We start from the raw sequence: 72,089 nt of genomic DNA, 5'->3' as shown, positions 1-72,089 counted from the left end.
GGATTTAAGTATGCACAATCAGTTTTTCTCTAGTGATGAAGAATAATGTATGAATGAAATTACCTCTCTTTATGAATCCAAAGAGAAATGCACAACTGTTTATACTTTCCAGACTACAGCAAAGTAGGTATCAATTATAACTAGAAATTTGTCTGTAAACTAGCATGAAAGTTCTACTTATAAATTGTAGTGCTCTCTGCTTTAAAATAAATGTTGATTTCAGCCAAATGTAATGGTAATTATGGAAGCCTAACTGGTCTAAAGGAAAAGCTAACTTTGTTGTCCAATTTTTTAGATAAAGTATATTTTTCTTTTTTATTGTTAGCAAAGCCAAGCCAATGCTTATAATAAAGCTAATGGGTAAATCAGTCAGAATTACTATCAAAGATCAGGCCCCATTAGAAAAACTCTTTCTAGAATTGGAAACTGCACTTTAAACACTAATTTATCCCTGTCTTCCTTTTTCTTCTTTCTAAAACCAAAGGGCAGGAAGTGAATTGACAGACTGTATACAGTGACTTGCTAAAATCCATTTCTCAGCTTTTGAACCCTGAAAGTATTGAAGATCAAATAGCTAAGGACTCCTTCCTAACTAAGGCAGTGCTAAAGCTGTTCTTGCATTGCTCCATGAGGATAAAGAGGAAGTACCCACAGACTGTGTTACATGGGCATGGATCCATTCCCTTTAATTAGTTACTGAGAGTGGCTTATCCAATTATAAAATGTCCAACATCCCATCCTCTAGTAAGCACATGTGACTGTCCCTAGATACATAATTTTTTAAAAAGATGGACTCACTGTTTTGGTTCAAAAATGCTTGATTTCATAGGCAAAATATGAACTCAAAACTCTGCACAAAAGTGCATTTCAATCACAAGAATCTGGAGTATATTTGGGAAATAAATCCCAGATTTTTTTTATCCTGTTGTATCCTATGAGATGCTGGGTAAGTGGGTGAAAATGCTGATGGGTGCTTTAAAACCTGAAAGACTGACCTAATTCCCACTTGATTTGCACAGCCAGAGAAAGCATGGAAAAGTCTTGCCCTGGTGAAGTAGTTTCAACAATGGCTTTGAGGAGAGAAAATTTTTATCCTCTGTTTCATTGAACATGTGCATTTAATCATGTAGTGATGAGATTACCTCATAGAACTATCCTTTTATGGTAAATTCTTAGCCATGGGCTCCTACTGCAGAGGCATTTTGAAGTTCTAGGCTTCTGAAAAATTCAGCATTTTTATTTTTAATTTGCTTTGGTTTAGGAGCAATGAAGTAAATGACTGCTGCTGTCACTGTAGCTATTTATCTGATCCTGCCTCTCTTGGTCCTTTGTCCGTGATTCATTTGCACAAGTGACATGTTCAGTGTGAAAGGTGGCTGAACAATTATGATAAAAAACTGTGGTGCAAGATGTACCAGCAATCCACAGCATTTTACATTTTGTTTAAAATGTTCAGTGGTGGGAGCCCACTTTAATTTCATAGATTCCTCTGAGTAAAAACTCCTTTAATCTGAAAGGGTTGCATTTCAAGATTTAAGTGAACTCTGAGACCTGATGGGTTTTTTCCACATATTATTTTTGAAAATAAACCCTTCTGATAAGGTCACTTCTTGCTCAGCAGATGATTACTGTGTTCCCTGTTGAATCATCCTGGTTCTTGCTTACTGTAAGCATTATAAAAAATATCAAGAAAGCAAGGAGAGACATCCATAGCTGCTGAATGCCTACTAGTTCCTATATTATTCTGAAACTATAAATGTTCTCAGTGTTCCCTTAGGTGACTGAGACGTCCATGCTTATCAGTGTCTATACATTGTGCTAGATTCTATTAAATCTTTAGGAAATTTGATCACTTCTTTCAGATGAGGTATAAATGAAAACTCACTCTTCAAGCTGCCTTATAAAGTTTTTCTTCAACAAAATAATAATAGGAAGAGCAAAAATCTAGGTGTATAACAGACATATGCCTCCTTCAGGCATCCACCTTCTCTGGTGTGGGGTTGTCTACAGATATCTGCTCCACTATGGATCTCCATGTAGGAGGACAGCCTTCCTCACCATGGTCTTTACCACAGGCTGCAGGGGAATTTCTAGCACCTGGAGCACCTCCTGAACCTCCTTCTTCACTGACCTTGGTGTCTGCAAAGTTGTTTCTCTCACATATTCACACTCATCAGCTGCAGTTTCACAAGTTTCTTTTTCCCCTTCTTGAATATGTTATCCCAGAGGCATTACTGCTGATGATGGGCTCAGCCTTGGCCAACAGTGGGTCCATCTTGGAGCTGGCTGGCATGGACTCCGTTGGACATAAGGAAAGCTTCTAAAAGCTCATTGACTGCAAAGGAAGATTCTAAATCTCAATTTCATAACTTATTATAGCTACTCAGTCTGTGGATTTTTAAAACAACAAACAGACAAAACCAACTCTCCTTTTCTTAAAAATGTGCATATGTTTATTCATTGACTTAGCGTGAGTAAAATAGAAATAAGTAATGCAAGTAGACACATAAGCTATTGTGCTGGATATGATCGTGGACAGTTTGAAAATAAACTAAAGTAGGGAGATCATAGAAATTCATTTAAAAGGAATTCATACATCAAAAGTCCAAAGTGTGCTATGTAGAAAAGTAAACCTCTTGGCAGAATTCAGAAGTACAAATCCCTAGGTCTTCTGCAGCTAAGTGCTCTCTGAGTATGTTAGCAGCCAAAAAAGTAGCAGATGTCCAGCTGTCTTAGGGAAGAGAGAAAAAATGTTGTTGTTGCTTAAAATATGAAGAAGGATAGATAAAAAAATATATATTTTAATTGTTGGTTATGTTCCATAATTTCCTGTTCCTACAATTAATTTTGCTTTCTGAAAGATGTCTTTCTGAGGTGGACGCTATCAAGAAAACTTGAAGCTGCTTCTGGTGAATTATAAGAGCCTGGACTGTTGCTCTGATAAGAAGAATTATATTTTTAGTTTTTGTAAGCATGTTGACCAGATGTCCTTGAATTTAATTTATTAGAGCTAACACTCTTGAGGTAGCTAAATAATTTATATAGGCATCATTTTAGAATTTTACATTTTGTGACTTATTGAATATTTTTTTAATTAATAGAGGGATTTTAATTAAATATTTAAATCTTCAATACAGTATACAACTGCTTTACAAAAAAAAAAAAGTAATCAATATGTTTGGAATATCATATCAATAATCACAACATATTGTGTTGCTTATTCATGGTTTCAGGCATTACTGTCATTATTCCAATGCAATGTAAGTAATTTCTAAATAGCATTAATGCTGAAACTGATGGAAAATAGGTGGACATGAATTTCACTTTCTCATCTTTATGACAAAGTAAATGAAAAACTTTTATTTTTCTTTTCTCTACAAATACCAGATGAATAAATAGGTATTATATTCTTAAATTAGTACAAGCCACTATTGTTCAGTTTTGGCTACTGTCTTGTTTTATACATCTTCCTCACATAAACCCCTTTATGGGCTCACATAACTCCTTTTCAATGTTAAACACTCCACATTTAGGGCTTGATTGTGTAATGATCTGAATTTTCAGAAACCATGAAGTCTGGCTTGGGTGTCTGCAGAAACAGAAGCGGGATAAAAACTGGTTTGTGAACACAAAGATTTTGGAATCTCAGTATATTTATCTCTATTCAAAAACATTATGGTTTGGCTTGAAAGAAAACTTTCCCTACTTTTCTCCTTAACTATGGAAAGATTTTTGTCTGTTCTCAGATAGTAAAACTGTCTATGGTAGGTATAAATTCCTATATACAACTGTAAGCAAAAACTTAGAGGATAGAAGGATGCTCTTAGTCACACTAAGAGTAACTGATCATATAAAAATAAATAAAAACAAACTAATTACTCATTTACTAAGATTATCAAGTATGTATGGAATGTAAAATTTGACAGCCTGTTACATCTGCTCAGAATAATTTTGTTTTTCAACCACATTGATTCACTTCAAACACACAGCAAAGATAAATCTAAAAATTATACAGCTCCAAATCTTAAGGTCACACAGATGCCTGAACTTTCATTTCTAAAACATTCTGCAAGTAGACACAATGGTTGTATGTGATACATTATTCAACCACCATGCCTATTGGTTTGGCTACATATTATAATGATGCTAGTGTGGAGTTTCTCAAGAATGCTTAGCAACCAAAAATAAATCTTTTTGTACAGGGGTTTGCTTAGGACTGTAGTTTCCATGGAAACTCCTAGAAATAGCAATTTCGTTCTAACCTTTACAGACCTAGTGTGAGCCTTTTTTATCTAGACTTTTTTGCTTTAATAAACTTACATTCCAACTAGTTAAAATAACAAAAAAATATATTGATGTGGATTGTTAATAGTTTATTAAAATAAAACTATCTTTAGGCTGAAATGAAAAATAATTCTATCATTGTCCATTTACTGCCAATGAATCTGAAGCAACATAATTTAAAATAGTATTCTTTAAATTAGTTGTCACTATAAACAGCTTTGATAATTGCAAAAGTTTTGTAGTGCATTTTTGCCCGCTACTTGATAGGATGTGAGTCACACAGAAAAATTATATACCTAACTCTTAATGCTATTAAAATAGCTGCAGCTGGGAGGTGTAACTCCATCGTGAATGAATGAGATAGTAAAAAAAATATTATCCTCTGTAAGGAAGTTTCTCAATGAAAATGCTGGTAAACAAGTCTGAGAAAAAAGGAAACAGATGCTAAGTGATAATGTGCCTGTTCTGACAGGGAACACCACCAGTATGTGTGTGGCAGGTTGAATGTGTGCATCTCTGAGGGGAAATTATTCAGCTGTTTCCTCACTACACTCAACAGTGAATCAGTAAAACAAGGTTTTTTACTTTTCAGCTAGGAAATGACACTTTGATTCTGTGTTATAAAGGAAATGTCCCTTTTGTTCCCTTATGTAGATTCCTCTTTAGGAATTCAAGATAGCTCGGGTGCAGCCAGGATTTGGAGAAATTATTTTCCAGGCTCAGGTGTGTATTGTTACAAAAATAACTGAGTGACTGTCAAGGATGAAACTGGTACCAAAGTTTGTGCAGCTTCATAAACTTTCTGGGTAGTCAGGTGTTTGGGACTACTCACAAAAAGGTCCTGCAGAAAACCTAGTATCTAGAAGCCATAGATAGACCTTCATGAAGATATGTAAACTTCACAGCATTCTTGCCTGCACCTTAGAGGTATCATGAAGCAAGTGTAAAATACATGGATGTAAAAATGTAAAATACTTCCTGACAAAAGCTGCTGTAAACATGCAAAGTTATTTTTTATACAAAGGTGTCTCTGCCTGGACATGACAAATCTGAAACTGGGATCACAAAACTGGACATTCTTATGCTATTTCAACTCTTTATTCCATGTTTACCTATTGACATAATTCACAGAAGGCACCAGTTTCACAGACAACAAACAAATGAAGAGCAGCGGGACATGATGATTTGTGCCATTAATGGTTCATTCTGGAATCTCAGTAATGTATATGTGGTGACTACCTGCAAAAAAGTCATTATCTGTCAACTTTTCAGCACATTTGTAATAAATTATTTTACATAGAAAACAGGAGATCTTTTTGGACAGTTTACAAATGTTGTGATTTGCAGATTGTTCTGCAAATAGCAGTAAATTAATTAATGGATTTTTCTCTTTCTTTAGGTGAAGCACAATCACAGTATTTTGCATCTCAGTTTGGAATCTGACTTTGGAATATCAGGTTCTTCATTAGAATTCTTTAAACACAGAAAACTTTTAAACTCTTTTTAGCAAATCCCAAGAGTGCTGTATGGTCTCTGAAGCAAATAAAACCTAGTGATTCCCACTCTTTGTGTTGATTTTAGCCCTAAGACCAAGAGTATTCTTTAGTCCATGCTTGCAGTTTCCTTGTCAGAGTGTTCAAAGTAAAGCACACGTGATATTAAAAACCAAGAGTCCAGAAATGGAAGGAAATACTAAGAACTGTTAATGGAAGCACCACAAATAATTTACAATGTTTTAGTGTTTCTAAAGATACATATGGATCTTTGACTCCCTTATCAATCTGTTGCCTGTCTCAGCTGAGCTTCTGCAGAGAACACTGTAACTTGCAGATAGTTCAGACCAGAACTGGGTCAATAAAATTTATTTCCAGCAGTTGTAAAACAAATATTCTAGAGTTAGGATTAAGCTGCCATGTAACTCCACAGTTAAATATCCTTGAATCTTATGGTTCAATCGATAGAACTCATCTTCTTCTGAGGCTTGGGGCTGGAGGAGATCAGCTGTTACAATCATCGTATTCTGAGAAAAACTCATGGAATATCCACCACTGTTTCTCTTTTTGCCTTTTACCTCTTCTTAAGCAATGCTCTATCCATCTGTTACCAGCAACACATCTGCAGTAAATTGCAGGTAGAATCTCTCTTTTAAACACTCATGGGCATAATTTGGTTAATATGATCCAAAATTTCAGCCTTCTGCCTCCTTTTCTGAAGTTACCTTATACAACTATAGGTTAAGGCATTTTTTTACTTTTTTTTTTTTTTACTTTTTTTTTTTTTTTATAAAAGAAATAACTTTACCTGCACTTTCATAATAAAGTTTGAGTCCCTGAGGTACAAATGCAATCTCTTGTGTTAACAAGGCTACGGAGAAAAGACTACAAGAAAAATAGCATCTGTTGAACAGTTCTTGGACAATGTTCATTTTGGAATGAAGTTTTCAAGTCCTTCCTCAATATTGTCCATTTTTCTGCTTAAGGCAGGACCAGACACTGAGTTTACCTCAGAACTAGATTAAGGATTAAAACAGCATTGAACTTCAAGACCCATAGGTGATTGATTCCTTCTCTTGCACCAGCATTCAGTGTAACCAAGGGTGTCCATCATTCTCCACTCATCTCCAATTAGAAAGAGTGGGAATAAGAGCTTTTTTTAAATCTGTTCTCCACAAAGATGCCATAAGTCACAAAAGAGAAGTGTTTGCAGAGAAATAAGAAGGTGGCTTAAAGGCCTTTGAGGAGCAAAAAAGGGCAATTTTTCCAAGTTCTCAGCACCGGTTTTGTCTTCAGCAGTGATTTAATTGAATGGGGGAGGAATGGAAAATGTGGAAAGGAGACACTTTTGGGCTCCGTCTATTAGACTTGCTCACAACAAGCATGCTTTCTAAATGTGTTCAAGGTGTGAGGGTCTATGATTTATGCTTTCTTTCACAGCCATAAACTAAACTGAACAAAACACTGCTGGTGGAGAGCTAAAACAAAGGTTTATGCTAAAATGGCAATTGATTTTTATCTTTCAACTTTTGGGTTGAGTGTGGGATTGATTAGAAGTGCATTGTACTTTGAAAATTAAGCAAGTACCAACTGCAGTCAAAATTTGTCACTGCTGAAAATGTTTCTATATGGTGTAATGAGCAGTTTTCATGTGCTTTTAATAATATTCTTCTGAATTCTTCAGAGATGACAACACCAAAAACCTTCAGAAAATGACAGCAGAAGTTCCTTACAGTAAAATATTACTGAATTAATATTAGACTCCATGCATTTTTCAACAAACAATTAATCTATTACATTTTAACTCATTAGATGCAGATTACTTTTAACTGTAAAGCAGCATTTTGGATGAACAAATCTCCTTTCTGTAAAGGAACAATATTTTACACAAAAAGAAATTATTGATATGAAGAAATTTCCATTCCCACTGCTGGCATTCCTGCAGCATGGAATTCCTATGAGTAATAACTTCTACTGTTATATAGTTTCCCACATCTGAATTATTTTCTATTTTAACAATAAAGTAAAATAAAACATTACTCTATTTGAAGGTCTTCCTGAGATGTGGACTGGATCTTAAAATGAAGAAAAGGAAAGAGTAATGAAAGGTTTTTTAATGCTACCTAACTATTTTTTTAGAAAATTTTTGCAGTGTTAGAGGAATTCAATATTTTATCTACTTCAACTAAAATTGCCCTGGTTTGAGGTTAGCACAGTTAGACCCGGAAAGATAATTTTCTATCACTGAAAGTTGGCACAAGTGGACTTCAGTTTAGCTGTTTGTGACAGAGGATGTTTTAATGAGAGGTTTGTTATAACCCTGTGAACTGAGAGACCTGGAAAAAAATTCTTCCTGATTTCTCTCAGTCAAAATGACAAGAAAGAAACTGAGATGGCAAGATGACATGCCTTGAGTCTTTCGTGTATTGTTTGCAAATTCTTGGTTACTTTGTTAAGAAAAACATAATTAAGATAGCAGATTCACTGTTAAAGAGATTTCAAACTTCTATATTTATATTAACTTCTGATGCAAAGCCACTGAATCTCTCTTGCACTTGAGGCTAATTTAGATTTGTGGCTTTAAAGGAACAGTGTTGTCATCTGTGCAGTATCAGTTTAGGTGGGAGAGTTTTAGATAAGACATGCAACAGTCTTGAAGTCTGACTTCACAACCTGTTCAGGCAGAAGAGATGCTGGTAACACATCACTATCCTTTGATGTCAGATCGGTTTCTATAATGAATTTTTCTCAAGGTGCGTTTGTCATATATTACAGTTATCTTTCACTGATGGATATGTTTAGCAAGTGAGCAGTTACTCCAAGAAGATTAATGCTACAGAGTTGGAATAAGGGTAGGAAAAGGGCTGATCATGCAGAAATGCTGAGCATTCTGTGAAGGAATATAAATGTAGCAGAACCTTTTTAATCTTTCTGTTAGAGTACATGATATCCAGTATTTAACTGAGTGAGACTTCTAAAGTAATATATAAAATCTTTCACAGGAACTTTGCTATGATCTTGTGCTTTCTGCAGCTTGGATTACAAATTATAAATGTCTTTTTCACCAGCTATCAGAAGTTCTTTACTACTCCCATTCATAAACAAACCAACTTGTAACATGGCAAGTGGGCTTTGTTCATGGAGATTACCAAATTCCCTGAGTTTCTGGGAACACTAATGAAACTTTCCTTCCGATGAAAAGCCTACACCACTTTTATTATGTATTATATTTTATAAACAGCACTGCTACTCATACAGTCTGTTTTCCAAGCATACAACAACAACAACAACAAATCCTTTAGGCCAAATATCTTTGGAAGTCAAAACTCTTCTTCTTAGTCCCTGTGCTGATCAAGAAATAAACAATGTGATCTATATTTCTCCTGTATGAAAGCTGCATATGTCATTAATGGACATTCACATAGTGTGGTATACAAAAGTTCTTCATATTACATTTTCTAAAAAACACATTTTGGAGCTGGATAAAAACATAAAAGCCTTTGTGTTCATCTCTTCCAGTTTGGGGAGAACACAGATGGAAGTCTTGCATTTTTTTTACAGGGCTTAATTTAGCTAGATAACTGTAATAATATCTATTATATCCAGATGAAGGCAGCTTGACAGCTGCATGTATGCTCAGTAAGTTTGTAGGGACACAGCAAGAGTTATCTGCTAGTTTACAATAAATAATACTTGTATTTCTTTGGAATTTATTTTCATAGTATTTTAAATGAAACTTGTAACACTGGTACCCAAGCAGTTTCTATTTTTCCCATATTACCCATCCTATTCTCCTGTGGGTCTATCCATACAACATTTAAAGATAAAGACTATATGCTCTCTTTAAAGGAAATTCAAATTCAACATCCTTTTTTTTTTTTTTCCCCCTAAATATCAAAAATAGAAAAAATACTCTAATATCATAATGGATTTTACACTTATATCAATTCATCCATGAAAATTATTCTAAAGAATTGAGGAAGTAGCAGGTAAGTTCTAAACAAGAACTCTATATTAACACTCCACTTTTCAACATGCCTCATTAGGTATAGACCATGACACCCAGGTACTCACATACATATATAAAGATTCCAGAAAAACACTGTTCATTACCATCTGTGGTCTCTTAATTAATCTCTTATGAAACTAAGAGCTATGCTAACTTCCAAAATTCACATCCCTCCTAAAATACAGTCTCTTCAGAAAATCAGCAAGTGCTTCAGAAAAGCAAAATCCTAACTGCTAGCTGTGCTTAACAAGGAAAATATAAGGGGTTGTGATGACCTAGAAACCAGAAAAACTTGTTACAGAGAACAGTCTCCAAGAAGATTCTGTTAGATATCACTGAACAACATTCATACTCATTAGAATTAATCAATTGTGGTTGTGGAAATGACTGAAATACTCTCATTACTATCTTCTCTACATGTAATTGTGGTTAAGGTCTAAACATTTCAGTCTGGTCTCGACTTACAGACTTCACAAATGGGAAGGACGTTCCTGAAAGGTAAAAATCAGTTCAAAAAGGCAAATACAGTATTTGCCAGCTATGCTGTGTAGGAACAGGCTTCTGTATTTCATTGTCTCTGATGTTTCCAGCATTCTTCACCTCGTCTAACTGAAGTCTTTCTGCCTCCCTAGGTCTTCTTCATGTCACAGAATCACAGGATTGTCAAAGTTGGAAAGGACCTCTAGAGATCATCTAGTCCAGCTCCCTAGTCAGTTGTCCTGAACTCCAGGTGTAGTCTCACTTTTAATTCTCAGTCCTAGTAGTGTTCTTCTGCTTCTCAGATGAAACAAACTAACCTAACTGCTAAACTGATCTATGATTCTTTCACAAAAGCTGAAGATTGTCTCAGACTCTGCTCCAGGCAACTTATAGCTAAAAAATACAGTAGAAAAAATAACATGCTTCATATGACTTCTTCTTCTTCAGTATCTCCGTTGGCACAGTCTGAGCTTTGACCTTAGAAGGTGTAACTATAGTTGGAGCAGCTCTATTAGCATAGTTAGAAGATGAGTATATTGCTGCAGTGTAACTGCAGAGGTGACTGTGCCGATAGGTTTGTGGATCTGCTAACACGTCAGCTCAGATGGGCAAGGTGGCCTTATTTGTGGGTGATTTATGATGCTGTTGTAGCCAACGACACGTGTGAGATATGTAATCTTGGCTGTGGTAGGAAATTGAGCTTTACAGAATGGATAAATTCTGAATCAGGTTTTGGTTCAGTTCTAGTCATAGAGTTTATTTATAAAACAATAAAAAAAATCCGTCATTGATTCCTCTCTATGTACAGATACCTAAAGAATTAAAAGCCATATCAGCTTCCATAGTAGTTGGCTGGCATTTCTCTGATTTTAGTAATGATTAGATCATTGACTTGATGGAAGAGAAAATAATGACTACGACAACTAAATGTCAAATATCAAACAGTATAAAAAAGGGGACTGAAAAGTAAAAAAAAGGAACAGTTCTCTCTATAAAAAATTGACATCAGAAAAGTTTTCTTAAAAAGATCACTTAGAATAGTTTGGGGTTTTTTTGCTTATTCCCTCCATTACTGCTGCTATTGTGGGCTTGATCTGGATTTGTAGACTCAAACCAAGAAAATCTGAAGTATTTGTTTAGCCTTAGATACATTATTAGCTTACTTAGAACTTTGCCTTTATTATCTGAAAACAATAATGAGATGCTTAAAGATACATTCAAATGCTTTATTTGATCTAAGCCATAAATCTTTTGCTCGGCATATTAAATTAGAGGAAGATCATGAACTCAAGAACTGGCATACAGCTGTTTGCACTGTGTAATTGGTGGTATTCTCCAGCCTTGGGTTGTGCCAGGTGATCTAGACATTACTGCACGCTGTTCAGGTAATTGCCTTTTACATGGGCTGTGTCCCACATGTGGGATGAATTACGACAGTTTAGCAGGGTTATGAAGAGAATTATGGCATTGGTCCTAGATCTTCAGGGCCAGATAAAGGACTTTAGACTACAGTATTTACTAGTGTGAAGACAGCTGTGGTATAACGACACTAATTATTTCTTTTTATGCTATTTTTACCTCAGCTTCAATCTAACTTCTGGACTATTGCAACAAATTCCCTACAAAAGCTAGAAGTTTTGGAAATATTGATATTGTTCCTAAAAGGCCATATAGATGATGTTACCTGTCATGGTTTAATGCTGGGCTTCCAATTAAGTGAATGACAATAATGCTCTCAGTCCCCTTCCCCTCCCACACAGATAGGGAAAGGAGACAGAATAAAGAGAGAGGCTTCCAGATTGAAAACTAAACTAAAACAGCTTTAATGAAATCCTAGCAATAAGAGAAAATAGGTACAAATATATAAAAATATATATATTTGCACATATATGCAGGAGTGTACAAAACCCTTATTGCCCCCCTACCCCCAGAAACTCCCAGTGCACTCCCCTGAGCAGCAAGGCAGTCCTGAAAAAGTTCTGGACCACTTCTGAAACTAGCAGCAAGGCAGAGAGCAGCTGAGGGTAGAGATACAAGGGTCAGGAACACACAGGCCTAGGCATCAAGGGAGATGAACAGATCAAGTCCTTTGCTGGCCATGGACAAAAGAGAGCTTGACTTCCATGATCGCTCAATTTATACTGAGTAGGATGTGTATGGGATGAAATATCCATTTGGCCAGTTTTAGTCATCTATCTAGTTCACTTCTCCCTATGAGAATCTTGTAGATGTGACCCTTTTGCTCTGTTAGTATACAAAGCAGCAGATTAAACAAGTGGATCAAAGTGTCCTTCATCTTTCAGCTGTAATAAAAAACATTGTGTGTTACCAGTCCACTAGGTGGAAAACTTCCTGTTAATTTCAGCAAGTGTGCTGTTCAGAAGAGAGTCCACTGAAGAGAAAAGAATTGGTAGAAATAAAGTTGGCTTCATCCAAGAGACTGCCCTATACTCTACCTCAGCAGGAATTTGTGTTTTGAAGCATTTTGCTTACTCTTCTTGTCGCATCACACTTGAGGGAAGGCAGTGAATACCCTCCATTTTATGTTGTAGAACATTACTGTACTGAGCTTCTTTAGTATTGCACAGCCTGAAAGTTACCTCAGACATTTTGAACCAAGCTAAAACAAAAATAGTTGTATCAGGGTCTTGGCAGACCTCTTGGGTCCACAAGGACAAGTGTTACGTAGTAGGGATGTGACCAAGCTACTCATGAGGCTAAGAGGAAGTAAAACAAACCATGACACTTGGCTTCAAGTGTCACTTTCTGACCCTTTTTCATTTAGCAGTTAGAACATGCCCATAGAAACCAAATATTGCAGAGGCCAGAAGTAAATATGTGTTCACAAAGGAATTAGATAAATATAAAAGTATGAGAAAAGCAACGGTTCAGATACATCATTTCATTCTGGAATGCCCTAAGCACATATCTGTTGGGAGAGGGAATATTTCAAAGGAAAGATCACTCCACGAAAATGTTCTGAGTCCAGTCTCCTGGCAACTGTCGGAGACACTGACAGAGACCTCTGATCTGACCTGGTGGTATTCAACATGGGAATTATTGAATGTCAAATACAAAAGCTAATTATGACTTCTGTATTTTAGAATTCCTGGGATTTTTTACTTTTTGAATCTGTAGAATTCACATGAACATTTTTTTTTTTTTTGAGTGTTACATTAGCTCATTCAAATACTCTCTAATGAAGTAATGTTTTAATTCCTTTGAATACATCTGTTTTCTGCCAACTAAATTTTAGAAACAGATGCTATTGCCTTTCTGAGTGCCACAAATGCTAGTAAAAATAATACCTTAACTTTCAAATACCCCATTCCTTTCATGATGCACTTAAGTTAATAACTACGGAAGATGCATCATTCCTCAGCTGTTTAATTCTTTTTTTATTCTTTTCATTTGCACTCTTACTACACCCTATTACTGTGGTCTTTAATCATGTCACATGACAGTCTAGATCATACTGTGTGGAGAGAAGATATTCTGGTTTGAAATACCAATAATTCTTTTTACACTATAGAATGTTTGTGATATTTAATCCATACTTAATCAAAACTTAATCCAAGCAACACTGTCTTTTTTTAAAGAAAAGCAGCATAAAAGCCTTAAGATTGGAAGCAGAATTCCACATTCCATTTGCTGTAATGGTAACATACTGATCAGTGCCTTATAGGTTCAGCTCTGGACAAGCTCTACATAAGTTCTCTCTCTTTCTGCTGCAGTCTTAGATCCCTAATTTAGGCTTATCTTAGGGAGTGTAGAAGTTCTTCAGTCCAGATGCTTGAATGCTGACAGAAACAAGCAAGTCAAAGCCCCAAAGTTGAAAGTCTGTGGGTAAGAATTAAGGGGCAGGCTGGTGTGGGTGATACAGTTGTGGGGGTCTACTACAGACCTCCAGATCAAGATGAGGAAGTTGATGAGGCTTTCTACAGGCAGTTGAAAGCAGCCTCACAACTACAGGCCCTAGTCCTCATGGGAGATTTTAACTACCCCGATATCTGCTGGAAGACTTACACAGCCAGCCTTTCACAGTCTAGGAGGTTCCTCCAGTGCATTGATGATAACTTCTTAATGCAAATGGTGGACAAGCCGACTAGAAGAGGAGCGCTCCTGGATCTTGTATTAACTAACAAGGAGGGCCTTGTTGAAGCAGTGGTGGTCAGTGGCAGCCTTGGCTGCAGTGATCACGAGATGGTGGAGTTCAGGATCCTGTGTGGAAGGAACAGAATACCCAGCAGGATCAGAACCCTGGACTTCCACAAGGCAAACTTTGGCCTCCTTAATCAACTGTTAAGGGAAATCCCATGGGACAGGGTGCTAGAAGGTAAAGGGGCTCAAGATAGCTGGTCAACATTCAAGGACCACTTCTTGCGAGCACAGGATCAGAGCATCCCAATGGTTAGGAAATCTAGTAAGAGAGCTAGGAGACCTGCATGGTTAAAAAAGGAACTACTGGGCAAACTCAAGTGGAAGAGGAAAATCTACAGATCATGGAAGGAGGGGCTGGTCACTTGGGAGGAATATAGGTCTGTTGTCAGAGGATGTAGGGAGGCAATTAGGAAAGCTAAGGCCTCCTTGGAACTTAACCTTGCAAGTCAGGTTAAGGATAATAGAAAGGGCTTTTTCAAATACATAGCTAACAAATCTAACACTAGAGGCAATATTGGCCCTCTGATGAATGAGGTGGGAGCCCTGGTGACAGAGGATATAAAGAAGGCAGAGGTGCTGAACGCCTTCTTTGCCTCTGTCTTTACTCCTGCAGGATTTCCCCATGAGCCCCAGATTCATATAGCCCCAGAAGAAGTCAAGATAGAGGAGGAGTTTGCCCAGGTAGATGAGGATTGGGTTAGGGATCAGTTGAGTAATCTGGACATCCATAAATCGATGGGTCCGGATGGAATACACCCAAGGGTGCTGAGGGAGCTGGCGGAGGTCATTGTTAGGCCACTCTCCATCATCTTTGGTAAGTCATGGGTAACAGGAGAGATGCCTGAGGACTGGAGGATAGCAAATGTCACACCAGTCTACAAGAAGGGCAAGAAGGAGGACCCGGGTAACTATAGACTGGTCAGCCTCACCTCCATCCCTGGAAAGGTGATGGAACAACTTGTTCTTGTCACTATCTCCAGGCATATCAAGGATATGGGGGTCATCAGGAGCAGTCAGCATGGTTTTATCAAGGGTAAATCATGTTTGACTAACCTCATAGCCTTCTATGAGGAAATTACTAGGTGGATAGATGATGGTAGAGCGGTAGATGTGGTATACCTTGATTTCAGTAAAGCATTTGACACCGTCTCCCACAGCACCCTTGTAGATAAGTTGATCAGGTATGGGTTTGGTGATCAGGTAGTGAAATGGATCAAAAACTGGTTGAAAGGAAGGAGTCAGAGAGTTGTAGTCAATGGGGCAGAATCTGGTTGGAGGTGTGTGACCAGTGGAGTCCCTCAGGGGTCAGTACTGGGACCGGTGTTGTTCAACATCTTCATCAACGACCTGGATGAGGGTATAGAATGTACCCTCAGCAAGTTTGCTGATGACACTAAGCTGGGAGGAGTGGCTGACACACCAGAAGGCTGTGCTGCCATTCAGAGGGACTTAGACAGGCTGGAGAGTTGGGCGGGGAGAAACATGATGAAGTTCAACAAGGGCAAGTTTAGAGTTCTGCATTTGGGGAAGAAAAACACCATGCACCAGTACAGGTTGGGGGCTGACCTGCTGGAGAGCAGTGTAGGAGAAAGGGACCTGGGAATCCTGGTAGACAGGAGGATGACCATGAGCCAGCAATGTGCCCTTGTGGCCAAGAAGGCCAACGGCATCCTGGGGTGCATTAGAAAGGGTGTGGTTAGTAGGTCAAGAGAGGTTCTCCTACCTCTTTATTCTGCATTGGTGAGGCCGCATCTGGAGTATTGTGTTCAGTTCTGGGCCCCTCAGTTCAAGAAGGACAGGGATCTGCTTGAGAGAGTCCAGCGCAGAGCTACAAAGATGATGAAGGGAGTGGAACATCTCCCTTATGAGGAGAGGCTGAGGGAGCTGGGTCTCTTTAGCTTGGAGAAAAGGAGACTGAGGGGTGACCTCATTAATGTTTACAAATACGTAAGGGGTGAGTGTCAGGGAGATGGAGTTAGGCTTTTCTCAGTGATGACCAGTGATAGGACAAGGGGAAATGGGTGGAAATTGGAGCATAGGAGGTTCAAGGTGAATATACGAAAAAATTTTTTTACTGTGAGAGTGACAGAGCACTGGAACAGGCTGCCCAGAGAGGTTGTGGAGTCTCCTTCACTGGAGATATTCAAAACCCACCTGGATGCGTTCTTGTGTGATGTGCTCTAGGTGACCCTGCTCTAGCAGGGGGGGTTGGACTAGATGATCTCTCGAGGTCCCTTCCAACCCCTAAGATTCTATGATTCTATGATTCTATGATTCAAAACCTGATCTGTCACACAAGTCTTCAAAAGGAAATGTGGCCTTAGAATTTAGAAGTAAGGTGAGGATGGGCAAAGTGTTTAACAGAACAACTTGCTCAATGGTTTTCAGTCATGATACTGGATAAATATCTTGTTATTCACATTTCATAATAGATTTTTGCTGAGCTTTATATTGAATTGGTTAGATCCACTACTGAAATCACAGAACGACAGAATTTTTCAGGTTGGAAGGGACCTCTGGAGGTCATCTGGTCCAATCTGCCTTCTCTAGAGCAGTCTGCTGAGGACCATGTCCAGACAGCTTTTGAATATTTCCAAGGATGGAGACTGCACAACCTCCTTCTGCAACCAGTCCCAGGGCTTGGTCACCCTCACAGTAAAAACATTTTTCATGACGTTGAGATGTAACCTGCCGTGTTTCACATTGTGCGTGTCTCTTGTCCTTGAGACAGCTTCAGAATTTGTATTCTTTACAGCCTCACTTCAGATTTTTATACACATCGATCAGTTTTCCCTGAGCCTTCTCTTCTCCAAACTGAACAGTCCCCACTAAGCCTTTCCTCATATGAGAGATGTTCCAGTTGCTTAATCATCTTAGAGACTCTTTGCTGGCTTCTGTCCAGTAGCTCCATATCTCTCTGATGCTGGGGAACTCAGAACTGCATAGTTCTGTATGCTTTCTTTTCATGTTTAGGTTTTGCCAGGAGGTCCATTTTCATCCACACAGGCTGCCTGATATTTTTCCCTGGGTTCCTGCTCATTGGGATGGCTACTGTTGACCTTGGAGGAGGCAATCTTTGAATATTAATCAGCTTTCTAGGACCCCTTTTCTCTCCAGGGTCAATGACCTATGTTTATTTCATAGCCATGGTAATGGTCATGTTTATTTCATTAAATGTTTATTTCAGTGTTTACTTCTTACATGCTTATTTAACCCATAAGATGGCCCATGCTTATTTCATTAACATGATCCTGTATAAGTATCTATCTTGCATAATTTTTGAAATTACATTATATTTTTAATATAGCCTTTATTTGTTTTTTTCTGATTAACAGGTAATTAAGTGCTAAAGAAATATTGTCTATATAAAAAGTACATTTCATTAAAAACTGCTCTTCTTTCTGTTATTCCCACTGAATACATTTTAAAGAATCAATGATTCAGATAGAACTAATTAGTAGTTTAATCTCACATGAAATTCAATAGAGAGACCTTAAATTTACTGCGCTGTACATAAGATCAGAATTTGGCTTTTGATATTTCTCATAAAGAGCAACTCAAATGGCAGTCTTATGCTAACCTAATGTAAAGATAAAAGCATTCATTCTAGTCCATGATTTTAATGCTAAACCAGTGCACAGGGAAAGGTCATCACAATTAAAGGCGTAATGTAAAAATGAAACTGTGAGCAAGTGTTTGTGCTTCTTCTCTGTCTCAAGGTTCATGTTATTGACTCTTAATTGGAGACCTAGGGTTTCATTTCACAGCTTGGGCAGACAGGCTATTAGATCTCAAATGAACAGGGAGAAAGTAGCAGTACTTTGTGTATGTAATAGAGAGTTAAAATACTTTTTGATCTTGTGTGATGATTAGTTATAGAAAAAAGTAGTTTAAGTTATAGAAATTGAAGATTTGATTGAATATAAGAGCTGTGTATTAGTTTATGATGGCAAACTGGACAAAACTAAGTCTTTAACATGTGTCCACATCACCACTTACGGGCATTTTCTGAAGGCACAGATGGATGGGAAACATTGGCATTTTAGCAAAGTGTTGACCCTTTCTTGCTACCCCTTGGTTTTTGGCTGTAAAATAGCTGCATAGCATAAAATTATACTGTGCTTTAAGCTTCTTTGGATACCTTTGAACGTGGAAATATAAATGACTGATCGCTTATACTTGGTAATTGATGTAAGGCTGAATGACAGGAGGGCATCTGTCTGCCAAAACCTTCAATGCAGCTGCCCACATCCCATCATCCGGAGTTCACCAAGGTAGATTATATTGCCAGTCAAACTGGCATATCTTCAAGGCTTTCCAGGGTTGCTTGCATCTCTATCCACACTGGTGGGAAAAGAATCTCTCTTTGCAAAATGAAGATTGCAAAATGTAATCAACTATGTTGATTACATTTTACAATAAAAATTAAAAATAAACTAATTGTGGCAAATTGAAATTAATTGTGACATATTGTACAGGTTTTTTCTTTCCCTTTTTTTTTTTTTTTTTTCCCTGCAAGGGTTTTGATTCCATCTGTAGAGAGCATGTCTATGAGACATAATAGGTACACTCTCAGAATGATTCTTCCTAAGTTATGACAGAAGAAGAAAAATACTAGCAGCTCCAGACTACACCTGTTGTAATGTAATGAGGTCGTCACAGTTCAGGCAGCCTCAGGCAAATGGCTTATGTTTTCTTGCTTCTTTCATATTTAAGTAACTTATTCCAGCTCAGTAACAGAGCTTCTGGGCTTTTACTTTTTATATTCTTCATTTGGTTTCTGAGGCTTCTATTTTCTCCTAGCATATTCCAAAGCCAATAAGATAACAGTTCCCAGAGATGTAATGAGCAAACCTCTCAGCTTAGCATTTGCTGAACTGCAGTTGGGTATGCTCAGCAGAATATTAAACCTGAGAGTTATTATTCCACTATCTCATCTCCACTCTTCAGATGAGACACACACACACAAAGGCATATCGATGTGGCAACTGAACTGTGGGTGGATAACCATAGATAGATAGTGTGCAGCTGAAATCTAAATCCATCAATCAAATAAAATTAAAACCATAGTCAGCACCTTGTGTCATAATCTCTGTGAAAAGATAATCAAACCATTTGCTTCAGGTGGGAAGAAGGCAAGTGTGCTTAAACAATCTTGTGCTATTGATCCAGTGCAATTCTGAAAACAGCCCCTGCAGTGTAATCTCTACAGCCTGATAGATTGCATTAGTAGATACACTTAGACCAGTGAGATTACCTTCTGCATCTGTTAAGTAATAGAAATAAAAAGTAAAAAGACAGTATACATTAAAGAAGGAAAATCAAGGACCGAAAAATACAAAAATGTTATATATACGCTTTCCATCAGTGGAGCATCTCAATACGTCACTGTTTTGAATGTAGCAAACTCACACATTTGAGTAGAAGTGTTTTACATATGTGGGAGCTGAGGCCCAAAATCCTCACCAAGCCATGTAGCCTTGCAGGGTGCCTGCATTAAAAAACTGAACTGACTTGATCAAAGGCCAGGGTCTGTGAACGTTTCTTCTCTCAATAACTTCTTACTAACAGAAGCAAAGAATTTATAAGACACTATGGGAATTTGTGGTCATTTTAAGATAATGTCAACAAGCAAAAATCTTTAATTAATTCCATTGTCAAGTCAAAACATCAATAAACTAAGCTGACAACAAAATCAGCAACTAACAATATGTATAGACACTCTCACAGCTCTAGATCAAACCATAAATTGCAAATAGGCTTGGAAAAATGATGCCACACAGAGTTCTGCTGAGTTATCCTGCTATATGAATGGCGTAATTTGACAGAGTTTGGATATATTTTTTAGGGCTTTGCTGCTTTACTCGAGATGAAGAACTGTCTTTTCAACTTCACTGACTTTATATTTTATTTATTCACTGGCTTAATTTATATCACCAAGTTCAAAGTTTAAGCTCTTTAATAACAGCAGTTCTTATTGTAGCTACATTATGTAGGTATTTACTGTGTGTGACATTATCATGAAGGGATAAATGGGTAAAATTTAATTTGGTTGTTCATTACTCTAATGAAAAAATACCTGAAGAAAATTGTTTCTTTCAACTTCATAAGTAACTGGGCCTTAGCTTTAATCTAAACAGAACCTGACTTCTCATGGTTTCCACTTTATGTCTCTTTTTTTTAGAGATAGCAGGGACTGAATTTCAGATGACCCCTATTTAAATTAGACCAGAGCTGTGCTTGCTTTGAGTTCTCTAAAATATAAGCAAAAAGCCCGATGGGCAATACCAGCTTTGTTATCAAAGGTCAAAGTCATGGAAGTCAGTGATGTTCAAACTGTGACGGAAAGCCCTTGGCTATTAGTAAGCACTGATACAGATGAAACTGAAAAGGAAGCGAGACAGTAGTTTTAAAACAGCCCAGTAACCTTCATGCAACTCTTGAAACTATTACGGTATTCTTCAAATCCCATATCCTTTCACCTTTCTATTATTCCTTTCCAATGCTTGATTTTAAAGAGATGCAAGTTTCTGACCAAGAGAAAGGGGACCTTTAAGTCCAAGAGCTTCATTAGTACGTTAATTATGTGGCAAACTCATCATTGTATTTATACCACTCTGCTTCCCCACTGGCCTGATCTGAGGGAGAAGAGAAATTCTGTGCAAATTCTACTCCAGAACAGGTATGAGACCCAAAGCTTGAGTTAAGCAATCAAATCTTCCAAATAAAATAAAGAGGAGAAAGCCATTGTAGGTGTGAGACGTGTCAGAGGAGGTACCCAGTGCAAGATGAGGCAGCGTGAGGAATTTGTCTCCCTCCTGTACAGAAAGCCTCAGAGCTGGGCAGAGGAGAATGCTGTGCAGCTGTCTGCAGATGCAGTCCTCTGCAGATACACGTGGCAGTTGCAGATCCTGGGCACACAGAAAACCTTGAGAGCAGCTGCAGGGAGGCAATATGCTTCCTGACACTATTTTTTTCCTCTACCATTTGCAGTCCTGCTGATACTGAGAAGCTCATTAAAACCCCATCCTGTGTTTCACAAAAGCATGCTCACAAGGAAAGTTTCCTTCTGATGGGAATTCTGGAGACTAGCTTTCTACTAATTTAAATAATTTTGTTAAATTTTTTTATTATTATTCTTATTTTTTAATGTTCTTCTGTGCAGTTTCAAGCTTCTTCTATTTCTGCTTCTTCTTCAAAACCTTTCCTTCATTTATCAAGCCATATTCCTTGCTCTAAAATCTGTACATTAAACAAGTTCCTCTGTAAAGGTATATTTGCCTATTTGGCAGGATAATCGAGGATGAACCTGTATGGTAAACAGCAAGAATACTCCAGAGCCTTGTCCTTGTGAAAAAAAAAAGGTAAGCTTTTATCTTGGCTTTTGCTATCAGACAGGTGAAAATTAAGTGAATTGGGAGATCAGTTTAGGCCTTGAAAATGCAGTAGTTGGAATGAGCAAAGTAAAAGACTGTGCATGAAAAATGAAACATGCATTTGTGGGAGATTTCACAGTAACACTGATGGCCCAGAGTCCTGTCCTTGATTCTCTTAGAAACATACAAAAAATCTTGTAAATTCATGTGGTTTTTCTCTTAGGCAATAATTTTCTCCAGTGATCAGCCATGTCTTCCATGTTCAGATCTTCCATGAATTGACCTTTCAAACATATTAGGCATTTTATTTATTTATTTATTTATTTATTTATTTATTTATGTATTACAAATGTAATTACTTCAGCTTGTTGTGATTTTTTTTTGGCAATACAGTCTTTTGGAAGCCATGCTAAAAACTAGAGTATATCTCTGTGACTGAATGAGATCATGTTGTCAGTTTTTAGGAGAAATTTCTGCCAGTTTCAGTGATGCAAGCTGCTTAAAACTTATATCATAGCAAGTGGAAAGTTGTATTAATTACTAAAGCTGCTAGCTGAGCTTTCTTGTGGGAGGAAAAGAGCATAAAGTTTCTTTTCAGGATTTCTAAGGCTAGCTATCAAATATCTGTTATCATAGAATACAAGAATGGATAGATTATTTCACTGATCCCATTTAACATCTTTTTCTCTCTGTAGTATTTTTCAGCTGGCTTGAGGAACTCTATAGCTTCTTTAACCTGAATAATTTTACATAATATTCTCACTCTGGCAAAATGCTGAATAGTATAAAAATAGCCTTACCTTGAATTACTGAATGCAAGGTTACACAAGTTGTTAAATAATTATTCTACCACAGGATCATCAGTGGCCACATGTGTTTCATACAAGGGGATGGCAAGATATAAATTCACTGTTAAGAAAAATTCTCTAATGAGCTCTTAAAATTTTAATACCTGAACAGAAAATGTGCACTGCATACCAGTTAAGGACAAAATTGTTAAACCTGCTATTAAGGAAGTCTTCAAAAGAAAAGGAAAGATGAAAATGCTAAATAATTGGCTTAATTCCCTGAAAAGCTTCAATACATAATTATGAAGGAGGCTAAAGATGTTCCCCTCCCCTCAAACTTGTGCTGTTACAACAGCTCATAGAGAGTAGTAACTTGGCCGTACAACCTCATAGGGATTTGCCTTTGGGAGATTCATCATTTAATAGAGAGTAAGGGAGAAGATATGAAAAATTAGAAGGAGCACAAAGGATGTGATGATTCAACAAAACTAAACTCACAGTTTTGCCTGTTTACAGCAGGACTCTGTTCTTTATTTAATCACAATCTGCACAGCAAGCTAGCATATGGGCTGGGGGCGAGGGGGACATGATTTGGCATCTACTGACTAATTTGATATATAGCACATTTTTTCTATCTTCTCAATACATATGATGTCAAAAATTACTTGAAAATTAATGAGGAGAAAACTGACCCACTTTTTTTTTTTCTTGCAGAGCATGCAGTTCACCACACCTGGCTGGGGGAAGGAAAGTGGAAAATAATTGCAAAATTCTTAAGGTCAGACTTTCAAACTGTAATCAGAGAGGAATATTATTAATCAATTACATTTAATCCTAGAATGTGCTAGTGTTGTAAGAAAACAAGAGTTATTAAAGAATTGGAAAGATGGGATAATCTCAGCACATTTCTGATTCATATTGTCCAGTGTCACTGCACTGAATTAGAGCATCTTGAGGCTGTGGAAACTGCCTGACCCATTTTGTCAATCTGCAGAAAGTCCAGATCAGCTCCAAAATTAATGGAAAATTTGGAATGTAATTAGAGATAAAATGTAAAAAATAGATTTAAGAAAATTCCATAAATACACACATTTTGGAAAAAAAATCACAAAAAAATATTTTCAAATTTCCCGTTTTCTGACCAATCTAAAAAGTAGATAGTGTTTTGTTTTTTTTCTTTTAAAATAGATTCTCTATCAGATCAGAATGGCATTTTCCCATGATCAATTTGCTTTGTCATGTTAAAATATTTGAATCTGCATGATAGTTCTTGACGTTCACTTTTATTACTGAATGTTGCATCTTTTTTTTTTTTTGGTGCAATAAAGCTCTAGATTTCCAACTGCAGGTATTTAATTGCCTATATATGGCAGATACAATGTTATTAAAATAGATTGCATGTAATTATTTAGACTACATCTTCTCATAATCTTCATGATCATGCAGTTAGAAAGTTCTTCATTATTGAACTCATCAGGTACTGTAAATTCAGGGGCACTGCAATGTGTCACCTACACCTGGAGTGCATGCTTTTAGGCATACATCTTTCACACCTTGCCTTTACAGAGCATGAAGAAGGTACTCAATTCATAAAAAAACAAAGAAGTAAACAGACAAACAAGCAAGCAAGCAAAAGGACACTGCATCTAACTGAAACTGGATTAGGTCTCCAGGTATCCTAAAAACAGTTTTCAAAAGGTGTTTTCTCTGAGACAGTTGAAAGGGGACTTCATCAGCCCACTGCTGAAGGTACTTGCTACCCGTTGAAATCAATTGCCAAGTGGTCAATATCTGGTAAACCAGGACAAGGCTGTTTCCTTCCATCTTGTCTCCACCCTATTTAGGCACAGAAAAAGACAGGATGGAGCTTTGCAAAGCCTGAAATAAACTACAGGACTCAAGTACCATGTGGGCATGGTGAGGAACTGACCCCCATGGGATAAGCTGCAGGTCAGCCTAGCTGTAATCAAGGATATCTCTTCCTCTGCCCTTTTGGGCAGGCTTTTTGGGATAGGCTGTCCAAAGCAAGCAAACTGGTAAGCATTGTAGTGCTGCCAATCACTATCAAAATAGAACACAAAAATGTAACCTTTGGATTTCTGTTAAAGCATCAGTTCCACCCAAACTCATGGCCGTCACCTTTAATTGGACAAAAAATGTCAACAAAAACAGAGACTGCAAAAAACTGCTTTCAGTGAGTGAGAAAGAACACAAACATATGTCTGGCAACATTCCAGAAATGCTTGTGCTTAAGTGGAACTGGAGGAAAGCCAAAAAATGTGGCAGCTTTGCTCTGAATGCACACAGCTCTCATCATAAGGTGGTAAAAGATAAAGCCGTACTCAAGGGAGCGAAGACGTCATCCAGTTGCACAAACGCCATTATTCTGTCCAGCTTTCCTAGCAAATGCTAGAAAGCAAAAACTACTGTTTTGACTGTGCATGGATTAAAATAAAAATATATATAGAAATCTTTCTCACTGGGATTATACCTGAACTATTTCTTACCACAGCTCTGTCCTGGAAAGTGTTCATCTGCCCCAACTTTTACAAGAAGAGTTAGGCCAACTTGTCAGTGCTGAGCATTTCAGCCAATCACCTGTATTCAGCTCTTATTTTTTGCTCAACACTTTAAAATTGCATGAAATTTTCTTCCAGTTCATAGCCTGTGTTCTCAGCATGTTTCAAGATGGTCTATCAGCACTAGATTTTAATAAAACTATTTCTGATACATCCTCAGAAGAACAAATAATACTTTTTCTCTCGGCTTTTTAATACATGTGACTATATTCATGCATTTCTGATAGCAACTACTCTTTTCATTCAGGTTCAAGGTGCCATTCCTAATGGAATCAGGAGAAACTGAACCCAAACAACTGAGGGCAGAATTGCTCCAAATTGCCTTAGTCTCAGATTGAACCGGACTCACCTATCATTTATGTAACACAGTCAGGTGGCCCTATTTCCTAGCACTGCAATCAGAAATCTATTGACCAGCAACAATGCAGGTTTCACTTCATATTACTAAAATGAAAACCCCCTGCAGTAAAGTGTTTTTTTCATAAATTCCAGATGATTCACTGAAGTAAGAATCCTGAACTTAAAGATGAGGGAGCTTAGACATGGATATGTCAAGTAACCTGTGAGAATTAACTATCCTGACTTTCCAAAAACCTGTTTTTCAGTGGTGAGCTGTACCGTATATATATATTGGATTAAGGAATCAGTAGCTCTTCAGGAGACTTCTTCCTTTTCTTGCATGGGCTACATCACACATAAGTGTATGCATGCAGTACTGGTTTGTTGCTTTTCACTTCTCTATAGTAAACCACCTTCTGGAGATTGCCCCAGTTCCCATTTACATATGTGGTTGCTTTTTGGTTGGTTTGTTTAGTTAGTTAGTTTGTTTGTTTAATTTTTACACTTGTTTGGAAGTAATTTCCAGGCACATTAATTTTATGTGGTTAAAGTCAGGTGAGATGAATCTCATGATGACTCCCTTTCCCATTCATGAAAGCAAAAATTTCTCCACCTATTTTGTCTATCATGGCTTTAGAGTTTCAAATCAACAACTAAGGCATAGTCCCTGAATTTGAAACTATGTGGTACTCAATTGGTACACCTTTCAATATGTGTATCTCATACTGCATAACAATTAAAAAAAAAACAACCAACCAACCAAACAATTTCTGGAGGAAAAAAATCTACACCAAAATGAATAAATGTAAGAAAAAGAAAACGTAAAACTCAAGACAGTCTTTTTTAAGTGCCAGTGATCTGTACATGTTGCAATTACCCTTGGTGCAGAAATCTTTGTTAAAAATTTTAACATGAAGATGCTGCAGGTTGTTGTTTCCTTCTACACTGTAAGTTAGCTCTATGGTGATCTAGTAGTTACCTAGGAAACAGATTTAGGAAGGAAGAATTGGTGATTGTGTAAAGACTGATTTGCATTTTGGTTTTGGGGTGGGCTTTTTTCCATGTTTCCAGGGTCAAAAAGATTTTTATATTGCTAAATGTTGAAGAATTTACAACATTACTTCTAGGGTTTTTATTAGTTTGGTTGTACCATGGTATCCTAAAACTGACAAGTCGTAATAAGAGAAAAAGATTTTTTAAAGACTCTGAATAAATTAATAAAAACAATTACATACAGATACTGAGCTGCTCCTTATCAACACTCTGCTGCTGACACTGGTTCTTCTTGCCATGAGTATCCATAATACAACAACCTTCCTTACAGTTTTGTCTGATCTATTAATGAAAAACAGGGTTTCCTATTATAAGCACACTCAGGTGATAAGAGATGTCTTATATTCAGCTCTCCAACTGAGTCACATTACATTCTGGTGATTTCAGCACATCTATTAAGGCCACAATGAGCAACATCTTCTCAAATACATTTACACATTATCTTGAGTTATGTGGCTGAAGATAGAAAATATTCCCACTGTATGTGATTCAGATAAATTCATATGCTATCACAGGTTGTTATACCAATAAGATATTGAGCATAAAAATTTCTGTGGAGAAATATGCAATGGCTTTTAGATATTAGAGTGCATGTATTGCACCTCTGTTTGCTTTTAAAAAGCTAAAACCAGATATTAATTCGTGAAAGTTTGACTTTACTGCGAGAGTTACAGAGCACTGGAACAGGCTGCCCAGAGAGGTTGTGGAATCTCCTCTGAAGACTTTCAAGACCTGTCTGGATGAGTTTCTGTGTGACCTGCCTGAGGTGGTCCTGCTCTGGTAGGGGGGTTGGACTCAACGATCTCCAGAGGTCCTTTCCAGCCCTTAACATTCTGCGATTCTGTGATTCTGTGAAAGTTTTGCAGTGAATGAAAGGAAAGATCTGTTGGCTTCAGGAAAAGTGAAGCATGGTACCCTATTCACTTACAGGAAAATTTTATAGTAAAATTTTTGGTACTTGACAAAGACTGAGTTCACAAAAACATTTTCTTAAAAAAAAAAAAAAAAAAAAATTTACTCTGCTAGGCTATCTACTTTCCTGAACTCAGTATTTTTAACAAGCATGATTAATGTGTCTGTAATGCATTAAGAAACCAGGATAAGTAGCATAGTTGTTATAATTTAAATTGAGAAAATTCCTAAAATAGCTTCCTAAAAATGCTGCTGAAACAAAGCAGAAAGGCCAAAAAAGTGTTTTGCCTTATGTTTAAAAGCCTGTACATAGCTTTTACTGACTTTGATGCTTGCCAATAATATTTCTATGCAAAATACATGGCAATAAAAATATATAATACAAGCCTCATAATCACCATTTGGAATCTCAAACATTGCAAGAATTGACTGCTATGCAGGGTTGGAAGCTAACTCTAAAATACTGGAAATTTTTGTTGAAAGTTGCTTTTAACTCCCTTTTTACTGTTTGTTTTTGTTTTTTTTTTTTTTAATTTGGGAGATTTTACCCTACTCTAGTGGCCATTGTTGTGATTTTGCTTCCACAGCTCCCCAGTGTCAGTTTTTCATAAGTTTACTTAATAAGTTTTGAGTAACAATTTCCAAGTGTGGTGTCTATATCATATTATTTCATTTCCTTAAAATGTTCTTAAGATATTTATAGTGGTTTTAGACTCTTGAATTGAAATGTTTAGACTTATTGAAAACTATAAATTTAGAGACTGCACATTTATTTTGGTGTGTAAATCTCATGTGAGATGTAAAACAAACTTGTATTATGAAAAGAAAATCAGCTGAGTGTATAAGTTTTGAATACTTCAAACCCTATGCATCAGCAAAACCCATATTTTTTCCCTCAGAGAAGAAACTTACATGCATTTAGTTATACAAAGAATTTGCTTAATACAAGCTTTGGTACAAACTTGACAAGAACTGAAAATGAAAGATGCTTATTTTATTTGTATATAGTAGATTTTATTTTAGTTTATTATGACTCTCCAAGGCTTAGCTGTGTTATACCTTTGATTATTCTCTCTGGATGTTTCTAACCCCTAGATGTCCAAAGTGCAAGACTATGAATAATCTTCATCTTTGATGTCTGATGGATGAATTTCATTCACAAAAAATAATTGTTATGTTTCTTCCATAGTAAATTATTACAGCTATTTCACTTTTCATGCCTCCAATTCCCTTAAAAGCACCAAGAAAACGAAATGTAAAGAAACTAAGAACAAAACTGGTATGAGTGTAAGATCAAGAGGTGGAATGTAAACCATACAAAAGCGAGGAAGTAAATAATTGTTCTTCTTAGTACAGCATTACCTCAGTCTTATTCCATATACACTTCCTCTTAGATAAGAACTTCAGTCTTTTACTATTTGTTTTCTAATATGTACCTAGCACAATAACACACATAAGTATTTTTTTTTATTTTTCTGATTTTGATTTTTATTTTTCCATCTTAAAGGGTGAAATAGTTTATCACATATAGTTGCATTCATATGCTTTGCACATGCACCACGCCTGTTAGAAAAATCAGCTGTGTGTTTTTTTGATTGTTGGCGGTTTTTTTAAGTTAAAAGGAAATTTTTTTTTTTAATCAGAGTACACTGTTTATCACTTGCACGCAAAGGATCAGAGTTCCTCCTAAAAGGTTTTGCTTGAATCCAGCATTCCAAAGGCAGCAGGGCTGGGGAATGCACTCTGTGTCCCAGCCACTTCTTCTCTTTGTCCTCCTCAACACACTCTTCCACAAGGATGGATGCACAGAGATCACAAATATCATTTGTGTTTTACAGAGGTCTCCTAAGTCATGGTTTTCCCCGGCCAGGTAACCCTGAATCAAATTTTGTTCACTATATTCTCAACCCAGAGAATCTGCCCCTACAACCAAAGTCACTAAGACTGCAACAGTGTCCAGTCTTGTAGCATTAAGAAATAAATAAATAAATAAAAATAAAAATCCATCCATCAGATAATCTTGGAAGTATTACCCTATTTCAGTCTGAAATATCTTTTTACCAAAAGACAGCACGTCATTTCCACTTCTCCCTTCATCCCCCTCTCCTGTCCCCTTCACTATTCCCTTTCCCCTCCTGATTCATACAAAGAAATAGGCTTGAAACCAAAGGTCGAAAGGGTAAGTACTGGGCACGTCTGAATTTAATTTAGCTGCTGCTGTCTTTCCTTTGCAGAGGAGAGTAATGTTTTTGTGTATTAAATTAAGCTGTGTGGGTTGTTTTATCTTTTAAAAGTGAAATGAAATAAGACTTGTTGTTTTAGCACATATAAGAACATATTTAAAACAATAATTAAAGTCTGCCCTTTCATATAATGATCTGCACATCAGAATAACATTTGTCTTCTGCTTTTTATTACTGTTGAAAATAATTATTTAGAAAAATAACATTAATTATAAACAGAAATACCACACTTGAAGTTTGAATTCATTACTGTAGGCTTTCACAAATTTAGTAATGGATTGAACTGCATTTACTCTGGAGTTAGTCTTTTGTACAAAATTCCAATGTGTTTTTCTTTTACAATATATTTAACAATGTAAGAAAGGCTACAAACTAGAACACTAAACCCAGTGAGATAAGGAAGTAATTTGCTCAGGTGTTTGAGTGGAAAATAGCCCAACATATGAATTGACTGCAGCATTTCTGTGATTCTGCTTTATAAAAGGCATTGTTACTAAAAAGAATGTGCTTTCTTCTTTTATGGCAAGTATAATGGCAAGAAATCAACAGTTACAACTGCTGAAAATCAGATCACATCAAATACAACACCCCTTCAAATGTCTTCAAAAAGACTCTTTCTATGGACATTTACAATTCTGGGAAGAAGATAGTCCCTGATCTCATCCGGACATTACACTGGGCATTTAACAGCAGTACTGAAGACTGACATTGAGTGTTATGGAATTAATAAACTTGATGTTACATACTCCCTGAAAGTCCTTTGGGTATAAATAGTTTTCTTGATACCTTTTACAACATTAGAAAGCTTCCCTGGTTAGCATGGTGAGAAAACAACAAAAAAATATCTGTAAAATCTTTGGATTACCACCTCTTAAATTGTCCCTTCTGGTGCAGTGATGGAAAGGAGATGTGTAGTGAGATATAGCTATGTCTGTTTAAATCTATAATTGTTGTCTGTCTGTCTGTCTGTCTATCTATCTATCTGTCTATCTATCTATCTATCTATCTATCTATCTATCTATCTATCTATCTATCTATCTATCTATCTATCTATCTATCTTCATATGTACCAACCTACCTAGCTAGCTAACTTCTGGTGCCTATACTCTGTTTTTACAAAAACTTCAGGCTTGGGCCAGTGTACACAGTCTTGGTACCATGGAAAATAACACGGTTTAGCAGAGCTATAGGGAAATGCTGGCTGAAAATGATGTAAGAGAAACTAGGAATCTGGAAGTGTTCAAGGTCAGGTTGGATGGGACTTTGAGCAACCTGGTATAGTAGGAGGTCAAGTGCAGGTCAGCGTCCATGCAGGAGGATCTTTAAAGTCCCTTCCAACCCAAACCATTCTATGATTCTAGGAATTCCTAGATGAAGTAGGAATAATTTATATATTTGCCTCTGTTCTTAAGAAAATGCATGAGAAAAATGCTTTTTAAAAAAATATTTTTTTAGGAATAGGAAGAAAAAGCTCTCCAACTATTTTGTTGACCTCTTTACTTTCTGACATGACAACTGCTGTAACCAAAAAAAAAACAAAACAAAATCAAAACCAAGCAAACAAAAAAAAAACACCTACAAAACCCATCAGAAATTACACAAACATTTTCTACCACCCTTTCTGATAGATATAAGTTGTATAGATGTATTGTCTTTCTGTCTATAATGAAAGGCAAAAAGCTTCCAGGTTTGCTGATACCCTCTCTTGCGGAGTTTTACTTCCCTGAGTGAATTCTCTCTTCCTTCTTCTCACAGCTGATAACTGTTCTTGAACAATATTTTGTTATTCCCTGGCTAATTAAAACTCCTTTGCTTGTGACTTGACCTAATTTTTATTTTGTTCTTTTCCACTTTTATTTTTTCCTCAGTAAACTGTCCTGGCTGGCACTTCTGATAGGCTTCCTTTTGGTGTTTGAAATAATTGAAAAGTTTAAGAGGGGATTGTTTTGCTCTCCTGCTTTCCACTATGTTTCTATAATATGTTTTGTGAGTTACCAGTATGATCCATCTTGCATTCTACTGTAATATTTTCAACAGGTTGTCAATATTTTTAATCAAATTTAGAAGAATTTAAGAATGTCCCCATGGACGTTCCAAAATACTCATCTAGCCCTGCTTCTTGTCAGCAAGCATAGTACCGACACATTCCCTCATAGTATTATCCTTGAATATAATGACCTGCAGTTTTGGTGATCTGTACCTTTAGAGATTTTCAGCACCTATCTGTACAAAGCCCTAAGTAACCTCATCCGAATTCTGCACTGACCCAGTTTTGAGCACCTTCTGAAGTCCCTGTCATCCCAATGACTCTGTGATACTGTGATTTCCTGAGTTAGGGCAGTACCTTGTACCTTCTCTTTCTGGATACTTCCCTTGTATTCTGAAGGAAAAAAATAATAAAAAAAAATAAGTCACTAAAGAACTTCAGAGCTTGCTGCTTAGTCAGTGTTCCTAGTTCTCCAAATTCCTCAATAATCATAGTTCCAGACTCTCCTATGCTTTAAGTGGTGCTCAAAAATATTTTGTGCAATTAATGAGAATGTTTTGGCAATTAGTAAAAACCAATGCTGACTTTGTTTGCCTTCTTCTTTTATCATTACTAGGAGACTTCCAGAATGTCTGTCCCTCCTTTGTTCCAGACTCAGGAAAAGCATGTAAGTGAATAACTTTTTTTTTTTTATTTTCTGTTGTTTCATTTGCTCTGTTCAAGTGTTTATCCAAAAAATTAATTTGTTTGTTCCTTAATTTGAGATTTTTCTTATATTTATCTTGCATTTCCTGAAACTCTTTTGACATCAATTATTAAAAAAAATGAATTTGCATGCACATCGTACAAAAATAACTACTACAGTAAGTTACCACAGCTTCCTGTACCAAGCAATAAATTTGTTGATTTTTTTTGGAAGCTACTGTTTGAAAGAGCAAGTTAGAAAATATTAAGTATCATAAGGAATCTGGAGAGTCAAGAAGACTGAAAAGTATCCAGCATTAATCTGTTGATAACAATATGAAATACCAGTTCAAGCACTAAAAATGGCCCAAGACAGACTCTTTCTTAGGAATCTATAATTCAAAATTTAATTAGGTCAATTTTCTTAAGTTTATCTAACTTATGCCCCTTTGGGGGAATATGTATAGCAATTAATATAATTTCATATCCCAACAGGGAATTCTAACAGATATCTCAAAAAATATATTAGAAATACCTTCTTCCCCAAATGTATGCAATTTATGTAGATCATATACCTGAGAACAAAAGTATTCTTCCAGCAAAGTGCTGGGCCTGGTGTTCCTCTGGCATATTAGAAATAAAATTAAGAATAATTGGAAGTAAATTACTTCTTACATTTTTGCTGCTGAAGAGAAGATTATTTTTTCCCCTTTAAATACCTCTTTGCTATTCCTACTCATAGGCTCCATAAGTTCCAAGGTTCTATGTAATTTGGGAGCATCTTCATTATTTAGAATGCAGACATCAAATACCATCAAAACCAGAAATTTGATGACAAAACCAAAGATGATTTTGACATATGAGATCTTATCATTGTTCTAATCAGGTAGTCAGATTTACTTTCTCTGTTGGGTGTTGGCACTCTACTAGGTTATTTTCTTCCCAACTTTTCATCTTCTCATGGTGGCTGAAATATTTCTGTTCTTCCTTTCCAATACTTCTAACATTTACAGTAATTTCTAAAGCCTTTAGGCTCCTTTTTACCACACCTGCTTGCTGAGTTTGGGACACTGGGCTTAAATTACAGAACAAGAATAGTGCCTTTTCATTTTGGCAGAGAAGCCTCCCAGGCATTTTTCCATGGTTATTCTCCTTCTTGGTGTTTGCAGCCGGGCAAGAGTGGTACAAGGAGATAGGTTTAATGAACCACACAAAAGGTGTGGCACAAATAAATTAATTATTTGCATCTGTGTTGTACAACAGACAAGTAACAGAGCCAGAAAAATCTCAGCCCAAGTCAAGAACAGATCCATGTTGCCCTTCTGGAAATGCTGACCCTATGACCAGTCCCACACTGTCACCAGTCATATACCTCATCAATTCCTCCTCCATATTAAAGACATAGCAAAGCCTTGCCATTATTAGTAACTAGTTCCGGGTCTATCACATATTCTTCTGCTTGCTTCAACTTCCCTTGAGTCTAGTTTGTATTTTTAATTTGTTTGCTTGTTTGTTTGCTCTTTGCCCTTTCATGTCACAAAGTACTTACATTCTAGAGGAAAGAGAATTACAGTAGCCAGGAGCATGGTTACTTAAGACTCAGCCAGGATGCTGTACAGTATGTTATTCATATTTTACTAAAGGGTTTCTCCTCTGACCAGCAGCACCTTGCTCCTGCAAATGTTCAGGTCATTCAGCTGAAGCAGGCATTCAATTGCAAAAATTAATGTGCTGCTAGCAGAGAAAGTTTTAAATATCAGTCCCATTTAAAAAGGCAAACTAGCATTCCTGAACCGTGACAAGGAGAGATGGTGATTCATCAGACACAAGAGTACATTTTTCCCCACCCTGTTGTTTGCTGTTCTACTAAGAGCAAGCAGAGGTATAGCAAACAGTGCCTTAAAACTTCAGATTTTTTTTTCTTTTGTTAAATAAGACCCACATGGGAAATGGCTCCAAGTACTGTAACACTGGGTGTGATTCATCTCCACAAGGATTATTAGAGAGAAAGTATCATTCTTTGTGAAGTGGATTGCATTCATTGAGGCCATTTGGTGTTTTTCCGTCATTGTTATTTACTAGCATTTCATAGACACTCATAATAATAACTCATAATCCATAATAATGTCATAAATCTAAAAAGGTTAGCATTATCCTTTCATTTTTGTTATACACTTTGCTGCCATAAAGCTTTCACAATTCTTCCAAAAATAGAAGGAACACCCCATTAAATTTTTTTCTGAAGCAGAAAAACACTGTAGTGCTTTCTATAACTGTGCCTACAATCTCATCTATGACACTGGTCCAGCTGCTTCAATGACATGGAAGTCCTTGATCCATTGGAAGCTTTAAATCCAGTTTGGATACTGGTTAAAGGCTTTCTGTTCTCAGGGGAAAAATGATTCAGTGGCTGAATTGCTTAGTTGTAGGTACACTGCTTCAAGCTGATTCTGCATATATCTGTTTTTTCCTATCCACATTATTTTCCAACAGGCGATTTCTATTTTCATTTCCAGGTTCACAGGTCACTTGCACTTGATCCTCCAGAGATTGTTTTCTTGAGCAGGCATTTTGTAAACGTAGAGAATGGATTAACCTCAGCTCTCCACTCTACTCTGGATTGTATATTCTCTAAAAAGCACTTTATAGGCAAAGAGCCTTTTTTCCTGTCAATTAGCTCATGCATTCTCGTTCCTATGCTTACCCCACAGTTTGTATTCCTCTACAAATTAGAAATATGATGTGTTTGGGTTTGGGTTTTTTGTGGGGTTTGTGCATGGGTATGTTTTTTCAGCACAGCGCATTAATGGTATTTGCGTTTCAGATATGCCAGATTCCTTCGCTAGTCGCTCGAGACACAGCACAAGAATGAATTACTCTGAACTGTCTTTCTGTCTCCTGACAGGTCTGCTTGAAAAGCAGCTTGCCTCAAGCTGAATTCATTGTTACTTCACTTATCTTCAAGTCAGTAAGAGACAGTTTTACAAATCTCTAACATAAGGCATGAAATGGAATTCAACAACAACATGGATTTTCTAGTTTTTATTTGGCTCTGGCCAAATGAATGGAAGCTGGTAGGTTGCTAATACAGAGAGCACATTTTTGGGGTGATTTCTTGAAATGTTAACTTTATTAAAATTAGTCATCCAGTGAGACAAATAGTAATCTTGTAGAGAATCAATTATCCCTGATTTCTTTATCTTTCCTGGTATCTACCTCAAAATATAACCTTTAGGATGAAACACTGAAAGTTGATAGCATTTACTGAGCATTTACTGAGGTAGTCCTTTTTCTGGCTGTTCTGACTCAAAATACACTGCTGCTAATAAATGCTATTCATATAAATATGCAATTAGCTTAAAGCCACTAAAAGACATTGCATTTTCACGAGGCAGAATGCTTCCCTGAACTTTGCAGGGCACAGGGATGATCTCAAACACATTTTCCTAATTAGAATGGATAGTAATCAACTTTCACTCATGGATTTGCTCCCATCTATATACTTACACAAAAAAGCCAGGTTTTAAAAGGATATGTTTTTATTAGTAATCTGAACATGACCAGGACTCTAGAGATGTGATCATGTACATAATCATCTAATCAGGACAGTTCCTGCTGTGGGTCATTCCACTGCCCCAAACAGCGTCAGGCCCTTGCCAGCACCTGTGCTAAGTTCCAGGACCAGAGGACCATTCGCTTGCAGTGATTTAGGCATAGTCACCCCTCTGCCCCTTGAGGAAGCGGGTTTAATTTTTAAAATGTGAGCTCTGATATTTGCCCTCAGAACCAGAGAAGGTAATTTATCTCTACTTTGCGTAGTAACAATGGAGTCAAAGGCTGCTTCCATCAGGGGACAGAGCTTTCAGGCCTGGCTTGGCACAGGCCCCGTGCTTGTTGTGAACACAGCCCCAAACACTTAGAATAGCCTTACCCACTGAGTAAGGTTATTGGTATTCCTTTAGCTCTTGTCCCTTGCTACAGTAGCACTAAATACCACTTTTTTATCATGGAAAGAGTCTTCTTCCTTCCCTCTGCTCCCCTCCCCTTCAATTGAAGGTTGTTAGCTGAAAAAATAAAAGGGGCAATGCTATGAGATCCTAGGCCTGTCCCAATCCCTGGCACAGCTTTCCAGGCTACTTCTGCTTTTGTACATAAAAATTGGCGAGAAACTATTCTGTGTATTGGAGTGGGAAGGTATAATTCAGAACATATCTCTAGGCTCAGAATCTTTTCCATCCAGGCTGGTTGGCTTGGTCCATGCTGGAAACTTTCCTGGGACCTTGAATTGTGCTATCACTGAACAACAGGTTCAGAGATCAGAATCGTGTTAAAGGATGCTAACAGAATATTACACGCCAATTTTCATGCCTTTTCAATCATGCCTGCAGTACTTAAAGTCATTGTTGCCTTGATAACAGGCAGCTAAAAACTGTCCTCAGACTGCTGCTGCTCATTCCTCTACCTGAAGACTTTGAGACTCATCACTGACAGAACCTTGCTCAGAGCATTTTAAAAGCACATGAGGTGCACTGAGGTGATGTTGATAACCTCATTCAGAAGCTACCACTGGCGCCAGCCTCTATATGGGATACACAAAGTATAGGGAAAATCTTCAATCAGTGTCAGGAGCAGGTCAAATCCATTCTTTCTTTCCTTTTTTTTTTCTTTTTTAAAATTCATTTTTATTTCCACCAAAAATGCTTGTCATTTTTCAGAGAAAATCTGGCAGTTAGAAAAGAAAGAATACTCCATTAAAACCATCGAGCAGTCCATTCGACAAATCAGGGGCTAACATTTGCAAAAGTGGCTGAGGTCAAAATGCTAAACTTAAGGCTTTTGAAACTGTGATATTTTCTAGCATAGTGACAGAACAAGAATCTGCTTAATGCAAGTTGCTGTACTACATCCTGAATGTAATTTCACAGTTATTAATGCACAGGAAGTTTTTTCTATTCTTTCATTCTTAGTTTCATTTAAAAGACCAGATCAAGTGCAACCTGCTATTGTAGGGATTTTTAATCAAATGCAATTATATAATTAATGATACAGTACTAAGCCATGGCAGTCCAATTACCACTGATGAACATTTCTTCAGGGGTCTCTAGCTCTTCATAGTGGAGATTGGCAGAGAATGGATTCCTAATAGGCAGCTCAAAGCCCCTTGGGCTGTGTCATGGACAAATGGAATTTCACATGCTTGTACTGCTCTTGTCTTATTCTAACAGCTCCCCTCCTAGTCATACTGAATGAGTTAGGCTTATTCTGCTGAAGCCAACTAAAAGTTCTGCATGAATGCTGTAACCAGCAAATGCAAATATTGCACTAGAGCACTGTTACACATCATGTTTTCCTCTAGTACCAGCAAATTTCAGGGTAAGAATTTTCACTGTAGTTAACACTATTAGAAATTATATTAACTACTCTTTTGTTTAGATATCCCAGGAAATAAATGAATTTGTGGTTAAAGAGTCAATAGCTTACACTCACACTTCTTGAAACTGAGCTACAAGAATTGAAACTTGCTTAGTAATAAGTATGTTAGAGATAGTATCAATGTCTCTTCCTCTCAGATAAATTCTAAAATACAAAAGACTCCTGTCTCACACACAGCAGTTGTAAAGAGTAATGGAAAGACAGAAAGAGAAAGGAGAGGGGGCTGACTTGCTAGAGAGCAGTGTAGGAGAAAAGGACCTGGGGGTCTGGGTGGACAAGAATATGACCATGAGCCAGCAATATGCCCTTATGGCCAGGAAGGCCAATGGCATCCTGGGGTGTACTAGAAAGGGTGTGGTTAGTAGGTCAAGAGAGGTTCTCCTCCTCCTCTATTCTGCCTTGGTGAGGCCACATCTAGAATATTGTATCAAGTTCTGGGTCCCTCAGTTCAAGAAGGACAGAGAAATGCTTGAAAGAGTTCAGCACAGAGCCAGAAAGATGATGAAGGGAGTGGAACATCTCCCTTATGAGGAAAGCCTGAGGGAGCTAAGTCTCTTTAGCTTGGAAAAGAGGAAACTGAGGGGCAATCTCATCAATATTTATAAACATGTTAGGGGCAAGTGTTTGGAGGATGGAGCCAGGCTTCTTTCAGTGATGTCTAGTGATAGGACAAGGGGCAATGGGTGCAAACTGGAACATAGGAGGTTTCACGTAAACATCAGAAAAAACTTCTTTACTGTGAGCGTGACAGAGCACTGGAACAGGCTGCCCAGAGAGGTTGTGGAGTCTCCTTTGCTAGAGACATTAAAAACCCACCTGGACACGTTCCTGTGTGATGTGCTCTGGGTGATCATGCTCTGGCAGGGGGGTTGGACTAGATGATCTTTCGAGGTCCTTTTCAACCCCTAAGATTCTGTGATTCTGTGAGAGGGAGAAAAAAAAGGGAAATTATCTAAAATAAATGACTGCCTCCTCCACCATAATAGAATAACACAGAACATAAACAAAAAAACCTAAAGCATAAATCAATGTCTTTTTGTGGCACATTCAGTCATAGTCCCTGAATAGCCTGGCTTAGAGTAATGCAACCTACAGGGGTGGTCAGAGGAAGAGGATTGGGGCACACCACCAGGGAAAGTGAAAGAAAGATGTTTTATAGACCTATAGGTGTTGGGAGAGGACTTGACTCCATTTCTTCTAGAAATATTCTTCTCAGGCTCAAGACAGGGTACAGCTACTCCAGTAATGAAGAAAGAAGGATGTGTAGTAGCACGTCTTCCTCACTCCAGGTATGGAACAGCTCTTAATACATGCAGTGCTAATGAGAGGCACTACAGTCCCATTACTGCTTTCCAGGAAGTCTCCATACTTCTGCGAAGGACATAAAGCCACCAGGACTGAATCGACATGAACAAGTAATAAAATCCTCTGGGGGGAAAGAAAAAATAAATATATTTCAGCTTAAATTTACCTCTGGAATTATTCAAGAATTGCGCTACTTCTGATTACATCATGTCTTTTAACTCCACCTTACATGCTGTGTTGTAGCAAATTTGCTGGTTTTGTGTGCAAGTAACCATATAAACCTGTTATTTAGAAAATAAATGGAGCAAAGTTAAGCCATTTTGGTGGTTTGTTATTTGTTGTTGTTGGTTTTTTTTTTGTTTGGTTCTGTTTGTTGGGGTTTTTTGTGGGTTTTCTTTTATCTTCTTTACTGTTCAGTCTCTCTTGAGACAAATACTTATGCTTTGCTCTACTTTGCTAAACAGGAAAAAATAGTTCCATACAAGGAAGGAATAAATCCTTAAGACATAGCTTTTCAACCCACAATTCCTTACTTAGCTGAGTTACTCCTATTTAGTCCAAAAGACATTTTTTCCTCCTGCCACTGGTACTATTACACAAATTGTTCCAATTACAGAGCTATAGCTTCTTTATGAAGTTAGCTTCAGTTTTTACAGCCAAAATTCTATACAAAATATTGCAAAATCAAACATATATTGTGCCTATTGATTGTGTATCTACAATGAGCCATAAAACTTAATCACAATTATGAAACCTCTTAACAGAATTATTACTTCAAAACTCAACATGAATGAACTGGAAGAGTTCTTATATTGTTTAGACAAATATCAGATATATATGCATTATTCCAGGAAGAATTGACATGATTACTATTAATCTCCTAGTGAAATGGATTTTGTTGTTTTTGTTTTTTAAATATAATATGTCAGTACAACAACTGACATATAATGGAAGTATATGGACAGAAATTGTTCTTGGCCATAAAGTTCTGGATTTGCAATATGAACTAATATTGACTATGTCACCAGATACAGAGCTGTGTAATCAACCAAAAAAGGATTCACATGAATCCTGGTATTTGTATCTATTGGCAAAGATGAATATTGACACCTAGAGAAATATATGTCTCTCAATTAATATGAGAGACATAAATTGCACTTAGCTTTCTTGAAAATTTAAAGTCAGCTTAAATTATGAAAAATAAAGTGGGTTTATGTAAATATTTCTGGAAACAACCTTGAAAATATTTTTTTGTCTTCTATAGATTATAATTTGAACAGGCTCTGTCCAATCTACTATTTATTCTAAATAATAATGGTGTGTTGTTATGCAAATATCGGTACTCTAATATTGCTAAGAATCTGAATAATTTTGACTCATTATTCACTGCTACCCTTTGCAGCCAGTTTTCTAGGAGGATACTAATGTAATTATGTTTTTTCTCTTTAGTTCTTGCTCAGTAAAACTAAAAACTTCTTCACTCAAGAAAGGATATGGAGGCAAGCAATAATATTAAACTTTGAATGTTGGTATCAGTCTTAAACATCTAAAAATACATCACTAAAATAAATTCTACTTTATTAATACATTTAATGCCATTGTTTTGAAAGCAGAACAGGTCTACATTAGATTAAGCTCCAGACAGGGCTTATCTTGCATATCTCAGTGGCATGTGAATGGAACTATCTTTCTGAAAATTCCTCCTGTTTCTTGAAAAGAAGGCCAGAAAGACATGTGGCTGAGCAACAAGTGAATTCCTTTTCTCTTCCTAGAAATTTTGCATGCAAAATAGTGCAATGTCAGCTTAAATTTAACATAAGAAATATTTTCCTATTAATCTTATTTCCCATGTCATATTGTACAATACAAACTGTGACAAACAGGCTAGGCAACTGAGAAGTCCTGTTCTCAAGGTCTGAATGAAAGTGGAATGAAATACTAGTCTTGTCTTAAAATTATAGCCATTCTAGTTATTCAAAATTGCCATAATTTCTTTTTATTTATTTTGTTGGATAACATATGTTTGGTGGATGGAATATTCTATAATGGCAATGGAGGAACTACTGTGCTGCAGCAAACACATAGTCCATGCAGGAAATATATTTAATCTTCCTCCCAGTGACCACCATCAAACTACTTTAGAGGAAAGCATCAGATACCCTGCCATCCAAAGATTAAAAAAAGAAAAACAAAACCAACAAAACCATGAAAAAACATCTGCACTGAGACAGGTATATTTGAAAGTCCAGACAAACAAGGTAGGTTTTATTTTGCCAAATTTTGACATGAGCAATGTAGACATCTGTATCTGTGTTCATCATCCAGATTTCCTTTGCTGTTAAAGGAGACAATCAGGCATTTCTAGCACACCTATTTTAAAGTACCTGTTAGAGACAGAAGTGAACGAGGTCGTGAGTTTATATGTAGGTATTTACACTACAGACATATAAAGTTTGATGAAAGACAGATTAACCTTGGAGACCAGTTTAAACCCAGAAATAAGCAACTATAATTTCCAATACTGTCCCATCCATGATGGAAAATGAGTAAGCACTGCAATTTTGTGCAGTATGTTGGTACATTAACATCAGTGCTAAAGCACATTGAATGTTAACTTCAGTTTCCCAGTGTAATCCTTGAAAAGCCTTCACTTATTACCTAGAGTATTGAGGAAATGGGTCAATGAGGTTGTTTATGGAACAGAAGCTGAAGCAAGCAGAAAACACTCTTATCAACACCCGAGTATAAAATAACCACTGACTGCAGCTCATCCATACGTGATGCACTGCAGGAATTCAGCAGGTGATTGATAAGGGGAGTAAACCAGAAACGTAAGCAGCCTGCATATAAAAAGAATGTAAACAAGTCGGCATTCCTTCTTCTACTTGCCACCATGGAAACAATAACAACCATCTCTCTGTTGACATACTTTGCGGCTCAGCCTTGCCTCTCCTGTGCATGTAGACACTGAACTGACTACAGATCCTCTCCAAACTCATTGCTCTTCCAGACAGGGAAAAGAAACCTCTCTCCCACAGTCCCCTGGCACAGCGGCATAATGGTAATACTGGATCTTTTGATGCTCCAGAAGCACTCACTAAGGACAGAGCTCATCAGTTATACCTACACATTTTTTCATTCTTGCAGATAGTCTCAACAACAGCTTAGAACTCTCTATTCCCATCTAGGATGTTAATATAAGCCATGTAGTGAGATACCAATGCAGACAGACACCCAGAGGTCCTGTCAGCCTTGAGGAAATAAAAAGGGATGACAGATGGGAAGAACACCGCAGGGTTGCAGATGGGAAGTAGAATCACTACTACTGCCCATTGAGTTCAAACAGAATGTGAGTAGAGAGGATACTAGAGAAGTTAATTTCTGTAATAGCTCAATGGTATTATAAAGCTAATAGTGAGTAGGAATATGTGGAGGGGTGATTTGGGTTCTCCTTCCTTTTATATTGAAAAAATCTTAATGGTTAAATTTTCTATTTATGAAAGCAAATTGATAATTTTAAATTATTTCATATTTGTTTTAATACTTTGGAATAAGTTAAAACTCTAATAATAACATCAGTGTTAGATGTTAGGAATAACATCTGCACTCCACATGTCTTTGTCTCCTATTCCTGAGAACTACACTGAAAAAATTACAGTAAATGCTTAAAGCATGAGGATTCCTGAACCACTGCCATATCTTAAATTAATAGTGATGCTTTCATCCTGCTTATTTTGTAAAATAACCCTACTGTTTCAATACAGTTGCTCTATATGAGACTCTGGTATATTTGTATCAGGGAAGCTCTGCATGCATCAGACTGTCATTTTATATGACCCTATTAAGAGGTACAAGATCCTCTCAAAGAGCTTTCCAAGTTGTTTTATACAGATTCTCCACATTCCCCTATTTACTAACAACTGCAGTTATTTAGCAAAGCATTTGACCATTTAAATCCTTTGACTAGTTTAATCACAGAAACATGAATGTATTAATAATTCATGATCATTACTCCTTCTGCATATGGATGACAATGGTTAGATATGTGAAGTCCAAAAAAAGACTAAAAATGGTGCCTAGAGCAGATAATGCTTCCCTGTGTGTTTGCTCACTTTGAAAAAAAGTGTGGTGAGGTTCCCAAACCTGCTCCTTTCTATTTTGTATGAGCAAAGAGAATATGATTCACATCAAAGTGAGAGAAAAAGAGGTTGTAGAATACATTGCCAGAACCATGTGTTACTCATCCAGAAGTCCTAAGCAGAAGTCAGCGCTGCAATAGGTGAGCTATAATTGGTATGCAGTCTTTCACTGTGAGATACTTAGGTCTCAGAGGATTGAAAGGTGGGTAATATGATGCCAAATCTTAAGAATTATTCAGGGAAAATCTGGAACAATGCTATTCTGTAATTCTTGCAGACATAGAACACAGATCAGGCAATCTGTAGTAAAGAATAAAATTAGCATGATATGTATAATGTATTAGGGAATGCTGAAGGTTTTTCTGAGTGAAAAGTAACTGGTCATTAGGAAGATTACAAGATAAATACTGGGTTGAATAATTAAAAAAAAAAAAAAAAAAAGGTATAGTACAATATCAATTTTCCCAATGGAGTGAAATAATCAATAGCGTCCTTCAGTGATCCATTAACTTCTCCAGAAATTATGTGGAAAGGAGAATAGCTGAAGTGACAAAATCTCCTGGGAAGTTGTTGAAGTTGAAACTGTTCAAAGATGCAAAAAAGTATGCTATATAGTAACATTTCAGAAGAATATAGTGAAGCCCTAGATGTACTGAATAACTGATCAAATTATGTGGAAGATTAAGTTTAGTGTAGTTAAATTTAAAGTAATATATCGAAGAGGAATTATCCTCATTTTAGGTATGCAGTCATGGTTTACCAGTACTTCTCTAGAGTGAGTTTTAGTACCAAGTTCAGTGGAAATTGTTCACTCTGGGCTCAGTGCAGTCAAAAAGCAAAGAAAATGTTCAGCAATGCTAGAAAAAAAAAAACAAAACAAAAAAAAACACAAAAAACACAGAAAACAGTAATTTGATAGTATAATCTATTGTTTGCTTTTTATTTGCAAAATCTAGGAAAAAAGGTACTTCGACATTTTCTTGAAAGACAGTAAAATAATAACAGCAATACCTCTGTGAAGCCAACTTCTCATGTTAAGGCCGTTTGAAAGGTCATCCATTCCTAAGGTGTGATGATAAGTGTTGATAGTACTTGCAAATTAAAATACCTCCTACACACTGGGACTGCTTTTTAGAAACGCTTGTTTCCAGTCTTTGAGAAAATTAGTTTTGCATCTAATGACCAGTTTTCAAGTTAGTCCCCAGTTATGCACAAATTAAATTTCAGTTTTCTCTTAACTTGGTTTGGTTTTTCGTTTGTTGGTTTGGTTTGGTTTGGGCTGGGGTTTTTTTTAGGGGGTGGTGGGTTGGTGGGTTAGGTTTTTTTAATGTGCTTTTTTTTTCCTTCCCCTCCCCTACTTTTTCATTCCTGCATGTGACACAGTAGGAGAAGCAGCAACCGGAGGTGTTGAAACCAGACCACTACAAAATAACTGCAGCTGCATTAGCACCAGAAATGTTTTAAAACCAATTAATGGGGAAATTCACTAAAAGCTCCATTATCTCTTTGAAAGAGCTTTACACACTTATGTCATGCAGCTCATAAATAACAGAGATCTCAAAGGAAATCCCTTTGTAAATTGTTCTTCAGACTTTTTAAAAGAAGGTGCCAGTCATGAAGCTATTGAAACATAAGTTTATGTTCAGAATAAAAGCACCACAGAGTGAATCATGATCTCATTTTGGAAATTACTGTGGGTGGAAATGGAAGACTGGCCAGACTGGTTATGTTACAGACACACAAGGAAACTGAAGAGATTTGAGTTAAACAAGAGGTTGTCAACCACAGTTTACTGATGATTTAAAAAATTCTGTTAAAAATCAGATACATTGGACAGAAAAGTAAAAAGGAGATCGTAAGTACATATAAAGACATACAGGTAAATAATGAAAACCAAAAGGAATTGACATAGACTTTAGCGGCAGTTAGTCAAGAAAATATGAAATGCAATAGACTGACTGGGCTACAAGTCAAGAAGCAGGAAGGCAGCCTGGTAAAACTGTACCCACAACATGACTGGTGTGGCTTTCTTGAATGAATGAATGAGCATTTGAGGGATCAGGCTACTCCAGAAAACAGGCTTCATTTAGTGTGTTGGCATTTGTGTCAAGAGTAATTGTCTTATTATATCTGTTTATGGCCAAAAATGATAATTTCAATAAGGTCCCAAAATTAGTAATTGTGTCAGAGATAGCTAGGGAGAACTGGAGTGAAAGTTGTGGTGTTTTTTTTTGTCTGGCATTTTGTCTCAGTACAATCTTAACAGTCTTAAACAGTCTTCGTAATCTGCTATCTGTTTATATCTTACTTATTATTAACTATCAAGAAAGTATAAAAAGATTTACAGTTATAGTTATATATAAGGAAACATTCTGTGTTTCATCTTATTTAATACAATTTCTTACAGTCCCCATGCCAGCTAGACAAGAAACCTTACCAAGAACAGCTGCAGGATAATCAGATGCAGCAAACCCTATCAGGAACATGTTAACGTGCTAAAGAGGAGATGCAACATCTTTTTTTTCCACCTTCCTAATGTGAATTTTTAATACAGATTTTCTGTAGATGTTACAGTATTCTAAAAGATCTAAAAGATCCAGATACCAGAGAATGAGACACAGGACCATTCTTACCACTGCTCCCTTCTGTAAAGGATCTATAGATATCCCGTGCACATATGCTAGATATAAATGTAGATATTTAGGGGGTGCTTTAACTGAAAGTTATATGTGGTAGTTGGTCTCACTTCAGTGATCGAGTTACACCCAGGCTCTGTTTGCACTTCCTGGCCTTTGGGACTGCTCGTAGAGAGGAAAACATGGCAATCATTTTCCCTAAGAAAATAAAATGGTCAAAAATATCGCTGAACTTGTGTACATTCAACAGAACAGTTCCTGTCCCCAGCTTTGCAGTGGATCTGTTTTAGCCTTTGGGTGTCAGCCTTTCATTTCATTCTACTGAAAACTTCCTGAATTGCTGAGTTTTATTTCTTTTGCATCTGTTAACATTTCACTTCTGTCCTTTTTTTTGCATTTTGCTGCCCAGACTCCATTGTGTCATGCTCTAGAAACTGTGTTGAAGTTGAATTTACACTGAAGAAATCCCAACAGGAATATCAGGTAGGAGCATTGCCTTCATCTCACTGCTCCTTCAACAGACAACCCCAAACACTCTTTTGCTAATTTTTGACAGAGTAAGTGTTTCAAACAGAATTACCAAAAGGCATCTGGTCTCTGTTGGTCAGCACCTCTGTGCATGATACCATGGAAAGGTACTGTGTTTGTCTTAGAGAAGTTAATGACACAACTTTCTTTGCAGAGGAAGAAACAAATGAACAGGAAACCTTTAATTTTATCATAATACTATTTCTCTGTTAGCAGGCACCATTAACACCAGGAAATCTTCGAAGAAGCATTCACTTAATGCATGTCCTCTTCTTCACAACATACAGAGCAGTAAAGCTGGTGATGATAGTTGTATATAACCTCTGTCAAGTTGACATAGACCTACAGATCCAGAGGGAACATCAGCTATATGTGTATCTGCAGATGCCTTTTTCTAACAGAAAGATTTTTATCTTTAATGCAGGCTTGAAATTTCAACAAGTTTGGCATAGTACAGATTGCTGTCAAAGAACATATGACACAAAATAAAATCCTTACAAGTAATGTCTGATGGAAGGAGATATTTTATGCATCTATGTATGTGTAATCATTAAATAAGTAATCAAAATATCTGTACTAAATTAGCTGCTCGATAGTGTTAGTTCAACCAGTGTCTCAATATTTTATTTCTTACAGCTTTAAATTATGTGAGTAACAACTATTATGGTTAAATTGCAAGATTTTTAATGAAACATTACATAACATAATTGTTATCATCTTCTGTTTTCTCATAGAATCTGTATGAGACCTGGCAACTTTGTACTGTATCTTGTTTCTTTAGCTAAAAGCTAATAATCTGGAAAATGTGATGTAATGGGAAGCTAAACTATCCACAAATTTGTACTAAACCACCTATAATAAAGTTCCAGGCATAACAAGGAGCACATGGCTGCCTAAACACCAAATAGCAATACAGGATTAAGGGACTTGGCTTCTGTTCCTTATGACTCCTGAGAGGTGTATGAAGCTCTGTATTTCACATAGGTGCCTTCTTCTACCCGTTCTGTTATTCTATTTCATTTTGCATTAAACAATAAAATATTCATCAAGGCATTAAAGTTGCTATATAGCCTGGTAATTACGACAGTAATCTGAATCCTATTTCCTGTGCCAACTGGTATTTCAGTATGAAGGCATCCATCAGCTTGGATTCAAATCCTCATTTCAAATCAGGTGGTATCATAATCTACTAAACTGTAGAGACAGTCTATTTAGGCTCAATGAATATTTCATTATGTCCAAAGTGAAGAGACGGAGAGCAGCATTCAATGAGAAGATGGAAATTATCATGAGCACTGCAGAGCCAGAGCAGCAACTGTGAAGCTTTCAGAGTTTCCAGGCTCCTAAATCCACATGAGCCCATCTGTTGACCTGTGAATTTGAAAATCCTGGAAACCTTCAGGCAAGGTTTAAAGGAGACAGACTCCAAGGGTCTTTGTCCTCTCACCTGTTCATTTATTCATTAATCAGGTGCTAAAGAACCCAGCAGGTACTCTGGCATGTGATTATGGGCTTTTGAAACATCTTTGGCATGCATAGATCCATCAAAACCCTATCTGTCTTTTAGTGTAATTTCACTGTGATCCTGGGAAATTATTTTGCTTTTCACTGATTCAGCACTCTTCAACAGAAAAAGCAAAATTGTTCTCATTTTCCAAACAGCTAACTGTTTACTTTGCAGGCTTAATTCATTACACGTAGCATTGCCAGACAGCTGAATGACACGCGCTGAAGGAGAACTCTCTACAGAGGAACATGACAGACTGTGTCACTGGCTTCTAATACAGGAGTGCTTTGGTGAAGATCGTATTTCTGATATTTGCGTAAACTAGGATGCCAGGGTCTGCTGTGAGTGGGAGGATGAGATGATCCGATCAGTGTGCCAGGTTCCTGTAACTCATCACTTTCCATTCTCTGTGAAGTGGCATTCCCCTCATCTGGTTGCCAAAAACTGGTTTCTATTTCACAGTCCCAAGGATAGTGTAAAGTCTCACTTACTTATTACCTGCTTGTTAGGCTAACTACTGCAAAACCTGTTTCTGATTTGCACTTGGTTTGAACTGGTGGTCAGCAACTAAAAAACTTTCTCATTCACTTTCACTTTTCTTATTCCTCACCTCCCTCCCCCCACAGCCCTTTCTCTCCCTGCCCTCCCTTTGGGCATACTTCAAAGTGGCAGGAAAACCAGGGTCCCCTAGCCAAGTCCAATAGGTTGTGTCTGCTCTGTTTCATTTTTCTTTCAGATGAATTGAAACACAAGATATAGAATGGGTAGTGCCCGGAATCAAACTTGCTCAAAAAAGGTATGTTAGTATATTAGACTGCATTTTTTCTGTGATATTGGCACTGAGATTTATATAATATTCACACATAAGACTTCAGAAACTTTGTAAAAATTAACATGTATTACAAATTGTGCCTGGAACAAGCAGGTGTAATCCTGGGAAGATAAATATAATCCAGTTGCTAGCACTGATTTCTTTAGGATTTTATCGAAATCCCTGTTGTAGCAACGGTCTTAGGCTGTTTTTTCCGTTCTGCTTAACCAGCAGATGACTCAGTCTACAGACCAAGATAATGTAGTACAATTATAGCTTTCAAAATGGTTTATGTGTGACTACTCAAAGCTTGTCTTCACTCTGTTTATTGGCTACCAGCACACCAAGCTAAATGCAAGTTAACAAATTCCTAAAAATACTCCAGGGATGAATCATCCCTTTCAAAAGGGTTCTGGAGAGTGTTTACCACTGTGACGGTAAGTCATGGGGTAGTCGGAAAGCCAATTTCTGTTACAGAATGAGACAAGCTTGAGTCAGCCAAATGCTATGTTACAGATTCTGAATGCTTTGCCTGGAAGATGGCTATTATGAGTTAATGTCCTCAAACTTGGGCAGCTAAAGGAGGCTGTTACAGCAAAATTTCCCAAATTATCCACTTATCTTACAAGCCTGATTTCTGTTGCTTTTATTAGGAATTCGGGAATTAAGATTTTATAATTCTTAGAAGAGCTACTCCCAGATCCTAAGTGACTCATCATTTTCAGGAAAACCTGAGGATTCTGTTAGAATGTAGATGCTTGACTTTCAATACTGATATTTGAAAATATGTGTTCAGATGCATGGCATAGATAAATGCTTTCACATTCTCTGCTACCTCCAGAGCAGAGTGAAGTATTTTTTGAAAGGAAGAAATTCAAATGCAGTATATGTTATTTTAAAAACTTTGTGTTTTATAGATTCAGAATTACAGAAAAAAAGAAGTGTTATAACATAATGGTTAATGAAGAATAATAATACTGATAATAATAATGACAGCAATAAAATGTAGCTTAAATTAACGTTGACATTTGAACCTCTGCCCTGTAATAAACACCTAATAAACCATAACACATTTACTCATCTCTCCAGAAGTACTTAATTTCAGTTTAGCTCCAGTATTACTACTTTTCACTCTGATTTAATCTGATTTAATATTATTTACTGTAAGTTAAAGACTGAATAAGTGACTAAAAGCTTCCTTTATGGAGATCTTTCTGTTTGCTAAATAGTTGTTCCACCTTTAGAGTTTGATCTGGCAAATGTCATAGGCAGGCATGCTCTGGAGTAGTTTAAGGAGTTCTCTCCAATCCTACTCAGCAGTGCTCTTCTGATGGAAGTTGCCATCCCCTCCCATCTGAGATACTGTAAGTGGCCATATGGCTGCATCATGGCCTCGTTTCCATCACATTTTGGGCACCCTGCTCACTCACCTAATTAACACAGATGGCTTGTGCTCATTAGATGTATTTAGTAGCAGCTTTGCATAACTCAGAATTTAGTCTTGAATAAAAAAAGTCCTGAAGCTATCACTCAATAAACAGATTATTGATTACAGATAAATATTTTGAAAAATTAACTTAAAAATCATTACAAGTATTCCACATTTGAATCTTGACCAGTTGCAAAATATGGCTATACTCTTCAGGTACACATGGAAAGACCAGGATAAATACATTTTTTGAAAACCTGAATCCAACAACCCAATATATAGGAAGCATCTCACAGACCAGTCCTGGCACATCCCTCTGTTCATGCTTTGCCTGTTATCTGACAAGCAACAAAGGGAAAGAAAGACATGACATTCCAAGGCCAGACTGAATGGGGCTTTGAGCGATTTGGTCTATCGGGAGGTGTCCCTGCCCATGCAAGGGGAGTTTGAACTGGGTGATCTTTAAGGTCCTTTCCAATCCAAACCATTTTATGATTCTATGATTTGACTTGGCAAATTTGAAAGATTTGTGACCAAGTTGATAAATGCAATGGAATTTTTAAAATAACATTTTTAAAATATTTGCAACATGACCAAGATTATACTCTGTTTTTTACTTCACTGCCATCATTAATTGTAACCAAACAAGTTTAAAATTCCTCACAGGTGATCAGTGAGATTTGTCACATGAAAAGACATAGACCAACATCTTCACCTTCACAGACTAGACATCCCGTATCCTTTTCATGGAAGCTACTGACTGCACAGAGAAGCTTACTTAGTTTTATTTCACTCTGAAAAAGTTCAGTAAATCCTTATTTTTTAATTATTTATTTTTTTTTCAGAATTACATGCTTGCAACTTAATCATACTGTTCCTTGACTCCTCCCTCTCACAGTTACAGTATAATAAGCAGGCTGATGTTTGCATTGAGATTATGCTATAAGTCTTTAAGGAAGTAACCAATGAAAATTCTCACTTGTGCTCACACATCTCTCATCAGAAGGAAAAGTGCTACCTAAAATATTCTGCAGACATGTTTGTAGAGGCAGATATGGGGAATTGCCTGCCTCTTCACGTTTCTGTGAAGAGTAAATGAGGATATTTTTAGATAGTCACCTATGTTTGAAACTTTCAAGCATGTACCACAAATGTTTGTGATAGTAAAACCTCCCACTTGATCCCTGTGGATGTCTGTAAAAAAGGCCACTACTCTGAAGTGGTGTCTTATGTCACTGTGGATGCCCAGCGAAAGCCCATTGCAAAACTTTTGCTTTTAGGTTGATGTGGACTGAAAGCTCTTAGCTTCTGCACTTTATCAGTTGATCCATTTGCTGTCCTTCCAAGACATGTTTTGAAAGAGGTGCTGTAATGCAACTTCACAAAGTAAGATGCAAAATAAATGAGCCTTCAGGCAGGATGCTACTTAACAGCCTTCTGGGAGCTGTTTACCAAACCCCAACTCTCCCTCACATCCATCCTCACCACCATCATTTGTTCTAAGGATGGCTCAGAGCACTCACTGGAACCACTGAACAGCTGCAAAGTTACCAAATGGTCCAAATGCACGACGGACCAGGAGGTAAGTGAAAACTTGATACTTCAGAGTTTTTCCGCTCACTTTTTCACAACCAGATGAAGGAAGGTGGCAGGGGCAGAAGACCTCTCACAGGCCTAAAACCAAAGAAACCTGTATTGTCCCATACCATCAGAAATTTGGCAGGCCCCAAACAGAGAGGACTGTTTTTATGTGGTAAACAAATAAGAAGAGGAGTAGATATTACTGAAAAGTTGATTATGAGAAATGGACACAAATGAGCTCTTGGGCAAGAAGACCACTCAAAGCATGGTTTGGCCTAGAAAAAATATTCCTGATTACTTCCACTTGTCCTACAGTCCTAATTAAAATTCTGCTACAGAAGAAAAAACAGGTATTGATGCCAGTAAACATGCAGAGCAAAAGTGGTACATATGCCTAAGTGAGCATCTGCACAAGCACAAGGGCCCACAAGCCCACCTGCAGATTATGAGAGTTACATATTCTTAACTCACAACCGGTAAGAATTTATGCACTACTGTTTATGTCCTCTTGATCCTGTAACATGGTATGTAAGGAAAGAACAACTGCAGAATGGTTTTGCAAACATCTTTAACAGGGAGTAAGATTTATTGAGATAGCAAATTCGCAGTTACATACTAATTTTGCTTTCTGATTTTTATTACTTTTAGAATAGTATCCAAATAATAAGTATATTCTGGAATAAATTATACACATAGGAAGAGTTAGTCCCTCAGTAAAGTGCTTGAAGACATCCAAGCACAAGTAATTGTCTTAAGTGTATACAGTTTTCTCAATTGCATATGCATTTTCTATAATTAAAGCTGCATAAATAACATTTTTTCTGTTAGCTGGCAGCTCTAAAAACAGACCAAATCAATAAATGTACAGGCATTAAAGGTTATTTAGTATTGATTAAAACCAAATCAATTAGTTTTTTAAAAACTTATCAAATTAAATATTTTCTTTTTTCTTCTTGAATTTTTAACAAGAAAAAATGTCAAATATATGAGTATATTAATTATTTTAGTACTGCTGCACCATCTGTTTTCACATGCAAGGTTCTGCCTTTAAAGGCTTGTACAAATTGGGGAGTTATGACCTGTTTAGCAACAGCAAACAAAATGTCAGAATTCACTTGTGTACCAATGTCAACAATACCTTTCATATGAAAATTTCCTGTTTTGTGCCTTTTTTTCTCTTACTTATTTTAAATATTTTTTCATAATTTTCTTATTTTTCTTCTTCTATTCAGCTTCTGCCCATACATAGCTTATTTTACATAGGATGTACATGCACTAACAGTGAAATCATATCATTCATACATTCAAAATCAAAGGGAAAACCATTGTCCTGTGCCTAAGTATTTCTGGGTTTGATATGACTGGCACTATTATAATCTGAATTGGTTTATATTTTTTATAATCTTCAATAATTAGTACACTTGTTGACCTCCTAGGATGGGGAATAGCTAAGAAAACAATTGGAAGAGAGAACCTTGCTCAAACTGTTAGATTAAGCAAGCATGGCAAGGAAATCTCTAGGGTAGGCTCATACATATGCATTGTCAAGGTGCCATCCTAACAAAGTCTCTTTTTTCACCACAGTTGCACGTTTTATACTGTCAGCAGGTTTAAGAACTGAAATACATGTATTTCATTGTTAGAATTAAAAGCAAAGCTTAAAAATCCTTTTCCATGGCCTTTTTTTAAAAAGGAATTAAGTAAAAATGCTGTTAAAGCAAAAAGAGGAAACGTGCGGGGGAAGGTCAGTGTGATGGATTTAAAGAAGTGCTCTTGATGACTCATTAAAGCTAACTGCAATGTTGAAAACAGCATCTTTGCTTCCACGGATATCCTGCAGTTTCTCCAGCAAGGATGAAGAGCACTGGAGTCTTGACAGGAGATAAACAAATGCATAAAGTTCACAAGTGCTTAAGTGCACTGCAAGTGGGTTGGAACTATATGATATTTAAGGTTCCTTCCAACCCAGACCATTCTGTAATTTTATTTATGATGATTCTGTGATTTTGTGATGTTATTTATCCAAGAAACGTTCACGTGGATATAAAATCTGTACATTGGGATTTTGCAGAGGTCCTGGGAAAATTGTGTTTTGATTGGTTGGTTGTTTTTTCTTTTCCCAGCTTTTTGTAGTCAGTATGGCTTCATATGTATTGTGATCTTAACTAAAAATAAGTTATTTTTACTGAACCTTAAGGGCTTACAGTATGTTTTGATTTTGTGACTGATTATATCTCTTAGAATTAGTATTGAAAATATTATTTTAAAATTTATTTTAAATAGATATTCTATATATTTATTTAAAGTATCTCCTATTTAAAATATGTTCCTAAAATTAACCATCTTTCTATTTCAGATATTTAAGTTGCTGCTGTTTCTAATACCAGGTGGTCCCACTTACTAGAAGAAAGGGAAATATAATTTTCCCCTTTCAGTGGCAGGCTGCTCAGCTATGGGGAGATCAAGCTCCTTCAAAAAGCTACTTTATGCTAACAACTGTAACCACTGTGATTGTTATATTTGAGCACTGTATTAGCATCTAGACACCCCAGTTCCATGTTTCAGAAATTGTTCAGACACAGTGAGTGAACCCATCCCAGATCTGAATTGTTCATTTACCAGCAGAGAAGGAAAATGCTTTCCGGTTTCTAGTAGGTAACATACTAGATTGTACTTCTCCAACCGGACAGCCTTGCAATGTTTGGCAAGTAACTTTACAACCTTGTGCCTATTTCCTATTCACAAGTTTGGGTTATGACTATGTCACTCCATGTGTTGTCAGTTGCAGTGTTTTCAGATCTGCAGGTGCAAGGAGCTACTAAATAAAAAACAATAATAAAAGGAAATTAGGAAACTGTGTTGGCAAATAAGGCAGCATTAAAGAAAACATCTTTAAATCATCTGGAAATATAAAAGGTCTATCTGTTCCCCTGCCATGCCTCAGCTTTATTTTTAATATGAGAACTATGAAATAAAATCTTATACAATCTACCAAATGAATCATCCATGGGAAAGAGAGTTCCGGAACACTGCAGGAAAACCAAAGTCAGTTAAGGTGAAATTGGGAAGGCAGACAAATGGTAAAATTTTCAAAACCAAGCCACCTTATTATCCATAAAGAGTATGACCCTTTTTCTAAAAAGCCTTTATCTGGACGCTTTCTAGCTTTTCTTCATTCTATACTACAGATCTGATTCCTAAAAGTCATCCAAATAAAACTTTTATTTATACTAGACTTAAACTCCTTCCTTATTCTGCCAGAAACCTTCAAGGTGAAAAAATCTGAGAAAGTAAGAGATTAAAGATATTGTTATCTTGTTCCAATTTCAGTGAGTGAAATAAATCCATAGTTTTTTTATGTAATGAAATCAGAATAATACAAAACTGTTGGTTCTTTTTTTCGCATCCATACTCTCTTTAACCTTTAAAGAACAGTGAAAATATCTCCTTTATGGGTACAGAAGGCAGGAAAGCTGCAATTCTCTGTGTTCTGAATTTCCCAGACAGGTCTGGAAGGAAACCTGAAAATTGATGGGAAGACAGAACAGTCACACGCTGCGTAACGTGGGAGCACACAGAGTAATCAAGGAGCATTAAGGTGATGTTAATCTGTGCTTAAGTTTGGGATGACTGATAGCATTGCAGCCATTGGATTTTTTTTTCAGCAAATTGAGCAAGATGTGAAACCGGGGAAGGCAGAGCAGAGGTTCTGGCCTGGGGCACCAGACAACGGGACATACTGGCTCGTCCTGTACATTGTTGTGGCAGAGCACTCGTGCTCGCCCCCCGTGCTGGGTTGTTATATCACCTGTTAAGTTCTCTGGAGGTAGCAAAGGAATCCCTGATGGGCCTACCTTTGTTAGGCCAGACTGGGTGGCGCTGAGACCGATTGCTTGTCGTAACCCCTGCTGGGCTGTGGAACTGCCAGCAGAAAGGTGGTATTATTTTTTTATTTATCAGAGGGCTAAATACTGTCGTGTGGAATAAGTATTCATTCTTATTCAGCTCCTGTGTGGTTTTGGGTGCCTCCGTCACAACTGTGCTCCAGCATTAGCACAACTTTGCACAAGTTTGGTAACTCTCCAACAGGTTTTGCAGGCTTGCTCAGCCTGCTACGCTGGGACACCGATGTGCCCCTTCTCAACTACAGCTGGGAGACAGCACTCAATGAAAGCGCGGAGTGCACTTTGCCCATCTGTGGCTGCTGCACAGCCTTGTGGACAACAGATGGGCAGAGCAGCACACAGTGATGGAGATCAGTTGCAATGTTGCAGCCCACATCCTATCACAAGGCCTGCGACAAGAATGAGGATATTCCAGAAAAATAACTTTTACTTGCATAAAATCTTTGTGAGTGTTAGCATATTTATTTTCAGTGTTAAGGCAGACTTAACTAGTAGCAGTTAAGGAGTATCTGCCGTGTGCTCCAATATAGAGTTCAAATAAGCCTCCACGGCTGTCATCCTCCCTCTGTTCCCTTCTATTTATGGAGCCTGAAAAAATAGGCTCAGTAGTTGTACAAAGGGATTTAAAATGGGGTGACAATAATCCTGTTAAAGTGCAACCAGCCACCTTTGTATACAGAACGGCAAATAACTCTGTAATGCTGCAGATTCCCACTGCTAAGTTGGGCGAGGTGGAAACACTTCTACAAGGGAATTACATGGAAGTAGCTACTCCATTTGAAAGCAAAACCATCGGCATAGAAACCTTCAGTGCTCTTCTAAATGGACTTCAGTGCTGGTCAACTTGCAGCATCACAAACGTAGTGAATACATCTCTAGATAAAAAATATTTTATATGCTATAATATAAATATTGCGTTAAATACAGAAAACTTGGTGCAGTTAATTTTTCTCAAAGGGTTTCAGGTTGCAGTTTCAAATTTAATGGATCCAGTCTCACCTACACTCTGTGAGCATCATGATTCCTCTTGCACAGATGGAGAAATAGACGGTAAGACAACATGATTTTATAACAAAGCTGTGATTATTTAGTTTTATGATTCTACAGCAAATCAATATAACAGCCAACTGCTGCCCTTTTAGTTGATCTGTCATTCTTTGAGTAATTTGCATTTTCAGTCTGATTAAACATGTTTAACTGTGCTGTGCACCTGTAAATTCAATCCATAGCATTGAAATGGACTATATTAGGTTTTAATACAGCTCCACAGACTACTCTGTCTGTACCCTGTGCATAAATTGATGCATCTCTTGGCCTTCAGCTAGTTTGGTTTTTATGGGAAAAGTAATATTCTGTGTTTGTTCCCTGTCCCCAAGAATAACAGGTTCCTAAGATACTCTCCTAAAAACAGCCAGAAGGCAGATCTGTACTTTCTATCCTGTTTTATATAACCTCACCTTTTAATAACTGTGACAGTAGGATCTCTGACTAATTTAAACATTTATCAATTACAATGAAGCTGAGCAGCTCATTCATAGCTTTTCATATCCTTCTGTATTTCTTCATCATTCATCATTTAAAAGGCAGTTTCTGAGTTAATCCTCTATGCTTGTTTGTTTTCCAGTTGTGAATACTCATTTTGTCTAGGAAAGAGACAAATGTGGATTATCCTTTAAACAGTGCCTCAGGGTTAAATCGGTTGGGGAAATAAAGGGTTCCAAAAATCAACCAAACAATACAAAAAATGCTCTCCCTAACTCTATCATGCACAAACTTGTCTCCTGATAATACTTTAAATACAAAACACTATCCATGGGAGATTAGAAAGATTTCATGTTGTGGTAGTCCCTCTCCCCCTGCTAAGCCTTTTCATAAGGAGCCAAGAGCCGTTTTTCTTCTGAGAAAAACTACAGCTAGCAATGTTGACTCTGGACTGATCACAATAGAAGTTCTTGGTTAATATCGCATCAAGGTGAGAAAAAGCAGTTTACACTTTCCAGAACTACTTTATCTTCAGCAAAAGGCTGCCTTCAAAATAGAATTACCTCAACTGCAACAATTCACGCCCAGCTCAGCCTCTGAAGGCCATGTCAGCAAATAGGAGCATCTAAAATAAGCAGTTTTCTTTTCTAGTTTTGAATAACTTTTGAAGACTTCTATAAGTCTCACGTTTGATGTATCAGTGCCAAATGGAAGACATACTTTTTCTGATTTTTTTTATATTTTTTTTTTTCAGAAAACATGCATTTTTACTGTACCGAAAAGAAACTTCAAACCTGGAGGTTGCTGACTTTTCCTTCCACCATGGGAGACAGTTTCTTTTTATGAACAAGTCACTTGAGTCTAGATTTTTGCTAAAGCTTCAGGTGTAGCCCAGGAGGGAAAGTCCTGCCTTTATTTCTCCTCAGGGCTTCTGCTTTAATATCCCTTCAGGTGACAGCAGCAAAGCTTTAATGTGCCACTCTATCAGTTCTTGTTGAAGTACATGTAGATAGGATTTAGATAAGGCCATCAACAGTTACTAAATATATTAGTCACAGATGTGGAAGGCAAGAAATTGCTCGGCTCTTTTTATAATGTCCATACTCTGAGACCATACTTGATGAAACATTATAAAACATACTATAAGGGAGAGTTTTGCTTCAGGGCCAGTCTTTTGCATACTGTGTCTTTTTATTAAGTAGTGAGAGATGGAACATTACTTTTCACACAGAAGTTAGAGTGAAAAAAGATCAAGAAGTCTTTCATCAATGCTTTTTACTGTTGGGTTTTTTAATTCATCATCTATTTTTTGTGACACTCGATTTTCCCAGACACAGAAAGGAAAGGAACACTCAGGCAGTATCAAAGTCACTGGCTTTTTCTTATCTCTCTGTGTTTCATTCTGATTGCTCTGACTTTAATCCCTGGGTAGAGGAAGAGAAGCTGCGCACAGAACATTTGCAGGAATAGGGAATGGAGGCAAATTTTACCTTTGCCTGTCCCTATCAAGACTGTTGACAAAGTAAATTTCCAAGAATCCTGTGTAGTCCATTGGCTTGAAAGGATTCATTATTCATATCCTGCTAGTCTTGTGGTATGTGCTGTTGGACATCGAAGAGGGCTATCTTTATGGATAAGTGAGCAAAGTTTTTAAGGCCTTTTGCTAGTTGAGTCCCCTCCTCCATCCCCTGCCTCTTCCACATGGAAGTGTTATTTTTTCTGGCCAGTTGATGTAGCTCTGTGAAATAAATGACTGCAGACATATCTGAAAGTGTAACAAAGTGAGACTGGAGAGTATGGGGGTGATTTACTTCAACTAGGCTACACCAGATTTGATTGAATTGAAATGCCAGTGCAGACGCCTATTGATATGAGCTCATTAATCCAAGTTGGGTAAAAGGTGCTAAGCTGAGACACACCAAGGACAAACTGGAATCACTAAAAAAAATAATAATTGTGTTTTCTTTTTTTTAAAGAACCTGAATTCTTAACTCATTTAGTCTCTTAAGTATTTCTGATATGAAGGTAAATATTTAGACATATAGAGAGAAGTGCTGAGAGGTTTTTGTCTGGTCCCATGTTCCATCTTTTGGCCATGTGCCTCTCACTCTTCACCTAAACTTCTCTGAAACCACATTAGGGACAGGGATTTCTACAGCCTGAAATAATCTTAGGAACAGTGACCTAATAAACCCTGGTTCTAGTTAAGTTTGCTAATCGTTAGGCTATGGAATCTGCTAAGTATTATGAACACTGTTGATAAGTGATACACATACATTTTATATAGATATAAAATTATATGTATTATTATTTGATTTCTTTAAAAAATAATTATCTTGTTTTAGTTGTTTTATCTTATGTACTTGAGATGAAGTTATAGTGGAAGATAAAATGAAAATCTGCAACTGAGTATTGAAGATCAAAAATGCTAAATAAATACTCTGATAATCAGTTCTTCAGTCAGTCTTGGATAGTACTCTCTGCCTTGGTTTTGTGGGGTTTTTTTTGATCTCTTCAAAGCCTGATCCTCTCCCTCTTGTTGCCAGCAACAGTGTAATAATGCCACCTGTTTGAGCTGTTTAAGAATGAACAGGATCTGAGAATGCCTTTTTCTATGAGTTCCATCATGCACACCAACCCTGTGGAAACCCTTTCAAAGCACTGGAGGAGGGCCATCCCAGACAAGAGAAATGGGAAAAATAAGAAGGTCGATCCAGTGTTCAGCAGATCCTGTTCTTCAACACTGTGGGCAAAAAGTCCAGCTAATCATTGCAAGAGCTTCAATTAAACTGTTATTCCTATAGAGTCTTTAGGACTTCCCTGTCTCTTTCTGTGAGACAGTACCACACCAGTCTCAACCAGGACAGAAGCCTGAAGTTCATTACAGCTTGGGTGCTTCAGCAATAAGTGAAAACAGTGCATGGGGTCATGCCTACCTTATAGCCAGAATGGGCTCAGAGGCAAAGAGAGCTCTCATGCTTCTGAGCAGATCATTTCAGTGCTAAATCAGGAAAACTATGCAAGTCTCAGCTACTTCTGAGATTAAGTGAAAAACATGTAAATTCACCTATAGGTCTTTGTAGTCATTCAATCTATACAAAATAAATTGCTAGAAAGACATTGTGCCTCGGAGAACCAGAGAACTTATCTACCAATAAAGTGCAGGGAAATATAAACTTGGTATGTTTTTCTAAGTGGGATTGTTTTCTTTCCTTTCTTAAAAGTGACTTATATAATTTCCCCCCACATTTTAAAACTCAAGCAGTCTTGCTCTATTGGCAAACCTTAATTGACTTGATCTCAGCATGCTTGTATAGTTAACACTGTAAGAGAAATCCTTCCTTTCAGATAATAATTTGGACGTTGAGGAAAGATTTAATGTCAACAAATTGAAGTTCCTTCCAGTTGCTGTAGCTTTTATGAATCTGAATGAAGCACTTCCCAGGTCTTTGAGACTTGTATCTGAAACTGTAATATATACGTCCTGCTTCCAATGTGACCTTTAAGGTTTTTTGTTTTTTTTTTTTGATAGGTTGCTGTTCACAGCAGGGAAAAATGGCAGGAGATTTCTTTATGGCAGAATAAAAATGTGTTTACCTAAAGAAAAAGCAATACAGAGTGTAGACTTTTATTTCTTTTAAAATGACAAGAAATCAGAAAAGGCTCCTCAAAAAGCCTTTGAGGAACTTGAATCACAACCTGTAGCAGAACTCATCAAGGCTTGAGTTTAATTCACTCGTTTTGTTCTTTGAGACACATTTATTAGTGTATATTTACCCTTCAGGAAAGTTATTAGATTCAGGCTTGTTGAAACTATAACTTGTTTCTTTAGTGGTAGCAATGGGCTAGCAGTTCAATTTTATTTAAACAGAAACTAATATGCTATGGGTCTTTGTCTCCTTGAACTGGCCAGCCAAGTTCATTTCATGAGAGGATTACAGGTCAGGAGCAGACACTGTGCAGCTGTCCTGTGCTATACACTTAACAGATACATAAATTGTGATTTTGGAGGTCCTAATTAATCTTGCTTTTACTCATCCTTGAGAGGACTTATGGCAGCCAAAAGCCTACCGTAAAAACAGAAAGGAGTAATACGGTTTAGCACTGGACTATTTATTTAATCTTTATTTTGGTCAAGGAGAGCTAGTGGTAGCACAGGTTAGGTCTTTTTGCAACAACATGTCACCATCTAAGTGGGAATTATAGTGTTGTTCCCATGTGACTTGCTGTTCAGCAAAGTGCTTCAGGGAATGCAATAAGAGTTATACGATTTCTTCAAAGAATTTTTTATGCTTGTGGCATTGGCAAGGTTTAGGAAAATGTAGCTGAGATTCAGATTTCACATGGAGTTTACCATTTAAACTCACTGGTCTGATTAACAGTGTGCTGAGCTAAAGACTCAGAAAATGGGAGCCTCATTCCTACACCTGTCTTTGGTTTTCTGTGTTAGTTTGGTTACTTTTTCCCCCAGCTTATTTCTTTTTCATTTCTTCACCATTGAAACATATAATGCATTGTAACTAATGATACTATGTTGTGAAGTCTAGGTTCAATAATAATTAATAGATTTCAAATGCTGCCTTTTCACCCTAGTGTATACTGTTCTTAAGTCACCTATATTTTTTTTACCACACATCTGTCGTGGTGAGTTGCTAAGCACCGCCAGTAGTGTCTGGCACATTGTCTGTTTAGACTGAAATCGGCAATATTTGAGAGAGTTCTGCAGTATAGTGCCTGTCAAGAGGAGGATCACAACCAGCAATGTCAGCTGGTTTTCATTCATGCAAAATTGCAACTCCCATGGCTATTCAGAGTCACCGCCTATGAAATTCTGAACAAGGAGAATTAGTGAGGTCACAGAGAAGAATAATGTGCAGCTCATAATTCAGCCCAACATTCAGATGAAAACAGACAGGAGAGATTTATTATGGATTTTCAGAAAATCATACAACAGCCAGTTGGTGGTATTTTTGTCAAGGTAGAATTACGCCTATTATCTCTGGAAATCCACAAAACATAACTTTCAGTAAATGAATTTCAAATACCTCACACTCAGCAGGAAAAAAGTAACTGCCAAAGTAGTTATTTCAAGTTAGTGAAAACAGTGTGTGTAGATAAATAGTCCAAGATGATGTACATTTTTAATATTCTGTGTTCTCTACCCTTCTGTGTCTACTTTAATTTACTATCTTAATGGAACTATGCTAAATCACTGAGTTATGTCATAGGAGGCTTTAAAATACAGCTTCTAAGTTTACACAATACTGTATCCTGTTTACAGCTTTCCTAACAAATGTCCAGGAAAATCTCAAATTACAATGACTTTGTTGTAGCTCAGCTGTCTCTTATTTCCACTCTCCTCCCACAAAGTTTCCAAACAAATAACTCTGCTATGTCTGCATTTTTAACATCTTACTTTTTCTTTATTTAACAGAAAATACATTCTCTTAATTCCATCCATAGTGTATAGTAGTTTGTTACTGAACCAGTGACAATGAAAAAACCCCAAACTGTCTCCAAAATGAAAAGAAGAATGAATTTCAGTTCCTCTTAACATAAATGGAAGTAGCACAATGAATGACAAAACTTCAGTAGTTCTAAGAGGCATTTGGGATTTGATTCTTCACAGAACAGCTCAGTGAAGTGTTTGGCCCTGTTGGTGTTCACTGAACTCAGAAATGAGCCTTTATATTTTCTATATCGAGGGGTACCTATGAAATCAATATCAAATATAGTTAACATCCAGGTAAAGCAATTTCATTTTCTTCATTTCTACAGAGGTTCCATACAGAAATAGTATTACTATTCAGAAGGATAAATGGATTGAAAGTACTATCCCTAGAGAAATTTAAACCCAGACTGTAAGCATTAGGAGTGGGGAGATGTACTAGATGTACAGGATGCAAATGTACTTTACCTTCATGATGGACAGTGCTACTACATTGATGTTCATATTCTGCAAAGTTCTCCAGTGAAAATGTCTTTGTTTGCACAGAAACTGGAATGTATACTCAAAACTTTGATTCAAACCTTCAGTTACCCATGAGAGCAGTTTCAAAAAATGCTGGTTTCCTCATTAACAGACATGGTGGGAGAATATACTTGGGAACTTCAGGTACCACAGCAAGTTAAAGTCTGAAATTATCTGTATTTAAAAATGAACCACAGCCAAGAAATCTGACAGAGCTTTATTATATTTAATGTGTAAATTTTAAGTGCTCTTATTTGCATAACATAGGTTTCCAGTATCTTAACAACTGGCATTGAAAGTTTTATCCAGAACCTCCTAAAGTATAGCTGTCTGCATCTTCCTTTTTGAGTTAGTAAGAATAAACAAGATAGAAAAATTTTAGTAGACACAAACACATATACATTTCTCAAAAATTTATCTGTGATATATGCATACTGTTAAGGTTCCTGGTGTTATTTTAAGGGTCTGTCTTCTTTCAAGACTACTGTTACCAGACAATGACAAATCCATTGGTTCTGGTCGTATCATGCTCTAGTGCTCAGCCATCTCAATCAGCTGTAGTTTCTGCCTGAGACATTCTTAGGAGGGGAAAAAAAAAAAAGACACAACAAAATAACTCAAAGCCAGGCATTTTATTTATCTGTCTTTTCTTGGAGATGTGGAGAAGACTGTCATCTGTCTGACCATTGTGTATGTCTGAAGTGATACACTCAAGTGACAGGAGGCATCTTAGGGATACCACTGTTTATCACCGTTCTCCACTGAAGATGTGCCTGCTATTATTTTCCCTGCATGACTTATTCCTAGGACCCCTCATTAAATGTATCATTTTACATTGCTTTGTTTGTCTTTTCATAAATCGCAAGGTCCCCAGAGGGTACAACATCAATTTCTTAAGACTTATAACATTTTTTTTCCAAGGTGAGACTGAATAAAATACCAAGAGTTCTCAATTCTGGATTCAGTGGTGCTGTTCCTTAGTTTAACATCATTAAACATGGCTCTGAGTTTGATTTTGAATCTTTTGACAAGGCATTTGTTTAACACTATTCTCTACTAAGTTGTTAGAGTGAACAAAGTGGTGACCTGAGGTGATTTAGCAAAACCTCTGCTTCCTTGAAAACTACTTAAACTCACACCTACGCTGCACTTTCCCATCAGACATTACAATTTCAGTTGTGGCATGTTTAATGAAAAATAATTCTCCATTCAGAGACTTCCTGTGGAATTTTGCAGTAAGTTTCAGTAAAATAATTATGGGTAAATTCAGAGTAGTTTTTCTATTTACACTTTTGCACTGACTGTTAATCCAGTAAAGTCAAATTTAGGCTTCTGTTGCTCCTGGTAGCCATTTTTCCAGTATAGCAATTTGAGCCTGGATTATTTAGTCTTGTTTGCTGTTTTCTTGAACCCACTATATAAATTATACTGTCTTTTACATCTTTTCTGTAAGGTCTAGAGATGATGACTATAATGACTTTAACGTAAACCCTATCTAATGTTGAAGGCTGTCCTTTAATAGTGCTTTTCTCACAGTTTCCTAAGATCTTTATTTTCCTCCCCTCTTCCTTATCTCTTATCTTCATCTTTAGTTCTAATAAATGCCAGTCATGTGTGGGAGGCAGATATTTTAGGAAGACTCTATTGATGTATATACTTCCTCACCACCATTTCACTGAGTGCATTACCAGGTGTTTTACCAACTCTTCTCAGGTGTACTGTTTTATCTGCAAATCATGTGATTGTATCTGAAAAAAACAGTATTGCCTGAACGAAGTACGGAATATGGAAGGCTCTCCAGGCAATTATAATTGGGTTTGTTTTAGCTAATGATGGATTTGCATAAACATGGGCATATGATTTCTATGCCATGTGGTAAGGTCCATGGCCTTTGCTACTCTCTCAGCACACTGATAAATCATAACTGTCATATTTAGGACAGCAAGACTGTTGGTGACATAGTGCTGGTGGCTAACTGCTTAAATGGGGATGGGCAGACTGTCTTCTGGTACCTGATTTTGTGTTTTCTACTTCTTATCTCCTGGCTAATAAAGAAAAAACACAGAAATTGTCCTTGGAGCAGAGACCAAACTTCTCACTTCTAGCCACCAAGTCTATAGCATTATGCTCCACCATGATTGCCCTCTTCTTGCTGCACAATCCAGGTTCAACAGGAAAGTAGGGGCTTAATAGATCTTCTCTTTATCATAAACTAGTAGCTTGGAATTTCTCCTGGAATGTGAGAGGTACAAGCTCATCTATTTACATTATTGTACTACGTACTTTAACCTGCAGACCAAAATCCATTTAAGTAGGTATCAAAAGCACCTTCTCAAGTCCTCTGACTTAAACTCAGTGGTGCCTTTGCATTTTAGGCATGTATTAAGCACATCTAGCAAATCAAGTATTGCAGAAATATGGTTCATTCTTACCCCAAGAAGTCTTTAAGACCTCTGTGTAAAAGCAGTCACAGAAGTGGAGGTGCCTAAGGATGTGTGAGCATTGAGAGCCTCTTAAGCCCTAAAGAAATTATGATTTTGGATGTCTCTTTCTACAGAATGAAGACATGTAAGTTTGACCAGAGTTGCACTTTAGCTCATGAAGTGCTATTTTAGATATCTCTCTGGTTATTGACTTTCTTTAACAAAGAGGACACTTTGAACAACAGCCAACTTTTACATAAGATTAAAAATGACATAGTTCTTCACCTATCTCAGTGTTTCCTGACCTTCACAGTGGAATGAACAGCACACAAGCAAAATAACAAATAAGTGAATAAAAGCACACTGTTTTTTGTTTTAGTTTTGTTTGTTCTTTTGTGTTTGTTTTGGTTTGGTTTGTGTATTTTTTTTTTTCAGTCAGTACTTTCATTTTCTGTTAATGAACACTAATGTTGTGGTTTGGGCCCAACACAACAACAAAGGAACAGCCCCATGGCCCCTCATTCATCTCCCCCCACCACACATACTCTGGGATGAGGAGAACAAAGTTCATGGGTAGAGACAAAGAACAAGGAAGGTTCTTCACCGATTAAGGTCCTGGGCAAAACAGACTCAACTTGGGGAAAAAATAATAATTTAATTTCACACTAATTAAACACACACAGGACAAAGACAACACGAAGAGCAGGGCTTGCATATGTTACCCCACCCCTCCCTTCTTCCCGGGTCCAAATCCCTTTGTTCCCAGTTTCTGTCCCTCCTTCCACCCAGCGGCACAGGGGGACAGGGGATGGGGTTTAGTCAGTTCACAGACTGGTGATTCTGGCTGCTCCTTCCTCCTCAGGAAGAAGGATTCCTTACAGTTCTCTCCTGCTTCTCTATGGGCTCTCTCCCATGAGAGAGAGTCCTCCACGAACCTCTCCTTCATGAGTCCTTCCTACGAGGTCCAGAGCTGCTCCAAACTGGGCTTCCTACAGAGTCACAGGCTGCCTCGGGAACAACTCCCCTGGCGCCGGGGTCTTCCAAAGCTGAGCAATCAGTCCACAGGCAGCAAATCCTCTGGCTACAAAATCCCAGGTCCAGTAGCCAAGTTCTCCCCTCCTGGCACCCTCAGGGAATGTTCCACCACATTCCTCCACGAGTGCAGAGGGACAGCTGCCATCTCACCATAGATTGCAGGGAAACTTCTGCTTGGGTACCTTCTTCCTCACCAACCACCAGCACCGCTTTCCCTCCCCAGCACAGCTCTTCTCCTCCAGAAGACTTCTCTGCTCAGGTGCTGTATCAGTTCTTTCGTATGTTAATCGCTGAGGCGCATCTATTGTTTCTCTAATGGCTCCTTGGCTGGTTTTGGAGCAAAGGGAGCTTCTCAGCTTCTTACTGGAGCCACTCCTGGAGCCCTTCCCCAGCTACCAAAAAACCCACCAAACCAGAACAACTGAAAAAACCTCACTTGTAAAGCATTCTCATACAGTTTTTTATGTGTTTAATTTCAGTTTCAAGATTTTCACCCCAGGCTCTGCCTGGGAGCTGAATCACGGCAAACACAGTGAAGGTCTTTATAATGCTTTAATGTGTAGGACATAAGGGGCCTTGCAACATCTTTATTGTCAGCATCATTCCAGTAATAAATGTAACTAGGCTTTTTAAAACCATATGATGCCAAATGTATATTTTTAGGAAAAACATACATGTTCTCTCCCTACCAAAACTATAAGTTGCCAGCGCAATATACAGTCTAGACTAATCATCTACATTCTTATGAATAAAAATGTCATGTATATGGCACAAGAATTCATTACTGTTGGATTTCCTAGTATGTTATAACCTTACACAAGATACCACACATAACACAAAAGGAGGAGTGCTGGCTCTTGTAAATTCAATAGCAAAACTTTTTTTTTTCTTTTTTTTTCTTTTTTTTTTCATTTCTAGGAATCATCAGGAAAAAAGAAGAAAAAAGTTAATTTAGGTTAAAAACTATCAAGAACTCATTCTAATTAGGAGACAGGTGCTGTTGATAAACAGTTTCTTCAAGATCTGGAGTTTTATGTAGTAAATTAACAGTTTCAGTTTGTTTAGAGGACATAAACACCAAACTTTTCATGTATTTGTGTATTAGTTTACTTCAAGAATTATGTTTCAGAACTTAGTTTGCAAAATACAGCTGGAGTTAGCATTGCACTTTGGAAGAGCTCAAAACCAAAGCTCACAAAGAGAATGTCTTAGGGTCATATTTTTGGGTGTGTTTGTGCATGTGTGTGTGTGTTTGTGTTTGCTCTCTGCTTGCTTGGATACTGTAAGTGTCAAATGAGCTCTGATTTTTTCACAAGTGCTATACAAATCACAGTCAAGAGCTGCAAAGTCCATTCTGTTAGTCACATGACAACTTCTCTGAAAGTTTTTTTCTGCTTCTGTTTTTTTTGTTGGTTTTTTTTTTGTGTGTGTGTGTGTGTGTAATGTTATATTCTTGAGAAAAATCTTTTTTTTCCTTTCTCCCCCCCACCCCCTCCTTCTGTGGAAACAAAACAAAGCTCTTGGCAGGGCAGCCTGCACTCACAGTCCTCTTCCTTCTCCTTTGTGAAGCGTGATGTCACCACTTGGCACCGGGAAAACCATTGTTTCGGTGAGACTCCCATAAATGGCCTTTCTGTGCTCCTGATTTACATGTTAAGAAATCGGATGGGAATTGCTTGCTGCGGTGACTCCCACTTTCCTTTCAGTTAAAGATCATTTGGTAGTAAATATCCACAGGATACATTGTTATTCATGGTGCATCCTGTCTACCACCTAAGCACTTTTTTTTTTTTTTTTCTTTTTTTTTTTCCCCTATAGTTTTCTGGAGCTCTCGATTTGAACGGAATTTGCAAAATAAAGCTCTTCTTCACTCCTCTCCTTTCTCCTCCCTCTCCTTCCAAACATTACAAACGTTGGCTCTGATATTCGAATATTTCAATCCTAGAACAAAAGACAACTTGTTTTGTTTTGTTTTGTTTTGTTTTGTTTTGTTTTTATTTCAGAAGTAAACTCATAATTGTGGCACGTTTCCAGAGTGGTGTACTATTCCTTACAGAATCGTATTTACTATGCCTTAGACAAGTCATGGCAAAGCTATTCTATTTTGAAACTGCTCAGGGTTGGTTCATTTTAAAATCAAGGGTTCCCTCTGGATTGCAAAAAAACACTAGGGTTGAATTAGAAGATAAAGGAGATTCTGTGATGAAAGAGCCAGATATAACTCATTAAATCTATAGCTCTCCCACAGTGCTCTCTTAGGCTTTGGCAAATAACTTTATCTAAGTTTTTCACCTGTAAAATGTAAAAAGTTCTTAATGTGTTTTTTTTTTTTGCTTTTTTGTTTTTTGTTTGATTTGTTTTTTTGGGGGGAAGTGGCAGTTGCTTTTTTGCTTGTGGTAGGTTTTTTCTTGTTTGGTTACGGGTTTGTTTGTTTGGGATTTTTTGTTTTGTTGGTTTGTTTTGATTTTCTTTGAACTGGTTTGAATCTCCTAGGAACAGAGATCTGTGCTGCTACAAGAACTGCCACATTGGATTCCTGATCTCTGATGAGCCCTTCATAAGCCATTGCGATAAAATAACTAATAATAATTACAGTCCAAGTCCCAAAGAACCTCATTTTCCTCTATGACAGGATAAGCACATTAAAAACAATGGCAGAAAGCCTTCTGACTTCCAAAAAGCCAATACCCCTCACTAATCAGCCACACCATTTTGAGTACTACTTAGATCTGTATTCAGGGTGCAGGCAGTTCTCAGTTACAGGAAAAAGCATGATGATGTTACTTCTGTGTTTTTTAAACCTTTAAAAAATATGCCTATGATGAACATTTGCCATCTGCATTTGTAAGAATGTGATAGGCAGGATCCCTTGTTGATGTTGCTCTGATTTACACTGTATTAGGTTTGGCTCTCTGCCTTTTAAATAAAAAGGGAGCTCAGATATTGTTGTAAATACTGCTGTGAGCTATTTTTACTTAGTCAACCAAGAAAAAATATCACCATCCTAAATAAAGAGAGTTTTAACAAGTCCTGAGTAGGTACTCTGAGGCTGTGAAAAATCTGTTTCTTCTCAGTGAGCATCTGGAACCCCCAGTGGAGCTCTGGCCCGTTCCCATACGCTTTTCTTCCAGCAATAACACTGAGAGTGGCAGTTTCCCATCAGCTCTACAGAGCAGAAGTATAACCTCAGGAAGGAGTGAATAAACATCACTGCCAAGCAGCAGCTCCTGAGGAGAAGGGTGAAATTTCACGTGTTTAGTTCATGTGGAGAAAGGAATGTTGACCAAGTTCATGTGAATAATTGGAAAAATATCCCGAGCTTAATTAAAATTACTTTCTTCTTCGGAAGGCTTGACAATCACTTTCTGTTTCATGGCAGCAATTTTCCAACAACAAAATTGCCAAATAATGCTGAAATAATCTCTATGGAAAGAATTATTAAGCAACTGACTTATAATTACCTAGACAAAGGAGACACTTTTCTAGGCACGCTTTACATTCCAAGTACTGGATAAGACTGTAATTTGTGTTTTATCAGACAGCATGTGTGCCTAAATGCAATGCCAATTTAATATTCAAAAGCCTATTTATTGTTTTGAGAGTAGGAACCTGCTATACTTGACAATTGTTAAAATGCAGCTAACACGACTAAATGTTGTTATTTAATTAAGAACTTCACAAAACAAGAGATATTAGTGTGTGCAACAATATGTCTCCTAGCAGATAACGCATGTTTCCAAGCAGGACCTCTGAAGGAATACAAATTAACTCATCTGGAACCGGGAGTGAAAAAATATTAAGACAAAAATACAGGGAGACATCAACCAGTGAAATAAAGGGAGAGAGAGAAGAGATATGGTAGAAAAAGTTATATATAGTATGGAAAATAAGTTACAGGGATTTGAAAACATCTGGAATACATTTATGGAATGTCTCTGAAAAACAAAACAAACCACAAGAGCAAAGTCAGACTAAGCGTTACTCAATTCTTTTCTTCTTTTCCCTTTTATAGAGGGGGGGGATGCAAAAAATGTTTGATGTTAATGGAAAAATTCCTTCCAGTATATGTGTCCTGCCTTCATGGGCCTCAACTGAGTGATCACAAAGCTAATGTTAAGCATTTTGACAGCTCCTTAAAAATCAATGGATTATGCTTGTGCTAGAACTAGGTGAAAAATGGGCCTGAGTGAAAACATCTTTCCAGTGATTTGAGTGAGCTTTGGAACAAGCTGTCTCCAAGTGCTTTGTCTACAATATTCTGCACCTTGAAGTTCACATAGTTCAAGTGACATTTTCCAACTGAACTAGAACTATAGAATGACCAGTGTTAGCCTAAAGTCCAGTGAAGCACACTTTTGTCCTGGTTCAAATTCACTATGCAAAATGTTTAGGGTGGAGAGGCTAGTAAAAAAAAAAAAAAAAGTTTCCAAATCTGTAAAGTATCACTTAAAATACAAACAACTTTTACCTGAAGGGAATAAGTACACAAAAGTAAAGAGTTTCATATCTGCAAACGTGATCCATGTGATATGTGTCGTACTTAATTTTACAGGTATCTTTGTGTAGGTCAAAAATAATTATCCACTCTTGCTGAGACATGTATCAGCCCTCAAGGAAATGTTGCAATTCTGGTGTTAGCCAGAAGTCAAGGTTTTTATCTGAAAAAATGAATTGAATCTCCTCTGTCCTATCCTTGAGAAAAAATGAAGTCTCAGAGAGATGTGAGTGCATCAGCAAAGCTGATGTTATGAGAAAGGGATCAGGACCCATGTTTCTGAGGTCTTCCAAGCTGAATGTAGTTTGCAAAATACTGTGAATTCTGGACCTGAAACAAGCTGACGTCTTCCAAAGACAGTCAGTTTGCTCTGAAAAACAAACGAAACAGTGCAAAAGTAACACTCCAGGGAATTTTGGATCTTCTTGCTTCCCACGCTCCATTATTCCCAGCCCAGTGTCGTCTCATGCAAATGCTCGGTAATGCTCTGGTTACCAACACTAAAGAAGGGTTATCTTTGTGGCCATACTTGCTAAGGCCATATTCTAGTTTAAACAGGTCTCTGAAAACAGATCTGAAGCATAAGCATTGTAACTAGCCTTAGTGGTGATTCTGCCCCATCATCTGTGGTCTAACCCTGACCACTGACAAGAGTTCTGCTTCTTAGATAATTATGTTATTAATCAGGTTTTGTTTTTGAAAAACAAGGCTTAAAATTCTCATCTTTAATATTCCAAAACAGGGCTGTATCAGGTGTCACTACCCATCCCCAACCAAACATGTTCTATCATAAGGTTTTTCAAGTCCTAGGAGAAGAACCCAAAACCTGTGTTTATGTAGACTACACACACACAGAAAATTTCTGTGGTAGTGATGAAGTAATTTGTGTGCAAAATCTGAACAGTTACAGTGTTCTCCCAGAAAAGGGAAGATTTTGGTTTAAATCCCTCTTAATTCTCCTAACTGATTGCCTGAATGTCTGAAAGAGACACAACAGTCACCTCCAAAGGGCTGAGAATGA

At 37.2% G+C, this 72,089-nt stretch overlaps 2 long non-coding RNA genes across 2 annotated transcripts; both read left to right on the top strand.

Annotated features, from left to right (window-relative positions):
* The first annotated feature begins 21,597 nt into the window (after positions 1–21,597).
* LOC127381399 (uncharacterized) lies at positions 21,598–32,346 on the top strand. The gene is made up of 3 exons (XR_007888713.1): positions 21,598–21,791; positions 23,306–23,369; positions 32,321–32,346. It is a non-coding gene; the product is annotated as an uncharacterized LOC127381399 (long non-coding RNA).
* LOC127381398 (uncharacterized) lies at positions 32,335–39,303 on the top strand. Its single transcript, XR_007888712.1, has 3 exons — positions 32,335–32,371; positions 35,294–35,462; positions 39,038–39,303. It is a non-coding gene; the product is annotated as an uncharacterized LOC127381398 (long non-coding RNA).
* Positions 39,304–72,089: the final 32,786 nt, after the last annotated feature.

Source organism: Apus apus, chromosome 2, assembly GCF_020740795.1.
Source record: "Apus apus isolate bApuApu2 chromosome 2, bApuApu2.pri.cur, whole genome shotgun sequence".
NCBI classification, from domain to species: Eukaryota; Metazoa; Chordata; class Aves; order Apodiformes; family Apodidae; genus Apus; species Apus apus.
This window is presented reverse-complemented; position numbering and strand designations above follow the sequence as displayed.